Source organism: Gossypium raimondii, chromosome 8, assembly GCF_025698545.1.
Source record: "Gossypium raimondii isolate GPD5lz chromosome 8, ASM2569854v1, whole genome shotgun sequence".
Lineage (NCBI taxonomy): Eukaryota > Viridiplantae > Streptophyta > Magnoliopsida > Malvales > Malvaceae > Gossypium > Gossypium raimondii.
Window position 1 is genome coordinate 40,758,268 of NC_068572.1, and position 72,089 is coordinate 40,830,356.

The window sequence follows — 72,089 nt, forward strand, 5'->3', positions numbered from 1 at the left end:
AAAAGTGCATATATGTATATATTATACAAAAGCCATGCGCATGCACATGTATTATAATAGCAATGCATTTAAATAAATATACAGTATATACATATTTAAAAAAAATGTTTGTATGTACAAAAATACATATTTAAAATCTTTTAAAAATATATGTATGTATATTATCTAATACCTGCGTGTATATGTATAGTAATAATAGTGATAATAATAATAAATATTCAAAAAAACTAAAAATAAAAAATAAAAATAAAAATAAGAATAAAAATAGCTAAGATGGACCAAATTGAACTTAAAACAAAAAAAAGGCGAATTTTGAATAAAATTTCAAAGGAAAAGGGCCCATTTGAACACGCGCGTATCAACGGTGGACCAAAAGGGCAATTAACCCGTCCTTCCAAAACGCTGCGCAGCAAAGGGACTAAATTGAACAAAAATTAAATGTGCGGCCCCAATTTCTAAAAAAAAACAAATTTAATTGAAATGCGTTACAAACAGGAGGGGCCAACTGCGCAAATAGCCCATGTGACGTCAGAGCGCGCGAATCCTCCCCTCGGGTCGGGTCACCGCGCGGGTCATACTAGGGTGAAGCGACGCCGTTTTGAGCGTTAATTAAAACCAAAACTTCTCCTTTCAAAGGTCATTCGAAACCGAGCAAAGAAAAAAAATAAAAAAAACTCTAGGGTGCTCTGCTAGGGTTCAAACCCTAGCGTCCTCGCGCCACCCCCACGTCTCTTGCCGGCGCTCCGAACGCGACAGGTATGGCGACGGTCCGGCGCCTTCGACGATAGGGGTAAGATTTCTCCCTTTTCCTTACTTTTCCTTTTTAAAAAACGCAAACAAAAAAAGAAAAGATAAAAAAATGAAAATAAAAATAAAAACTACAGAACTCGATTTACCTTTAAAAAAATAAATTCGTATTCTCTGCTTTTTGCTCTTGATTCCTCTCCCCCTTTTTACAGATTTAAAAGTGGCTTTTATAGCCTGAAAAAGAAAAATAAAATAAACAAAAAAAATGCTATTTTCTGCTTGTTTTCTTCCTTCGGGCTCTTTGAGTCCGCTTTTGAAGGTATCGTGGAGATTACGGCGCGTGCGTGGAGAGTCTGGCAAGCGTGGAAAGGGGTCGGCCCCGAGTCGTGTGGCGCTTGGAGAGGCCGCTGGAGGCGAGGGCTGTTGCGGCGCTGAGGCGAATACATCTAGGGTTTCGGTGTTTTGGGGTTTGGGTAATTGGGCCTAGTAGTTTTGCTGTATTGGGCCATGTCCTGTTTTGTGCGGGCTTGGGTTATTTTTGTTTGTTTTTATTATTTTAAAAGCCCGGGCAAAAAGGCTATTACAGCTGCCCCTCTTTGCTTGTTATCGTGTAACGGGAACGGAGCAAAGACTTTAAAATGGCCAATTTTGCCCGGTCGTGCTAGACCTTGGTGCTCCTTTTTCTTCAAGTAGTCTTGTTCCTTCCTACTGCATCTTCAGAGGTATAGGAACTGGTGCTCCAATCTACCCCACTGGAATGTCGGGGAGATAAGATTCATATGTTGTAGCTTCTCAAAAGAACAAAATCTGCTATCTTTAATCTGCTCCACTGCAACTTCAGGGGGATAAGACTTATAGCTTCAACTTGTTCTGTTACAACTTAAGGGTAAATCTGATGTGATCTGCTCTACTGCAACTTCAGAGAGATGGGATCTGCAGTTTTAATCCACTCCATTGCAACCTCAAGGAGATAGGATTGGTTACTTTTGTCTGCTCCACTGCAACTTCAGGGAGATAAGACTTGTATCTTCGATCTACTTCACCACCAGTATGGGAAGTCAAGATCTGCTTTCTTTGATCTACTTCACGCCAGTACATGAAGACAAGATCTGCTTTCTTCAATCTACTCCACCACCAGTATGGGGAGATAAAATTACTGGCTTCAATATACTCCACTGCCACTTCAGGGAGGTAAAATCTGCCATCTTCGATCTGCTCCACTACTGCTTAGGGAGATAAGATCTGTTTTCCTCGATCTACTTCGCCACCAGTATGGAAAGATAAAACCTGTATATTCGATCCACTTCGCTACCGATATAGAAAGACAGGACATGATGTCTTTGATCTACTTCACGCCAGTACATGAAGACACGATTTGTTTTCTTCGACCTACTCCACCACCAGCATGGGGAGACAAGATCTGTTTCTTTGATCTACTTCACGCCAGTACATGAAGAGACAAGATCTGTTATCTTTCACCCTGCTCCACTGCAACTTCGGGAGATAAGGTTTTATGATTCCACCGACCTGTTCTCTGTGGAACATGACCTGTATGATGAACCTAATTATGCCCAGTGATTAGGATGTCATAATCAAATGAATCAAATGCTCCGAACTAGACGTGTGTGAATGACATTTGAATGTTATGTCATGAAAAATGAATATTGAAGGTTTAAAGTTATTATTGCTCATTAGGGCTTCCTTTGTGACAACAACGCTTCGTCAAAACTTGGAAATCTTAATCTTAACTCTTGACCCCTAGATATCTTCGACCTTTTAGCCCAGTGAAGTCTAAACAATAGTCCTGTTTCAGGTTCCTGAGCTGTTTAAAGATTTCTAGAGTAATATGAAAAACTTCCCTTGTGAAAGTTTTACTAGTCCATTAAACGTTACCCTAATGCAACATGTTTGCGAAAAGATTACAACGATGGATAAAACAGAATTAATTTGGGAGCATAGCTCGCAATGGGTTGTCAATGATAGAGGAATTGTCTGGGGACATTTATATTAAAAGAATGAAATATTCTAAAACAACTAATTCAATACAAATACTATGACCAGGTGCCCCAAATATCCCTGCTTGAATTTCTCTATACAACTTTTGAAGACCCTTCTGAATTCAACACATGTTTAGGAGATTCACAGTATTCTGTTGATGCCCCAAGATGTCGTCCATTCCTTTCTACCGATTTAGGTACCACAAGACTACACGTGACAATCAAAATTTGAGCCGCCCTTTTCGGGTTTTCAACTCAAATCCCCTTTGGTCTCAAGGTGCCCTTTGCGGGTTTTCACCCTAGCCTCTCCTTTTTTTTTTTTTTGGAATCAAAGCGCCCTTTGCGGGTTTTCACTTTGGTTCCTTCCCTTCTTCAAGTAAAGTATCTCTTGACTGAATCTGAGTTTACTGGATTAGGCAATGTTCTTCCATCCATTTCAGCCAGGATCAGGGCTCCTCCAGAAAAGGCCTTTTTTACAACATAAGGACCCTCCCAATTCGGCATCCATTTCCCCCTAAAATCCTTTTGTAGAGGAAGAATTTTTCTCAATACCAGGTCCCCCTCGTGCAATTCTCTGGGTCGGACTTTCTTGTTGTAGGCACGCATCATTCTTTTCTGATACATCTGACCGTGCTGAATAGCCTTTAGCCTCTTTCCCTCTATCAAGTTCAATTGATCGTATCGAGATTGAACCCATTCCGCTTCATCCAAATGTAGCTCGGTCAAAACCCGGAGAGAAGGGATTTCAACTTCGATGGGCAAAACTGCCTCCATGTCATAAACTAAGGATAAAGGCGTTGCCCCGGTGGATGTCCTGATTGACGTTCGATAAGCAAGGAGGGCAAACGGTAACTTCTCATGCCAGTCCCTGTAAGTCTCAGTCATCTTCCCCACAATCTTCTTTATATTTTTATTGGCCGCTTCCACTACACCATTCATTTTTGGGCGATACGGCGACGAATTGTGATGTCTGATCTTGAATTGACTACAGACTTCTGCTATGGAGCTGTTATTCAAGTTCAACGCATTGTCGGATATGATTCTTTCAGGCATTCCATACCGACATATGATCTCCCTTTTCAAGAACTTATTGACTGATGACTTTGTAACATTAGCATACGAAGCAGCTTCTACCCATTTGGTGAAGTAGTCAATAACCACGAATATGAAACGATGGCCATTTGAAGCCTTCGGCGATATTGGCCCAATAACATCCATACCCCACATGGAGAAAGGCCATGGAGAAGCCATGACATGAAGAGGTGAAGGAGGTGCATGCATTTTATCACCATAGATTTGACATTTATGGCACTTCTTGGAATAATTGATGCAATCCCCTTCCATAGTAGACCAGTAGTACCCGAATCTCATAACCTGCCTAGCCATTGTGAACCCGCTGGCATGCGTTCCGCAGATGCCCTCATGGACTTCTTCTAGAATTTTCTTTGCTTCTACTGGCGTCCACACATCTTAGCGACTGATCTTTTCCCTCTTGTACAAGATCTCCCCATCTAAGACGTAATCAATGGCTAGTCTTCTCAGAGTTCTCTTTTCATTCTCCGTTGCCCGGCCGGGATATTCACGATTTTTACATCTTGTAATATATCTTGATACCAAGGACTATCATCGGTTTCCCCTTCTTCAATATTGTAACAATGAGCCGGGTCTTCATAGATACTCATTTGGATTGGTTTCATATCCCCATGTCTGTTTAATTTGATCATGGAAGCTAAGGTAGCTAGTGCATCAGCCATCTGGTTCTCATCTCGTGGGAGATAGCAAAAAGTGATGTCCTCAAACTCCTTAATCAATTCGAGGACCAACTTTCGATAACTGATTAATTTGGGGTCTCTCATTTCCCATTCACCCCTGAGCTGATATATCACCAATGCTGAATCTCCATAGACCTCTAGCACTTTGATTCCTCGCTCTATAGCTGCACGAATACCCATGACGCATGCTTCATATTCTGCCATGTTATTTGTACAATCAAAATCCAATTTGCAAGTGAAAGGATAATGATCACCATTTGGGGACACCAGATCGCCCCAATTCCATTGCCTCTGACGTTTGAGGCTCCATCAAAGTTTAGCTTCCAACTGTGACCTTCTTGGGGACTTTCTTGATGGCGGCTACACATCAGGTCCTCATTTGGGAAATCAAAACTCAACGGCTCGTAGTCCTCCAGAGCTCTACTAGCTAGAAAGTCAGCAATTGCACTCCCTTTCACAGCCTTTTGGCTCACATAGACAATATCAAATTCAGACAGTAAGATCTGCCATCTGGCCATTCTCCCATTCAAAGCAGTTGACTCCATCATATACTTTAACGGGTCTAACTTTGAGATCAGCCAAGTCGTATGGTATAACATGTACTGCCTTAATCTTCGAGTTGTCCAAATCAAAGCACAGCATAATTTCTCAATAGGCGAATACCTCATTTCACAGTCAGTGAATTTCTTGCTGAGATAATATATCGCCCTTTCTTTCCTCCCCGTTTCATTATGTTGACCTAACACACACCCCATGGAATTGTCGAATACCGTTAGATACAATATCAGAGGCCTATTCGGGTTAAGCGGTGACAGCACTGGAGTATTGGACAAATACTGCTTCACCTTGTTAAAAGCTTCTTCGCATTCCTCATCCCAAGTACCAGGATTATGTTTCTTCAGAAGACGAAATATAGGGTCACATTTCTCAATCAGTTGTGAAATGAACCTAGCGATGTAATTCAGTCTTCCGAGGAAACCTCGAACTTCTTTCTGAGTGCGAGGTGGAGGTAAATCTCGTATTGCCTTGACTTTGTCTGGGTCAATCTCGATTCCCTTTTCACTAACTATGAAGCCTAGCAACTTTCCTGACCTGGCCCCAAAAGTGCACTTCGCTGGATTAAGCTTGAGCTGGAACTTTCTCAATCTTAAGAATAACTTTCTCAAGACCCGCACATGTTCGCCCTCCGTTCTAGATTTCGCGATCATATCATCAACGTAAACCTCGATTTCCCTGTGCATCATGTCATGGAACAAGACTACCATGGCTCTTTGGTATGTCGCTCCTGCATTCTTTAATCCAAACGGCATCACTTTATAGCAGAACGTCCCCATAACGTGATGAATGTAGTCTTTCTCATGTCCTCAGGATGCATCTTTATCTGATTGTACCCCGAAAAACTATCCATGAAGGAAAATAATGAATAGCCTGCCGTATTGTCTACCAATGTGTCGATGTGGGGTAATGGGAAGTTGTCTTTCGGGCTAGCCTTATTCAAATCCCGATAATCCACACACATTTGTACCTTTCCATCTTTCTTTGGAACTGGTACGATGTTGGCCACCCACTCAGAATACCTGACTTCTTACAGAAATCCAGCATCAAACTGCTTTTGTACCTCCTCCTTTATCTTCAACACGATATCAGGCCTCATCCTTCTGAGTTTTTGCTGCACTGGCTTGTAATCTTCTCTTATAGGGAGACGATGGACTACCATGTCGGTACTCAACCCTGGCATATCCTGGTATGACCATGCAAACACGTCCTTGAACTCTCGGAGTAATTCAACGAGGTCCTGTCTTGTCTTTGTAGAGATATCTGATCCGATCTTCACCTTTTTACCCTCCTCTAAGCTCACGACTTCTATTGATTCCCTGTGAGGTAGGATTTGTTTCTCGCCCCTTTCTACCATCTTTGACAAGTCAGGAGACAAACCACAGTCTTCGTTGTCTTCAAAATCATGCGATCCCTCTAAACACATGTTTCGTTCAAAAGGAGACTCTAAATTTGCAAGAGTGACATTCGCATCACTGATATCATGGGACCTGTTATAAGTATGAAAAACAATATGGATTCAGGAATTTGTTTGGTGCAATATGGTCATGGATGAAATGCAAGTGTAGTTTAAGAGAAACTCAAAATAACTGCTTTTATGAAAGAAAGATTTGCTCCAAAAATGTTTGCAAACATGAACTTTATTAAAATAACGATTTTCTGGACATGAGCCTATTTCACAAAAGAATCCTTATCACTTCTTGGCTAAAAAGCAATAAGGGTGTTTTGGACATTACTCTGAAGAAATCCTAAAAACTACAGGTATTTCTTCTGCAGTCCAGTTGTTTAGCTCCCTTTCTGACTCGTAAGGACGAATATCTGGCAAAGCTCTTTCTCGTGTCGCTCCTTCATACACGGCATGAATACTCCCTAGCTCCGTGTTAATACTTCTGACCCCTAGCATTTCTGGATAGACAAATCCTCCCGATACAAAGGTTTTGGAAAGGTGAGGAAAAGTCATGGGTTCCTATTCAACTTCATCCCTGGTCAAACGAGCCCTTCTTCTCATTCGTTTCTTTTCCTGCTCTATCCTCTTCTGCCTAGCATCTGGATTGTATCCTAAGCCAAAACGGTCCTGCTTGTCTTTCAATACTGGAGCCTCAACTCTGCCCTGAAGATACTTCCCCAATCCTTTTCTCGGTGAAGCTCCCTTTCCTACTGTCAGTTGCAGACCCATCCTTGTGGTCTTTGATATTCTCGGCATCGGGATCTTGCTCCCCTCAAGGATGAATGTTGCATTTACAAATTCCAAGGAACGGAAAGAGCACTCGATTGCATCATCGCTTGTTTCTAGATAAGGCGCATCGTTGGTCACAGAAGCAATGATATCTTCTTCAGCGTCTATCGTCACAACCCTGCCTTCTCATACCAGCTTCAGTTTTTGATGTAACGATGAAGGTACCGCACCTGCTGAATGAATCCATGGCCTTCCTAATAGGCAACTGTAAGAAGGCTTGATGTCCATAACTAAGAAGTCCACCTCATAAATAGTTGGGCCAATTAATAGGGGAATGTCAATTCTTCCCATGACCCCTCTCTCAGTACCATCAAATGCTCGAACCACGTTCTGACACGACTTCATATGCGAACTATCCACAGGTAGACTGTTGAGCGTGGATAGGGGCAATACATTTAATGCCAATCCACTGTCTACCAGAACCCCTGGTAATATGCATCCTTTACACCTTGCAGTGATGTGTAAAGCTCTAGTAGATCCCATACCCCCAGGTGGTATTTCGTCATCGCTGAAAGAGATGAAGTTATCAGCGCTTATATTGCCGACCAGTCGATCTAACTTGTTAACAGAGATATCGTCGACCACGTAAGTTTCATTTAGCACATTCAGTAATGCATTTTGATGTCCCTCCGAGTTCAGGAGTAAAGCTAGCACAGATATGCGAGCTGGTTGTTTGTGTAGCTGATCCACAACGCTGTACTCGCTATGCTTGATAAACTTCAAGAACTCTCTAGCTTCATCCTCCTTGATTGGTTCATTGACCAACAATTCAGGTTCGACCGTCTTCTTCTTCCCAATCGAAGTTTCTTCTCTTATTGGCTCTACTCGAGCCTTCACCTGTTTGTCATGCCCTCCTTCATCATGGTCCTCTTTATTAATCACGTCCTCCTTCCCCGGGATTGTCACATTACAATTGTAATTCCAAGGAACCCTCCTGTTATCCTTGTAAGTAAACACGGCCGGTTTTTGAATGATAACCTTTGGTGTTATTCGTGCCCCAACCTCACTGTTTTGAGGTCGCGAAATGATGACCACAGGACGGTTAGCCTCCGGGACTCCCAACGCCAACTCTGACGTGCATACATGATTCTCCCTCTGAATTCCTTCACAAAATTCCACCTCCTTATTATCCATCATACTCTGTACCAAGGCTCTGAACTCCGTACACTCTTGGATTTCATGCCCCACTTCATGGTGGAACTCGCAGTAGTTCTCCCTCTTTTCACAACTTTCTTCTGAGACGATTAGTCCCCTTTTCACCATCTCCTTCCAAACCCATCTCAAAGGAGTTTTTACATCCGCAATGTTTGCCTTGATTCTTCTGTCTTCACCCACCATATTTACCCCACCATTAGTGTGATTCGGTAATGGATTTTCTGCTTTGGTGGCTTCATCAAATTTAACGACACCCATACTAATGAGCCTTTCAACCACCTTCTTGAAGGCAGTACAGTTTTCTATGGAATGCCCGTGATTCCCGCATGATAGTCGTACTGTGCATTTGCGTCGTACCATTTGGGGTACGGGGGCTGTAAAGGCTTCAGATAGAATAGGGAAACTACGTGTGCGTCGAATAAATTTCGGTATAGTTCCCTGTATGACATAGGAATTGGCGTGAATTAGGCCCTCTCCGTATTTCACCTTGTACCGACCTCCTGTCTCGACGAGCTTTGCTGATTGGCAGCCGTCTTTCCTGGCTGACTCACTGTTACTGACTTCGAGTAGCCCTTGTTGTACATGCTCATGTTGTTCACCTCACTCTCCTTCCTCCTCGAGGCTGATCTTCTGTTACTCTCTCCAGCATCAATCTTCCCACTCCTGATGGCGTTCTCAATCATCTCGCCGTTCATGGCTATGTCAGGAAAGCTTTTTGTGGCACTTCCTAACATATGTGTAATGAACGGTGCCTTCAGGGTGTTAATGAACAACATGGTCATTTCCTTTTCCAAGAGCGGTGGCTGAACTTGGACTGCGACCTCCCTCCATCTCTCGTCTTGCTGAAGCTTTCACTCGGCTTTTCTCCATGTTACGAAGGGTGATTACAGCAGAGCCATGTCGATCCACATGACTATATTGTTTCATGAACGATTGTGCCAAGTCCTCCATGATCCAATCGTGGCACGACTCAACCGATTGTACCACTTGGATCTTTGCCCAGTAAAATTTGTCTTGGAAGCAGTGTATCAAAAGTTGGTCGTTGTTAACATAACCCGTCATTCGCCTGCAGAACATGGTGATGTGAGCTGCTGGGCAGCTTGTCCCATTGTACCTTTCAAATTCAGGCATCTTAAATTTATGAGGGAGTACTAGATCTGGCACTAAACTCAGCTCTTTCGCGTCAATGCCTCGATAACTCTCAGCAACCTCTATCGCCTTGAACTTCTCTTCGAGCCACCTGCATCTTTCTTCCAACTGCTTTGGTAACTCTTCCTTCACTCTTTCCTTCTCAACCACTTCATCAAAGTCAGGGATGGCAGAGTTAATAGGATTGTTTTCGGGATTAAAACCTGGCCCAGTTTGGAGGTTCGAAACACCAGCTCGAAATTGCTGAGGCATGATGGTGACAGTAGATTTGCGCGGGTATTCAGCTTGAGCTCGCTCATGTGGAGGGGTGAAACCTGGAGGATAGAAAAGTTCATCATCATTTCCCTCATCGAATCTGCCATGGGGCCCTTTCCTTTGTCACCTCCCTTAGTTATCAGTCGGGTTAACTTGGCCACTATATCCTCCTGAGATTCCCGCATCTTCTCAGACATTTCTTACTTCATCTTGTCTAACCGCTCCTGCATTTGTAGCTGAAGCCGGTCTTGCATCTCTTTCTGGTACTGTTCGAGCTTCTCTAATCTCTGATCCATATCTCTTGTCTTTGCTCGAGTGCCGTATCGGTGTTGGATTGGTTGGTTGGTTTCCAGGTTAACTGAGCAATAATTTTAATTAATTAGGATCAATTCAAAGTTTTGAATGCATATGATGCGATGCATGAGATGAATGCAAGAAAGGCGTTAATTATGATTCAATTCCACTTGGAAAACTTTATTAGAAAACAAATCTCTTTACATAGAATAGACTACAAATACGACTTCGCCCTAATACTTAAGACCTTGATTTTTTGAAGCAACGAGGCTAACTCCGTCCCGGTCGACTCAATTCATACTTTACGCTCAACGTGTCTGCTTGTACTGCCAGAGTTTGTAAGTGATCAGCTACTTCTCGAATCTGAACCAAGGCTTGTCCCATAACACGATCCCTGCTTCTGACCTGATTCTGGAGGTAGTGAAGCTGTTCGCTTTGATGATCTTTGTTTGCCTCCAGTAACTCAATCCTGGCTTCACAGTTCTGCAATGCCACCTCTAGTTCTTCTATAGTTTTCTTTATTTGCTCGATTCTGCTTAAACTTACTTGCAGTTCCACCACTGAATTACGATTTCGGTATTGATGAACAATCTTCTCAAGTTCGGCCACTCTAGCCCTTAGTTTATCCCCTTCATCTTGATTTTCTAACAAACTCTTCTCAAGCGATCTATTTTGCATCTGGGCTTCTTGGAATCTTTCTTCCCATCTGTCAGCCTTGGCTTTTTCTTCTTGAACCTCTTGACGCCACTGCTCTAAGGTTTTTCCCAACCCAGCAGTTCTTACGGACAGACGTAGTCTCTTATAATCCGTCTTCAAGCTATTCAGATCTTCCTCGACTTTGCGCTTCCCTTTTCTCAGGCCCTCGGTTTCCTGCTTTTGAACATCTATGTCCAACTTTAAATTCACTTTTTCTTCCTCCATTTGTTCTAGTTTTTTCTCTAACTCTGCATTCTTTCTTTCGAGGTCTTGCTTTATGATTTCTAGCTCAGAAGGGACGACGCGCAAATGCTCCTCTATCGACTGACTATTTTCTGAACTTGGCCCGGGAATGTTGTCATTGATCCTCCTAGCACGCCATTCGTTATATTCAGAAGTTGTCATTGGACCGACGGCTAACCTCTTCGTTCGGCGAGTCTGATTCCACGCATTGGCCATCTCACGAGCCTTCCTTTTGTAGCCATCATCCTTATATGAGAATTCACACTCAGCTAGTCCTTGAGTGGCAGGCACAAACTGTCTTGACTGTCTTGTCTTAACACTAGCAATGGGGCATAACCAACACCCCCAAATCCCGAGCAACGGAACCCAGTCGAAATCGCCACACTTATATAGGATCTCATCTGGAAGCAACCACGGAGCTCTCCACTCGATATCTTCTTCTTGCAGATTACGAAGATTGCCATCCATTTCTCCTCGTAATATCATCTCTCCTTGATGCGACCACTATCTCTTTCAACGGTGAATAACTTTCGAGAAGACGATATGAAACCTTATCAACCTTCAAAAGTGGCTATGGAACCACCCAAGTAATAATGCAAGCACATCCAATAAATCGCCTCTCCGTTCTTGGCATGCATTTAATGACCTAAAGGTTTACGCCAAAATTACAGGAATGGCGTAACTCCCTTGTCAAGCCGGTCGAATAAATCAGTGACCGCCTCATCAACATGTCCCAAAATCTTAGGGAACAAGATTAGACCATATATACTTAGAGCAAAGACGTCCACTTTCTTCCTTGCATCTGGGTGTGCTAAAATGAGGTCCTTTAAACTTTTCCAAGGAATACACCTACTATCCCCTTTTTGCTTAATCCGAGCTGTAACCCACTGCTCACTCATCCCTGTTATACTCATCAACTTCCTCAAGAAGGTTGGTACATTCACCGCTTTCGAATAAATTCTATCCATCTGTACCTTCGAACACCGAAGTAAAGCCGTGTACTCCTCTATTGTAGGCACCAGGTCAACCTTTCCGAATGTGAAGCAATTGTAGGCCGGATTCCAAAACTGGACAAGAGCTCGAAACAGACGCTTGTCTACCTTCATGTCAAGTAAATAAGGTAAATCCCCATAATTTGAATAGAATAGCTGCCTAACCTCATTATCCCATTGATACCAAATCTCCTTCCTGCAAGTTGTTCTGAGCTACGCTAACACGAGTGAAGTCCCATAACTCTGATACGTATCCCACGGCCAAACTATCACCTTTTTCATGCTGTATCTTCTCAGACCAAGTCCGGACAGCCGCATTCTTCAAAATGTTGGGTCCTAACTTACTGGTCATGACATTTTCTTCTCGAAATAAGAATTTTCAAAAGCAAAAGGCAATATTCGGATATTTTGGAGAATTAAAAACATTGTGCCCTAACTTACTGGGTGTGGTGTTTTATTTCTTTGAAATAAGAATGTCTTATTATTTTAATTCATTCATGAAATAAAAGGTTCCTAAATTATTTTTTTAAGGTGGGCCGATCACACTAATAAAGGATCGGTGGCGACTCCAGTTTTTGTTTTTTTAAGTCGACAACTAAAATTTTTGTTTTAAAAAAAAACGGTTTCGACAAGATTATTCAAATATTAAATTAGAATTTGAAAATAGAGAAAAAAAGTATAAATGTTCTTTTCTATCTAAATGTTGGACCTAAATCAACTTTGGATTTCATCATACCTAAGGACTAAATAAAACTCCTATATTGCATTGTGAATTTAAAAATATATAATAGATAATTTTATAAATATACATGGTTCATTTTTATCTTCTTTCACTCAACTGATATAAAATTAAAATAATTTATGCTACATATTTTAACGAACAGTCAAATTTTATTTACTTAACGTAAATAGCACGCCCTTAAAGTCCAAATTGCTTAGTGGATTGGATTAATTGAGGATTTATGGACGGGGCAATGTATTTCAGCCTACACCTGTAGACTCGTTACTCCATATCCATTTACGGGAAAAACCTATAGAAAATTTAATTCCACATGACATCCCCAAAGTATGGCTTAAATTTTGAATTCATCACCAAATAATTGAATCTTTAAATCATCAATTACATTTTTCTATCAACCTCGTTATTAGTTTAGACATTAAACACTAATTCAAATCAGGCGTGGAATTTTTTAAAACATGTGAATTAAATATATACATATATGTGTCAATTACATGAATAATTTAGATCTAAATTGTTAAAAAGATAAATAGCTATCACTCTTTATTTTTTAACATGTCTTATCTAAGCTAGCCACACATGATTACAATCTAATCTAAATATATGCTGTACATCATATTTAAACATGTATTTAATGCCCAAATTGAAAGCTTAATTAATTAAGGGATTTGATGGTTAATGACAAATTTGAAGTTTAGGGATTAATTTCAAATATAATCAATATTTTGGAGAGTCATTAAAGACTGTTTTAAAAAGCCTAACGAGAATTGGATTACAAATTTGTAATTAAACTTTTCATTTTCCATGAAATCATATACGCTACACTGTGGAAAATGAATCATCCACGTGGCAAAACCCTATAGGAAGGAACAACAAAAGGAGCCTGTTTTTTGCAAGAACACGTTGCCAAAGTACACTCTCTAAAGCCCAGTTTCCAAGCACCTAACTGAAAAAAGGATCCATTTTCATAAAGAAGAAAAAAAGAGATGCATCAATTACCTCTCATTATCTCACACACAAATTAAGGGTTCTTTATTTGGAATCGAAGATTTGATAAGGATTTTTTTTTTTTTTGTAAATATTTGTGAAGTTCCTTAGACATCCAGTTTCTCTACCGGTCTCAAATCCATGGCCCTTCCAAGAACGAAGCGATTTTTTCTGTTATGCGCTTTTTCTTACGCGATCGTCGCCATTGCAGAGTACGCGCCTTTCTCTCTCTCTCTCTCTCTCTCTCTCTATATATATATATATTTATATATATCCAGAAAAGTGGTGTTCCTGTGAGCGTGAAAGTATGTGGTGTGATACCATATTTGATTCAGGAAGAATTATTACGAGATTTTACAAGTGCCGAAAGGAGCGTCGGATGAGCAGATCAAAAGAGCATATAGGAAGCTGGCATTGAAGTATCATCCCGATAAGAATCCCGGTAATGAAGAAGCCAATAAGCGATTTGCAGATATTAACAATGGTAAAAAAAATTCTCCTTCTTTATTTAAGTTTTTCGTTCTTTAGAAAAGAGAGAAAAAAAGAAGAGCTTTGAATGATGGAATAATTTGGTTTTTATGAAAGGTTAGCTTATGAAGTGTTGTCGGATAGCCAAAAAAGGAGTATATATGATAGGTATGGAGAGGAGGGCTTGAAACAACATGCTGCCCGTGCAGGCGGAGGAATGGGGGTCAATATGCAAGACATTTTTAGCTCGTAAGTTTTTTTTGAAAATCTCGCTCTTTCTTTTTTTTTACTTGTATTGCATTACATTATGTTGTTGATAGCAATATAGTAGTGATTGAAATGCTATGGTATCTGTTCTCAGTTCTCACTTACTCAAAACAAACGTAGAAGCATGCTTTGTAGGTGATAATGTATGAAAATATCCATAAAATATTTTTTATTGACTGATATTTGGGATAGCATTGATTAAATAATCATTTAGCCTATACAAACTGTCAGCCTAATCTTATATTAACTTAGGTTTAAATGTGGATAGCCATCATTTCTTGGAACTGTTCACCTTTATTTATGTTACTGGATTCAATTTCAACCACCTACTATTGGTGACGAGATAAAGCTTTTTCTTCAGGTTTTTTGGGGGAGGCCCAATGGAAGAGGAGGAGAGAATTGTGAAGGGTGACGATGTAATTGTCGAATTGGAGGCAACACTAGAAGATTTGTACATGGGAAGTACTCTTAAGGTGAGAACCTATGTCTTCTGGTGGATTTGTTACCCTTAAACCAAATCCAATAATTGATCAGCTTTTGGTCATCTTAGTAGTGTGGACTATGGGCATCACGATTTTTGTGCATTATGTCTTGTACCTTATTTAATGCATTTATGTCTTAAATAAGTTGGTTAGTGGCTACCTGGTGTACAACAATGTGAAAGTTTGGATATTATATAATCTTATAACTTGGGACTTAGGAAGCAAGTTTGTAACCTAAACCATATTTACTAGTGTGTACTTATTCTTTCTCTAGATATTCGTGTAAGCATCGTATCTATGTAATAGTAACAAAGCTTTGCATAGGTACTTCATCTAACTTGTGTGTTTTGTCTATTAGCAAATGTCCAAGCTAGATTCTCTTCCTCAGAGTGATTGTTCATCACTGTTTAGGAATCATAGGGTATAGTCTGATGCATAGCTTAGTTAGGATTCTCCTTGTCAGGCTTGTTAAATTTGCTGGTTGAAGTGCAAAAGAAGAGCTGTTAGGCACTTGGGCTTTTGAAATACAGATATTTGCTTAATGATGTTGCATTTTAACTATTTTTTAATGTTTCCCAAGAAACTAGTGGATCAGTAAATTATACATGATCACGAAATAATAATGATGATGGGCACATGATGTATTCTTTTCCTTCTTGTCTTTCGTTTTAGCTTTTTTGGGGAAACTTGAAGAAGCTATTAACTAGGTTCTAGCTTCTCTATACCCAATCTTGATCTTTCTCTGAATATTCTTAAAGAAAAGTAGCATTGATCTAGGTTTGGAGGGAGAAAAACATATTAAAGCCTGCTCCTGGTAAACGGCCTTGTAAATGCAGAAATGAGGTCTACCATAGGCAAATTGGTCCAGGGATGTTCCAACAGATGACTGAACAGGTATTTTGGCTTTTTTTTTCTTTAATATTTAAGTTTCATACTGTTCTTCTATCCTTTATCTTGTCTGTCGAGCTTTGTAGAGTGTCATAATTGTTATGTATTTTGTTGCTTTGATTGAGCTTTTATTTTATTTTATTATATTCTCGAATTTTCTTTTCTCAGGTTTGTGAGCAGTGCCAAAATGTCAAATTTGGAAGAGAGGGGTTTAATGTCACAATTGATATTGAGAAAGGAATGCAAGATGGGCAAGTAAGCATGTAGAATTAGAATTTTTTTTGTGACTGTAGTTTTCCTAAATAATGTTCAAATTTGCAGCAAGCTTAAGACCTAAGGAAAGTGGAAGAGGATAAACTATTATCTCGATGAAATGTTTTTTTTTTATGACAATTATTGGTTGCAGAACGATTTTTTAATAGTATCATCATACTTTTGTATTTCATTGTTCTCTTAATTCTTTTCAAATCTGAACTCTACGATGCTCCATTCTGCTTTCTTGGAATCTCCTGATCTGGATGCTTTCATGATTCCTCGCATACAATGATAAGCTTTATTGTTTTAGCATTACTCCACAAGAAGCTAACACAGAAATATGCTTAAGTAAGCCTCTGTGGTATTCTTTGCTGTTATGTGTGAACGGAATTGGTTAATTAAAACAATTTCATTCGAATTTCTCATCCAACATCTTCTATGAAATGTTGTGATTTTCATCCTCGTGAGCTAATCATTCTTGTTGCTAGATTTGGAATAATGCTCCTTGCATATTTTCAGGAGGTAGTTTTTTACGAAGATGGTGAACCTATAGTAGATGGAGAACCTGGAGATTTGAAGGTTAGTATGTTATTAGATGCTATTGTGACAATCCTGTGCAGTCTTTCTTTAGTATATTGGAATTTTCTCATTAATGCTCACATGTTCGCTTGAGACTAACATTTTTTACAGTTTCGTATTCGCACTGCACCCCATGACCGATTCAGAAGGGAAGGTGATGACTTGCACGCTACAGTCACCATAACACTTGTAAGTCCCTTTTGTTTTATAGTATCTATGTATGTCACAACCTTTCATAATGAGCCAATTCTCTTCATTTTTCCTTGTACCAGGTTCAAGCTCTTGTTGGTTTTGAGAAGACCATTAAACATCTTGATGACCATTTAGTGAACGTTAGCTCTAAGGTAAGCATTAAGCGACGACAGATCCTATGGTAATTTGCCCAGTTAGTGTCCATCATATACAACAACTAAAACCCAAATTTTAAAAATAAATAAACATCAAAACTATGTTTTAGGAAAAAATAAATATTTGTATTTGCATAATTACATAGGATATTACTAAGCACAAGGAGGTGAGAAAGTTCAAAGGAGAAGGAATGCCATTACATTCCAGCAAGAAGAAAGGTGATCTCTATGTCGCCTATGACGTTTTATTCCCCACATCGTTGACGGAAGACCAGAAGTCCAAAATCAAAGAAGTTCTTGGCTAGGAATAGGGGATATTAGTTTTTATTTTTATTTTTATTTTCCCATTACAACATGATGAGGCTACATAGAAATTAGGATAATCCAAGGGTTTCTAATTTTTTTTTCTCCCCTCCCTTTTGTTGCCTATTTCCTCTCGGCTGGCATGCACGGATTTTTGCCTGTCTCGATCTTAAAATGAAATTTTATCTTGAGAAAATAATTTGTCTCAAACCCTAACCTTAAATTTAATAAAAGATTTGACTTCAACCTGATTCGATTTAAATTTAATTGAATTGTTTTATTTTTATTTTGAAGAAAATAAGATTATCATTTTAGACTTAAAACTTAATATATTTATTTATTGAAAGCTAAAACTTAATATATTCATATATTAAGTGTAATTTTTAATAAATAATTTGACGTGTCCGACTTGACTTGAGTATTTTTCCAATGCCACTAATCTGACCTGAAATTAATTTTTCAGAAAAAAAGAAAAACTCTAACGAATTGAGTCAAATTAGAATACATTTAAGAAAAATGCGTTTAGTTGAAAATTCTAAAATTAATTTTAGAAAATAAAAATATGTGAAAAAAGAAAGTTGTTTTCATTTATTCACTGAAAATGCTCTGTAAATAGTAAAATTGAATAAGTTGAAAATAAGGGTTTTAATTTAATAAATTACTTTTGGTACAAACCCAAAAATTATTTTTTCAAATATTAAATCATATAGTCTAGTTCAATTCATATAAATAAATATACTTATTTATTTCACATGTTTCTATTATAAAAAATAAATACCATATTATTGAAAATAAAATTTTATTTATTTCAACTTGAAAACATCATTTTATAAAAATAAAAAGAAAAGAAAATATTCCATTACTTGCCCTTATTGATGATGTCCCTTGATCTTGGAATGATTTAACTCTTCTAGAATCTTTCTCGTAATGTTTTATGCTATATTAATATTTTAAAACAAAAACAAAATATATATTATAAAAAGTTATAAGATTAAATATATGTATTATAAAATTTTTAAAAATTATAAAAATCAAAAGGTAAACATGTGAATAAATATATCCAGAAAATTTTAATGAAAACTGTTATGAGTTACAACTGCCTCATAACCTTGTGTAACCATAACGACAATTCACTATTAAATAAAACAAAATAATAATGATTAATTATAAATAAATTTTAAAACTCAGATATCCTATATCCTATAAGTTAGTATTAGTATTTTATTATTTATTTAAAGTCCTCCATATGATTATTTTGTAGTTGAATGATTATGTAGTAATTTTTAAGATGTAATTTACCCTCTATTCCTCCGCCTATTTAGAACCTTCCGTCTCTCTCTTTTATATATAAATGAAGAAATTTGATCAACCATCTTAAAACCGGAAAACAGGTTGGAGAAACAAAGAGATAAAAGCGCCTTGCTTCCCGCCATTGTTGCCGCTTGATATTTCCTATGTTTTTACCCACTTTTTGTTTATTTTCATACTTATATTTGATTAGAAACTATAAAGAATTTTAAGCCCCCACAAGCAAATTGTAAGAATAAAATAAAATGGATGGGCGTTGTTTGAAAACAGGGATTCATGGCATGCCACCTGCGATCTCGGTGACCAGGCTATTGGAAAATAGGACCAACGCCGCGCAAGTGAGTGCGGTGGCGCGGTCTTTGGTGGCGGGTAATAATAGTAATAACAACAACCGTAATCAATCGACGTCGTCATCGTCCGGGGCGGTTGTATCGCCGCAGAAGAAAGTGTTTTCCAGGTTATCGTGTCGGTACACATTGAAATCATTGTGGCCTTCCGGAAGTGGAGGTAGGAAGTCCGCGAGGTACAGCGGGACGGCCGTCGACGATACGGTTTTATTGGAGAAGGGTAACGGAGAGGAGATGAAAGTGAACGGCGGAGAAATGAACGGGACGTTGGAAGGGCCGAACGGGAATTGGGTCATGAAGATCTTGGACGTGAAGTCGTTGTGGAAGGAAGACGCTGGTAAAGAAGGGGAAGAAGCCGAAGAAGGAAACAATGAAAACGGCGTCGTCGACGGGGAGGAACGAATGTGTGAATGCTGCAGAGCCTGTGATGATGAAAATGAAATAAAGGAAATCGATAAACATTCGTTTTCCAAGATGCTCAAAAGGGTGTCGTTAGCTGATGCTAAGCTGTACGCTCAAATGTCTTACCTTGGATGCTTGGCTTATGTCATTCCAAGGATTAAGGTAAACCAACCCAGAAATTTGTTCTTTTTTTTTTTAATTATTCATAATTTTAAAACGTTTTAACATGTTTTCATTTTATATATTAGATTAAGGTCGCGTTTAAGAGAGGTGAAAAACTGGGTTTCACTGAAAAAAGCAAAATGATTGATGATTTGATGGGTGAAATTTCTTGTTTTTGAAATTTGATGATATCTTCATAGTTTTGTAATTTATTTGTACTTGGATGATGATGATGGGTTTCTCTCTTTTGTTGGATGTGTGCTTTGATGTTTGTTTATAGATGAAACTATCGCTCGGATCTTTGAAGAGTAATTTTTTCTGTATATATATTTTTTTGTTTTGCATTTCAGCCTGAGAATCTCTTAAAACATCACGGTTTGCATTTTGTGACTTCGTCAATGGAGAAGAGAGAATCAGCGATGACTGTTGAGAAAAATCATGAGGTATCCTCTGAAAATCAAGAGGTGCAAAGGAATAACGAGGATGATATGTACGGCAATGAGAAGAAAAATATCGGGTATCGAATCAGTGCTTCTGCTGCTTATCAGATAGCTGCCTCTGCTGCTTCTTATTTGCAGTCCCATACAAGGACCATGCTTCCTTTCAAATCGTCGAATCCTGAAAGCATCAAGGATTCATCCAAAGATGGAAATGGAAGTGAGAGTGGTTCCGATATGATAAGCTCTGACATGGCCTCTTTAATGGCAACTACAGACTCCGTGACGGCCGTGGTTGCTGCCAAGGAAGACGTGAAGCAAGCTGTTGCTGATGATTTGAACTCTACGCATTCATCGCCTTGTGAGTGGTTTATATGTGATGATGATCAGAGTGGTACTAGATTCTTTGTAATTCAGGTAGATAATACCATCCATACTAACAAGGGTATGGCACATGCTCTCTTTATATAGGAGTTGCAGATTTTTATTTAGAGTTGATTATATTGATTCAATTTTGCACTTTGGATGTTGTTACCTTACATTTTTGAACTAGTTATGATGTGTATATGTAGGGATCTGAGTCATTAGCATCTTGGCAGGCGAATCTACTTTTCGAGCCTATCAAGTTTGAGGTAATTTCTTGACAGAATGTGTCTATTTGCTTCTTGTTAATCTTTATCTGATTTTGTTTGGATTCTTGAATGCATAAAATGTTCATTGAAACCGCATCAGATGTCAATTTACATATATAAACTTTTTTAGATGAGAACGTTGATTGCTTTAGCCTCTGTTTTTGGTATGCGGTAAATATCGTAGAGGACTGGAAAGTATATCCATTTCCGGTTTTCGATTAATACAATACAATCTTTTATGGTTAAGGGACTGGATGTTCTTGTCCATAGAGGTATATATGAGATTGCTAAAGGCATGTACGAGGGAATGCTGCCTGATGTCCGTTCCCACTTAAAATCACATGGAAAACGTGCAACTTTCCGCTTCACTGGGCATTCTCTCGGTGGCAGCTTGTCACTTTTGGTAAATCTTATGTTGTTGATACGAGGTGAAGTGCTGGCTTCTTCCTTACTTCCCGTTATAATGTTTGGATCTCCAAGCATCATGTGTGGGGGTGACCGTCTTCTTCGCCAACTCGGGTTGCCACGAAGTCATGTTCAAGCAATTACGATGCACAGAGACATTGTTCCTCGAGCCTTCTCTTGCAATTTTCCTAGCCATGTTGTAGAGCTTTTAAAGGCTCTTAATGGGAAGTTTCGACACCATCCTTGTCTCAATAATCAGGTAATGTATCTGCATTTTTGAAAACTGTAAATGCAACTGAATTAGAACATGGATATTTAACTATTTATCTTGTTTTGCTACAGAATCTATTGTATGCACCAATGGGGCAACTTCTGATTTTACAACCAGATGAGAAATTCTCTCCACCTCATCATCTCCTTCCTTCAGGAACCGGTCTATATTTCCTAACCTCTCCATTCTCAAACGAAGACAGTGAAGAGAAGTTGCTCCGGACTGCACAGAGAATTTTCTTTAACTCGCCACATCCACTTGACATCTTAAGTGATCGTACTGCATACGGTTCCGAAGGAACAATCATAAGAGATCATGACATGAAATCTTACTTGAAATCCATTCGAGAAGTCATCCGTCAAGAGCAAAATCGCATCAGGAAGACCAAGAGAGAACAACGACGCAAGGACTGGTGGTCCCTGGTGTTATCTCGCGGCGTCAGTGCGGGTATCATTCTCCGGAAGTCCATTACGACAACTGGTCTACACCGAGGACAATTCAACTTAGCCATTGTTTTACAAACCGGGAGAGCGTCCTTGAAGCGGTTTGGTAAGCTAGTTGCATCTAGGCACATATATTTGCCGGTGATCCTTTTATTGCCTGCCAAACTGTTACTCTTGGGTGCATACCATGTGATCAATTTTCGTTGAGAACCATATATTGTTTCTTAGGAGGGAGTATTATACAGGTGGAGTCACATTGCCGTCGATGATTCTTTTATTCATTATTGATTTAGGAAAGGAAATTTGATAGAACTCATGAAAATTGTTTATACTCTGTATTATGAGTAACACTAGCGTAATGATGTTTTATCGTCTCATTGGATCATTGGTAGAAGTTAATATTTCAATAATGGCTACCTAAAGCTAACGAGATTTTTCCGGAACATGTTCAGGAAAATGATAGTCAATGTGTCGGCTTATGGGGCTGTCTTTAAGTGGGGGATATCGATGCCTTGAGAGTAGTTGAAACGTGAAAGAAAGATCTTGCTTAGGTGTTATAGTTATTGAGAACGATATTGAACTTGCTGGTATGCAATTACAATTCAGCTTTAATTGAATTCGAGTAGCTCTATAGAAAATAATGATCGATTGAGCTCAAGTCGATTTCGAGCAAACTTTAGCCCGCACAGCTTGACAAGTTGTTTCTTGGTCAGCTGGAATCTGCAATTCCTCGTCAGATTCTTATAATTTGTTGTTGGTCTGGCAAATTTTGGTCTCCATTGATGATGTAACGAGTGATGACCCACATTTGAGATTCTCAGAAACCGATGACCCATGAACACCAAGGTTTCGTCAAGCACAAAACAAAAGGCTCCAATAATGGACAAAAATGGAGCCCAAAAGCACAGTGACTGACACGGCAAGATGTCGGCTTGGTTTTGGAAGAATTAAAGAGAAGCAGGACCCACCCAAATCTTTCATACAACCTACAAGCTTTTTCTAAACTTTTTATGTAGACATGTTAAATTCAAAAGCATCAAAAGATGGCTTAGTGATGATCGGTGCCTATCTACTGTAATAAAAATTGTAACTTAATATGCATGCTGTAAAAACCAGTCATTTAATCTCTCTACATTTGGTATCCATGCCAACTAAAATTAACTTTTGCCAGTTTGCAACAAACTTGCTACAATTTATGATGAAAACAAACATAATTGCCACATGCTAGGCTGTTATGCTTCATAACAACACATTATGCATAGGGATCAAAATATAACCCAAATTCAATTATTTTTCTTTTGAAACGGATAGGGACGGGTCTAATTCTTCAACTAGTCGGATTGGGTTATGTTGGGGGTATATCAGACCCGTCTAATTCTTCAATTATTTCGATTTAACAGAGTTGTAGTATGAGCATTTGGATCAGTTTGTCCCACAAAAAACACATACAACCATGTAAAAGTGAAGTACAAACTACAGACTGAGCTTACCGGCTAAGTACCATGTGTGCATAGCCAGAACACCAAAGGACATAAGATTAATAAGCGAGGATAACCCGTGAATCATTCCAAATTTCTTGTTCATGGCTGCGAGCTTTGGGTTCTTCTTCGCGACTTCCTGGTTCTTTGATCCTCCAATTTCATTACCAATGTTCTCTTCTCTCTCCACCTTGTGCCTATGCTTCATCATCTGCAAGTCCACAAACAACATAAGCCAGGATATAAACTCACAAATGCAGCATTAGTAAGAATGAACTCACTTATTTACTTCATGGTTGCTTAGGGAACATAGAATAAATCAGAAAATACTTAACACCTTGGAATCTCATGCATCCAATCAACAGAATCTTAAATACAACCATTCTCACTTCTCAGTACAAATATACCCTAAATTCTCATAAAAACACAAAAGATTTCATCACCCTAAAATATCTAGACTATTAAATTTATGGGTTTCAACCCATCAAACTTATCCAAACTATCGCCCAGCTTCTAAATTGTCTCTAAACTTCAAAATATTCTAATTGAATCTCCATACTATCATTATTGTATTTTGTGAGCCTAACTGCCAATTTAGGTGTTAAATGTCAGTTCAGATTTGACAATTAAATTATAAACAAGTGTTTTAAATATTTAAGGGGACTCTTTTTTTTTTTTTTTTTTTAAACATCAAATTTAAGCTATCCAAGCAGCAAGTACACATGTATTTTTCAGTATGCTTCACTGAGCTAGCATGCTAAACTAAATGGCCTTACTGATACCGCATTGATACTTTAAGGACTCAATTAAAACATTTTGGAGTCCAAGACCAATATAGAATGTTGGTCATAATTTAAGGATATCAGGTGCAATTAACCCTAAAATAAAAAGTTCTTTTATCATTTTATTTCCCAGCCAAGTGAACCCTACAAGTCAAACCAGATTCCAGAGATTTTCATTGATTAACATGAAAATAAACAAGCCCAATTTTATGATGAACAAGGGATAGAACTGAACGAAATTACCTCAATGGTCATGGGAGTGAAAACGAACAAATTTATGAGATTAAAAGCAAAAGCAGAGACTAAAAAGCCAAGCTGGTACTTCTCGGTAGTGGTCGCCGACTTCCACGGATGCATATAACCAAACGCCGCCGCCGATACGGCACAACAAACCCCCACCATCGAGAAATAAGCCGGGAACATCTTGCTTTGCAGATTACCAAATTGATGTCTTGGCAGATATCTAAGTAAAAAATAAAGGAAATAACAAATTATTTAAAAATAATAATTTGGGATTAATTAAGGGTATACTAAGAAAAGAAAAAGGCGTACTTGAACATGAGGATACCGCCGATGAAAGTGACCCAAAGGGCGGTGCCCCAGGCGGTTGCGAAGCAGAGGAGATGAGCTAGTTTAATAGAAGTAGAGAGAATGGGTGAGATTGAGCCGTCGGATATTGATCCAAAGGTCTCCGGCGAGAATATTACTCCGACGGCTAAGAAAGCCACCGCCGTCAAGAATCGTGTTAACCAAGCCATCTCCCGGTTTTACTAGAATTACGGATTTGGAGGAAATGTTACATAGAGATCTCTTTCATGGTGGTAGTTGGTAGCGAATTTCAATGGAAGTGTTTTGTTGACTTTCTTGGATTTACCAAATTACGGATTGCGGTCATACCGTGAACAAAACGCAGTCCACCATTTCATTTTTTCTAAAAAAAAATTGGGAACAAGTATTTTCTTTTTTCATTTTTCATGTGATTTTATTGTCCGCTTTTACATTCTTCTAATATTCTTTTATCTCATCACTCATAGCTTTATATATATATATATATATATATATATATATATGAAAAAGTGGTAGAATAATGAAACAAATTATATTTCATTTTTATAGTCCAGAAATAGGTAAATTAATTTTAATACAATAGAAAAATACTAATTAACCTTTTCATTAAAATTTTTATCCATATATATTATTAAGTGATGATTTATCTTTTCAAAATTTTGTATGTGAAGTGGAATTAAAGGAGGATATGATTAGGTAAAAATATCATAAAAGTTTCTATATTAGGGTTGAATTACATTTTTCTCTTTATTAAAAGTTTATCTCTAAAGAATTTATAACTCAATCTCAAGCATCATAACAATAAATTCTCAACTTCTTCTTTGCCCATGTATTTCATTTATTTTTTATTTTTTAAATATCAATAAAATGTATTAAAATCTCTACCAACAATGCATCAAATGATTATTCATACTAAATACAAATTATGATTTCAAATTAGTGTAAAATTAACATGGTTTGACAACATTTAATTTTTAATAATCCAATTATTAAATTTTATGTTTCATTCATATAAATAATGTGTGTTAAGTTTGAAGTAAAGAAAATATTTTTAACTATTTATTTTATGTAAAAAATTTCAACCATAATATCTATATTAATATATATAATATTTTACATCAATGTGATGGAGATACGGATCGATTTGAAATTTTATAAGCATGACAAGTATATATTGATAAATTTAATGGTTAGATTATTAAAATATTAATTCTAGAAAAAAATTATGAAATGGTGTAAAACCATATTAGCTTTACATCGATGTAAGTGGATCATTCCCCTATCTCATATTTTTTTTAGTATTTATTTGTGTTATAGTTATTGCAATATATTATAAGGAAAATTATCCAATACATAAGTTTTTGTGTTTTTTAAACTCTATAAGTAGGTTAAAAGTGCAACATGTGTCTCATATAGTAAAAAAATTAAAATTATATAACCAAATGAAATACTTGTGTAACACACCACACTCGACCCGGTCACCGAATCCGAATATTTGATGTCAGATTACGTTGCCGAAGCAACTAAGCTAAATTACTACTTATTCACATCATTCAATGAACATTTATCATATCAATCCATTTATTCATCCAACATATTAAACACATCCATTCTTAATATTTAAGTACCTAATTTATTAAGTTACGAGTTTATGCTAAGTCTATTTCAGAGTTATGATTTTAATCCAAACTCAATTATCACATTTTAGTCTTATGTCTCAAGACAAAGAACTTTATGTCTCGAGACGGGCCTTATTCTGTTTTTGGCAATTTTTTCTCTAATATCAACATGTCTCGAGACACTAGATGTGGTCTTTCGAGGTAAGGTCCCTTATGTCTCGAGACTAGGTCTAAAGACCAACCTCCTTTGTTTTCTTATTTTAGCTTCGATGATTCCTTGTCTCAAGACAAGGGGCACATTATCTCAAGACCTAAATAGAATTATTGAGACTATTTAGACAATGTCTTAAGACATTAAACATATAGATAATAAAGTAAAATTTGATCTTATGATCTCGAGACTCGTTCATGTTGTCTAAACATATAGATAAACAATAAGGTAAATTTTGTTCTTATAGTCTCAAAACACATTCATGCTATCTCCAGACTCAATGGCAAAAGGACCCTAAATAAACATTTTCAAGTGTTCAAACCATACCAAAATATACCTTAAACATACCTAAACATTACCTCAATATAACACATACAAACATAATCAAACACCATCAAATCGTAACTATCGATGCATCATTATCTAACCAACTAATTCACATATTCAAACACATATAATCTAGCATAATTATCTACTAATCAAGGAATGAAATTCACCTTAATAAAGCTTATATGCCAAGTATCAAATATACCAAAATGTTAACTTAAACATTATGCCCAAAACAACCTAGGTATATACCATTTCAAATCAAACACGTATATACATACAAAAGAGTTAGCAAAATGATTCTCGAGTTAAATAGTTGAGAATGGATGCTTGAACACTTTCAATCTATGGAAATCCTCGTCTAAACCTGCACAAGGAAATAAATATAACTATGTGCTAAGTATTGAATAATTAGTGGTGCTAAAATAATTTAAACACAATACATTAAGAATAAACTAAAACAAATACATATAAAAAGATCAATTACATTAATGTATACTAAGTTAACTCATCACATCATTTTCCAACTTTCTTATTTATTTCTTATTTAAATATCAACTTCAATGCTTACTCATTTTGGCAAAAATATAGGCTTGAAAAATGGGTTTGGGTAAAAAAATAATGTTTGGCCCGGGCTGGCTTGACCCAAATTTGCAAAAAAAAAAGAACTACTATTTTTTTGTTGTTTTCCCACTATTTTCCTACTTTTGCTTCCATTTCACTATTATGTTGTTACCATTATGTTGTTATTGTTTAGATATTGTATAACTCTTATTTTATTGTTAATTTTGCTACTATTTTAGAGACATTTGTTTGTTAAGTTGCACCTATCTTAGTGTTATTTAAGTATAAAGACTTTTTTTAAAATTATTTTCAATTTGTTGGGAAATATTTATTTTAATATTTTTGGTGTTTTTGATGTATTATATTTTCATAATTTTTTATATAAAAAAATAAAAAGATTTAATATAGGCAAGTCAGGTCGGACTTGGGCAAAAATATAAGCCCATTTTTCGGGTCGGGCCTGGGTTTATTAATCGAGCCTAGAATTTTGTTAGGGCCAGGTTCGACCTATGGATAACTCTAGCCAATATTATCTAACGATAGGCATTAGAATGGGTACTTGGATCTATATAACGAGTAAGTCCACGACCCTCTGAGAATTGAGACTGTTTCATTCTGCCATCCCAAGTTGCCTAACAATGATAACTTTTAGTATTTTCCCACAAAACTCAAGGAATTAGAGCTAGTAAATCACTGTATCGATGATTTTATGACATGCCAATTATATCCAAACTACGTTTAACATCGTTTAACAGGGCATTAACATCACAATCACCATTGTAACACATGTCATCATAATATCAATGTTTCAATATTTATCAAACACAATTTCGAATGTTTATTACATATTTCAACTATCATCACATCGAATCCATCATTAAAAGTTTATAGGGGAAAGATACCATTACCTTGATGTATATTCATATTAGATTATAATGACCAATTAATCTACGAAAGCAAATTGAAATTGAATTATAGAAACTCAAACCATAAGCAACTATTTGTTAGCGGCTTTATTTTTTCCTTTGTCCCAAGGTGATCCTACATCGTTTTTAACTATAAAAATTAACTCGAGTACAGAAACAAATTAATCACACAATTCAAACATAATTCTATACAATGTAAATATGAGCGCATTTTATTCATTTAGTTTAATATCTGAAATACTCGTAACTTTCAGTTTTCCATATCGAATTGAAAATCTTCACATTTTTACTAGAAACCCCAAGTTTTCAATTCATGAAAATTATTTTCTAATAGTTTTAATTTATTCAATTTGGTCCCTAATACCATAAAATTAACTATATAAATTTAAGTTGATTCAAGCTTAATTTAACACTTTTTAATGTAATTACAACCTATTTCTCCATAATCTTAATTCATATTGGTTTGTATGAACTTAACCTTTAGACCCAAACTCTCTCAAACTTTCTATCATTGTTTCACTTAAATGAACTAATCAATTTCTAATTCCATGGTTTGTTGTCATTATCTCTAACATATACAAATTATTTACCAAAACTTTACAAGAAAAGTCACTTACCTTGGGAAAGATGGAGAAGATGATATTTTCTTATTCTCTTTCCCACTAAGGAATGTATATATATAATTAGTCGGGTAATTAAGTTAACCATGCCTTTAATCCATCATCAACCATATATGTATTAACATTATTATTTTATGATCATTTATAAATAATGATGAAAAAAGCCATCGATTCCCACTTTCATATTTTTAATATGGAATAATTAATTCTAAGGACTTGATTAATAACTCAATAAGGATTTATGAAATTTTCTAATCACTTTTCTATATTTTTAATCACTTTGTAATTTAATCCTCATACTATTTATACTAACTAAATCAATTTAATTATTAGCTCATTCTACTTCCTATTGCCACTTTTAACTTATAACCTCGTCGTTTCAACTTACTGAACATCTCAACTTCAAATTTTTGGTCTAAAGATAACTTTCCCAACACCACAAGAATCAGGTCATTACATTTCTCCCCTCTTTTAAGAAATTTCGTGTAACACCCCTAACCCGAATCCGTCACCAGAATAGGGTTACAGAGCATTACCAGAGTTTACAAATTAATTATCATACATTTCATTTCATCTAGCATTCATATTTGAATCTAATCAAAATCAAAACATTAATGAGCCAACGTTGGCCAAATTAACATATACATGTCATTATAACCAGACTCAAATCATCCAAAATTATCGATCGAACCAATGGATAGTGTGATAAAAATCCGACAAGGTTCCAACCCAATCGAACTTCTGATAATCTGAAAAGTAAAGAAAAACAAATACGTAAGCAATAAATGCTTAGTAAGCTCGTATAAACTTTAATCAATAATAATAATCTATAAATCTTTCAATAATACATAACTTCCTTGTCAAATACAATATTATCAATAAACACACTTCCTTCAGATCAATATTAATAATAATCTATAAATCTTTTAATTCAATCACATAGGTCTCTTACCATTTCTTACTGAATCGAAGAACGACTTACGGATATGAGTACATCGTTCTTTTTGTGCCATAGTCCAACTATGGTCTTGCACATGCATTTCCATGGCCTTGCCATGGAATTACATTTGTAGTGCCATAACCCAGTTATGGTGTTATCATCAGAATGCCATAGCCCAACTATGGTCTTGCATATAAACACTACCATGGTCCAACCATGGTCTTACGTTCATAGTGCCATAACCCAGTTATGGTCTTATCCGTCAATTTATCCTTTGGCATAGAACGATTGTGCTCAATCTCGCGTTCAATCCAAACTGAGTATTAAATTCGATAATTTATTTCCAATAATAATTCAATTCCAACAATAGAACACATATATATGATATCCATCACCAATTAACATTCACTTTAATCAAAATTATATAGAATATAGTTCATATGAACTTACCTGGCTAAATTGCAGAAATACCAAGATACAGGGGCATTTTGGTAATTTTCCATTTTCTCGTATTTCCACCCTATCTTGATCTAAATTAATGATTTCATTCAATTTATTAATTTATACAATAAAACAATTCATTTCCTGTAATTTGGTCATTTTTTACATTTTTACAAAATTGCCCCTAAAATTTTACTTTTATCCAATTTAGTCCCTGAGCCCAAATCATGCAAATTAACCATTTTTAATGCAAAACCATGCTATAATAATATTCATGGCATTCAATACAGCCCAATTTTGTAATAATTTCACAATAAACCCTTTTATTTTTACCATTTCAACAATTTAGTCCCTAATCTAAATTCATCAAAATCACTTAATAAAATACTTTTAGTTAACAACTAATATCTCAAAATCATCATTAAACATCAATAATCATATATATTCATAAATGGCAACATCCAAAATCTTTAACAAAATCAAAAACAAAGGTAAGTTTTAGTTTGACGTAATTGTAACAATCTCAAAAACATAAAAATTATTGAAAACAGAGCTAAATTTAACTTACCTATAGCAAAAAAATGAAAACCCCCTTAATCTCTCCTCCTTCTCTATTTTTTTTACCGAAAACTGGAGAAGAAAATCCTAGAATGCTTTTAAATTCAATTTGGGTGTTTTAATTTCATTTTATTTACAATTTTGCCATTAAATGGATTTATTTTATTATTTTCTTCTCTTATGCCCCTCATCCTTTTCCTTTAGGAAAAATTGCTATTTAGATCCTTCTTTATTTATTAATCATGCAATTTAATCACTTAATTATTATAATTAGCAAATTTTGCACCTTTTTCAATTTAGTCATTAATTAATTGACTACCAAAACAATAAAATTTTTCAACAAAATTTAATATTACCTTATTGACACTCTGTAAATATTTATAAAAATATTTGCGGCTTGGTTTATAAAAATGAGGTCTCGATACCTCATTTTCTAAAACTACTTAACCGAATAAATCTTTATAAAACACAAATTACTAATTCTAAAACCTTTCTAAAACCTTATTTGACTTGTAAATATTAAATAATAAAATTTACGAGTTAACTCGTTGGATTTAGTGGCCTCAAACCACTATTTCTAACATCACTGAAAATTGGACTGTTACATTTCGTTCACGAAATTTACCTAAAAATTCATTGGGTTCCCAAGTAGCCTCCTCGACATTGTAACTATGCCATAGCACTTTTACCAATGGGTCCTGTTTATTTCTCAACTCTTTAGTTTCTCGGGCCAAGATTTCAACATGTTTTTTTTCATATGATATATTTGGTTGAACCTTAATTGATTCTATTGGAATTACATGTAATGGGTTTAATTGGTACCATCGAAGCATAGAAACATGGAATATCTTGTGGATTGCCTAATTCAGGAGGGAGAGCCAATTGTAAGCTATGAATCTAACATGTTCCAGAATTGAATATGGTTTGATGTATTTTAGGCTCAACTTGCACTTTCGACCAAATTAGAGCACATTTTTCTATGGAGAGACTTCTAGAAATACTTTATCTCCCACTACAAACTCAATTTCTATTCGTTTTAAGTTTGTATAGGATTTCTATATCTTTGAAGCTGTAACAGCTCATTTTTAGTGGTGTCAAAAATTGTGGTTTTGGGACCACAATTTTGATGAGTGACTTTGTAAACATTACTTATTTTATATTTACGAGGTCATTAGAGTGTCATATTAAAGTTTGATTCGGTAAATTTTGATGTTTGAATATTTAATTATAGTACAAGGACTTACTTGTAAAAATTATAAAACTTAACCGCTATAGATTTTGATCTTTAGTTGTAGTATTCACACTCTAGACATTAGATTTAAGGCAACTAAAGGTATAGATTTGAGGTGGTGTCCGCAAGTATACAGGTCAGGTTGTAATATAGTTACAACGAAGTAGATAAGTACTCCGAGGATCATACCCATGGGATTTCAGTTTGGAGAAGACTGCTATTAAATCAATTACGAGAAATAATTACTAATATATTTGAGTCACGAATTAGTAGTGTTATTATGGAAGTAAGATGATAATAATATTAATAAACTAAATAAATTAAATTAAACTAAACCTAAATCTACTCCTAAGTTCATGTATCAGCTTCTCATATCCCTTGTTTTGACTATGCAAGTTCTTTTAGCATAGATCCAACTGTTTTACCTAATTAATTATTGATGTAAGGTTCTGATTAATCAACTAGTCGATACCCTAGCAAGATCTTTCAATACGTCCACTAGAATAACAAGTCAACAATAACTACTTATCTTCCAACCTCACAATCCAGACCGATTCGAGGTTAAGGTGTTCACGGATCGGCCATACCAATTTTGGGTTAATTCCCACCTAAATGACTTCATAGGGTTGTCAAGCCTAGGTTTAAGTTCTTCCTCTCCCAAATAGCTAATCTGCTAAGAAACTTTATCCTTCAATCAATTAATAAGATTAGAATAGTTGAAACCAAGCAAGATATGTGTGAAGCATAAATTGATTCTAATCTTTACACAAACATTCAATTAAATAATGTTAAAAAAGAGATATAAAGAATATAATAAATGGAAAAAGATGCTCATGGATTTATCAATGAAAACGTAGCTCTGAAATAATCTCTACTTGCGAGGGTCTCATTTCGGAATAGGATCTTTCAATTACAAGAATATAAAAATACCATAAGTAAAAACTAAGAATGAAATAAAAATCCTAAGTATATTTTCTATCTCTCTCCAAATTGTGTGTTTAAACTGATTACAATGGCCTTTATATAAGCTAAACTCGAAATCTTAAAATATCTAAATTTTCCTTGAAGTCCTTAGAGTTCAACTAGGACAAATACACCTAATTTCCCTTCAAAACATAATTATCACATACAGGATTTTTATAGGTTGTGTAGGGCTTGGTTGTAGCGCAGGCCTGCGATGTTGTAACCACGCACAGGGGGTATGTTGCAACACAGTAGGGAACATGTCGTGACATCGAAGGCAGTTTCACTCTAGACCTCATTTTTGGTTTCTATCTTTGATGTTGAGACATCAGTTTCGTAGTGTCACAATATAGGCATCAATTTCGACCTGAATATGCATCTTTAGATCTCAGTTTTTCCTACAAGACCATGTAACCTTATTTAGATATATAGAATGTAATACAAAGTACTAAAAAGCATAAATTACTACTTTAAGCTTGAATTAATAGATATTTACTAAGATGCTTTGATTTAACTATTAAACAAGCTAAAGTTGTGTAAAAAGGATGTAAATAATAGTGTAATTCATCGTAGATCATCAAACTATTTTTATGCTTGAAACTATTTGATGCTTACTATTCTTGAAATCCATACATGTCTTAAGCCTCATAACATTACAAGTCGAAAAGCCCTATGTGATCTAGGTAGGCTTAGTCACAATTTGACATCATACTGAATAATGGCATATTTGACTGTTTGTATTCTACTAGGATAATCAAATTACTTGTGTAATTTATTTATGGATTCTTACATTTGAGACCATTAATGCTTGTATACTTTGTAATATACTAAACTTAGGTGTTTGATATCAGAAGTGGTAAGTTAGTTACATCTCATGCCAAGATTATGTGTGAATATGAAATACCTATTCACGTGCTCAAAGCTAACACGTGCTCAAAGTTTGAGGGAGTTTGATCTGTCGTAATTCGGTGTAGCAGATTAAACTAGTTTTTGTACTTTAGGAGCTTAAACATAAGTATTTTAGTTAAGTTTTAATTGCATTTCGTAAGTTTAATTAAGTTCAATAAAATTTGTAATTTGAGTCTTTTATTAACCTTAGGGGTTGAATCAGGCTTAAAGGGTGAGGTAATATATTTTGTGAGCGTGTAGGAGACTACTAGAACGCGTCCTAACTCGATACTAGAAGCAATGTTGCAACATAGAGCATTGGATGTCGCAACATACGGAGTAGAATAGAAGAATTCCAAGACTGCTTTCAATGTTGCAACACAGCTGAGGATGTCGCGACATATCCTTGAAGACACCCTAAAGTTGACCATACTGCCCTCAATGTCGCGACATAGGACCTAGTGTGTCACGACATCACTTTTGTATGGGATATAATTAAGAGCCAGGGCATTTTGGTCTGCATAATCAAATGTTAAGCACGATTATTGTATAATTTTCTCTTAGATTTAGTCTTTAGTTTTTCTCTTTTCTTAGGTTTTAGATTTTATTTTTGTTCTCGTTAATTACTTTTGGTGGTGAAATTAGATTTGAGAAATATTGCCAAACGCTGTGAGGGTTCTGCGCTTAATGTTAATGCAAATCAGGCTTCTTCTAAGCTCTATTCTCTTAAACCATTCTTTATGTTCATTCTTTCTATAACAGCTCGTTTTTAGTGAAATCAAAATAGTGGTTTCGGGACCACAAATCTGAGTCTGAAAGGAAAATTATTTTAATATTATTTCATGGTCTGCATTATCATAGAAATATCGTATGAAAATTTAGTTAAGAAAATTTTCCTGATTATATGCCCAATTTGATAAAAAGGACCAAATTGCATACAGCGTAAAAATTGAATTCTAGTGGCTAAAGAGATCAAATAGCTATGGAATTCAAAATTTGAAGTCCTTATATGAAAAATAGACCATTAGGAGGAGTTAGTAGATAAGTATGATTAGTCATCAATGGAAATTTTGATAAAGAAAAGAATGAAATTGGAAAGTAAAAGATAAAAAGATGATAAATAATAAAATAAAGTAAAATATCATCATATTATCATCTTTCCTAAATTAAAAATATGGAAACCTAAGCTATGGAGACTTTAGTTCAAGCAAGTTATTTTGGCTTAATTAGGTGAGTGTTCTTGTCTCGTTTTAATAATTTTCATGTTTTCGAGATCATAATAACTTAATCTAGCTATCTCGAGGATTAATTTGTAAATTTATCAAAGTACTAGGTTTTTCCATGGATGAGTATGCATAAATTATGAAGTTTTATGGTAGAAAATGAAAGGTTGTTGATAGATAAACAACTTTTGTAAAGGGAATTTTGATGAAATTATGATTTAGGGACTAAATGGAAAAGATGTAAAATTTATGGAAAAATTCATGAAATATATGGGCTGCTATTGTTACATGTAAAAATCGGCTAGGGTTGAAATAATTATTAAATGGCATGAATTTTAATTTCTAAGCCTAGAGACGAAATCATAATTAAATGAAAGTATAGGGGCAAAATGGTAATTTTGCCAAAGATGTGTATTGAATTGAATTAAATATGAATTGATGTTAAATTCATTTATATAGATCCGGATAGGCCAAATACCAAGTTAGAACGAGGAAAAGAGAAGGTATCAGATTAGTAGATTACAAATACACGAACACTTGTCGAGGTAAGTTCGTGTAACTAAATTGTGTATATGTTTGAATTGAATGTTATAATGTGAATTGTGTAAATGCCATGTATATGAAATTGATTACATATCTGACAATACCCGACAAATATTAATTCCCGTTTGAATAAATGAAATTCGATGGATACAGGGTTCCCGAATTAGTTGTGGTCCTACATGTGTTGCGGACACACCACAGCTTGAAAGAGCTTAGCTCTCATGAGCATCCCGATATTTGGCTCTCACGAGCTTCTTGTTATATGGTTCTTGTGAGCTTCCCGTTAATAGCTCTTCGAAACATCCCGATTGGTTGTGATCCTACATGTGTTGTGGACGCACCGCAGCTCTTATAAGCGTCCCAATATATGGCTCTTCGTAACTTCCCAATTAAAGGCTCTTTCATGAGCTTCCTGATTAATGACTGTCCGGAGCTTCTCGATATTGGCTCGCTTGAACTTTTTGATTACGGCTCTTATGAGCTTCCCTTATATAGCTCAAATGAGCTTCCCATTACATGGCTCACATTACCTTCCCGTTTTTTGGCTCGAAAAAGAGCTTCCCGCTTATGTGCTTGTATGAGTATTCCCGGATATGAATTGATGGATTACAGATTTGTACACTTCGTGTGTACCACTCGTGTATCCATCAATACTTTAAATGATTCAACGGACAAAGTTTTGACATGAGATAACATGAAATTGAAATGAACTATATCAGTATATACTTGAAATATATGGAATTGATGTTTGAACACAAGATGGGGAAAGTTTATGAACATGGAAATTTGATGTTTGAGGAGCTCATACATGTTTCTTGAAATTCATGTAAAATACATGACTAACATGTTTGATGAGGATATGTGTATAGGCTATTAGCCAAATTGCTTTGGATGTATTTTCTATGCTTACCTTAAATGTAAATGAATGGTAAGTTAATTTCCCGTTATACGAACTTACTAAGCTTTAAAGCTTACATTGTTTTATTTTCCCTGTTTTATAGTAATTCGAAAGCTCAAATTGGTTGGAAGCTGGTCGGAGCAGCATCACACTATCCTTTGGCTTATTTCAGTATAAATAATAAATTACTTATGGTTATAATGGCATTTATAGGTTAACTTGGCCAATGTTGGCATGTAAATGTTTTTGTTATGATTAGTCATTAGAGTGGCTTGTGTTGGTACAATTTGGTATACATATATATATATGAATGAGGCCTCAAAAAATTGATATATGTGTGGGTGAATGAATGGAAATGAAATGTATATTGAATATGCATATGATAATTTTAATCAACAAGGTAAGTTTATATACTTGGTTTTGTGTGGTATAATGTTATGTTTAAGACTTGATATTGGCTTGACTTGAATGTTTTGTATTGGTTTGTGAATGTGTTAAAGTGATAATGTAGGTGGAAGACAAAATGGGGTAAGAAATAAGGCTTGAAAATGGCCTATTTCATCCATACAGGTAGAGACACGGGCGTTTGTCTTAGTCATATGTGATACACGGCCTAGTACATGGGAATGTGACTTAGCCGTGTGTCCCCTGCATCTTTAAATTTTACAAAACAGAATGCTCAAAATGTTCACACGGCCTAGTACATAGGCGTGTGGCTTGGTCGTGTAACCCCTGCACCTTATTTATTATAAGTCAGTATGTCCACACGGCCTAGCACACGGGCGTGTGGCTTGGTCTTGTGACCCAAGTCAGAGTGCACCCCAATTTGGACATGGGCTGGGACACGACTGTGTGCCCTACTTCGAATGCCCACACGGCCTAAAACACGGGCGTGTCTCTTAATCGTGTGAGTCACACGGCCTGATCACACGGGCATGTCTCTTGACCGTGTGAGCCACACAGCTAGATCACACGAGTGTGTGTCCCCTGCACCTAGGAAAAAAAATTTTAAAGTTTTACGAAAATTTTTTGAGTACTTGGTTTAGTTCTGACTTGTTTCTAATGCATATTTTGAGCCTCATCAGCTTATATAAGGGACAATATGATTGATTATAATTAGTTTCTAATATGAATTATTCAATGATATTAGATGTCTGTATTTGATCTGTAAATTTTGGAATGCTCTGTAACCTTATTCCGGCGACGGATATGGGTTAAGGGTGTTACACTTTCTATCAAGTTTATATTGTTTACTAGATCCATGAGGAACTAATCCTCTTTGGGGGAATTAGCGAGTGAAAAGTATGATTAATTAATTGTTTTGTAGGGATTTCTTAGTAGATCAACTGTTCAAAAGAGGAGGAGCCTAAAACCTAGGCCTAACAACCCTAAGAAATCATTAATGTTGGAATTAACCCAAATTTGGTATGCTCTATCTATGAACACCTTAACCTTGAATCGGTCTAAATTGTGAGGTATTGACTAGTTTATTGAACAAGAAAACCCGAGACAATAGTTGATTATAACTACCGAAGCGAGCTAATCACCTATGCTTAGATTTGATACATACTTGATTATTTGATTTCTCGTGTTTTATTTATTTACTTTCTTTTATTTCCTTTATTATTTTTAGTATAGTTTATCAAAACCTTTCTTTTAATTATTCTTACTATAATCCAATTAAAGTACTAATTAGATCTAATTATGTTTAGATTAGAATTAATTTAGCGTTCGTCTCCCTTGGGTACGATCTTCGGAGTACTTACCTACTTCGTTATAACTATATTACAACCTGACCCGTACACTTACGGATACTTCTTTTCAAATCTTTTGTGTAGGATTTCTACTTTGGACGTAATATTTAGTAAAAAATACGTAATTGTAAAATTATTTATGGTAATATGTGATAACATAAATTCAAAAAATTATTTCATGTGAAAAACAATAATTAAGACAAATTAATAATTTCTAATATATCAATAGAAAAAAATCAATTTCCTTTTTACCGCTATGGTCACCATTAACCCTAGTGGGAAAGGTCAAAAAACACGATTAGCCCCAATTGTAATGTGTCAAAACAAAAACCACAATTCACCTCAATAAAAATGAGTCAAAAACCACTATTCTAAACCGGTGACACGATTGAAATTGATTCCTAAACATAAAATACATGTCGACATGACCAACATTTAACCCCCATTGGCTGGGTTGGAACATAACATTTCAAGAACAAGTTCAAAATCAGAAAATTGGGTTACCCATAATATCTTAAATATATACATACAAAACATACTTCATATACAAATACATAATTTGATATTATACTATCACAAAACATATTATATATATTCTGAAACATAATTTGAATGACATGAGTATTACCAAAAGCACAATTTGATCACATATTTCTCAAAAGTAATTGTACTAGCATGCTAAACCTGATTTTCATATAACATGGAAAAAAAAATAACATATGCTACATAATAACATAGAACATGTGAAGTTAATTTTTTGAGAATTAAACACCAAAGGAATACTAAGTCACTTATTTGGTCTACTCATCCGACACATGAGCAACGATTTTCAAAATTCTCCTAGTAGCTTAAAATTTAATAATGGAACTCGAAAATCAAAATTTGATCAATAAATTAGAAGATTCAAAAGTACGATTCTCGTGATAATCCTAAAATATTTCAGTTGTGTGGCACTCCACTAATAAACTGAGACACAATTATACAATTTAATAAAGCCATCTTTTTACCTTGAAAGTATGTAAATCAAATTTAATAAAATACATACATATATATATAAGAAAATTCAATAAATTAATCAAACTCAATTTAATATAGTCCCAATAAAATACTATGTACTCGGGTAAAAAATATTAAAAAAAGACATGAGTCTTAGCTCGATTGGCATGGACATTATTGCCAATACAGGAGGACGTGGGTTTGAGTGCGCTGAAACGCATTATCCTCCTATTTATGGGTTGGGGAGGGGCTATGGGTAGTTGGAATTATAAACTTCATGATCATTTGGCTTACTTGAAGTAGCTCTAACTCATAGTTTATTGGGTATTTCGATAGTGTAAAAACATGAATTTAAAGATTAAATGTAGTACTAAAATTGATAAACTTGTTTCATCAAAATTTATTACCAAAAGCCTTATTTTGAAAAGCCAAAACATAGGAATTTATCACAAACTACCTATATTTTCTGGGTTAACAATTAGGGTCTTGTATCTTTCAACACCGAAATCATATGATGAGGATAGAAAATGCCAAATGAAAGTATAAACTTCATATTATGAAAAATATCTAAATTTTGAAACAAAAGAACACCTATAGATAGATTTCTAGTGTCTTAAAGTTGGCTACTCGAAACCGTCAAAATTCACACGACAAACATCAAAGTTATTTTCTCCTAAATTACCCCATCAAAAAAGATGTCACACATACCATTTGAAAGGTCTTGAAAAGAACTTTCATTGGGTACCAAAAATATTACTGGAACCTCATTGAAAAGTGTTAAGTATGACTCTTATTTCAGTCAAATTTGAGAAATAATCTTCTAGTTAAACTTTGTTTATTTGTTTCAATCAAACTTTGATTAGTCTAGATTATTTTATCATTTGACCTACAAATTTAACCTATAAATAATCTCTTTTACAACCTTAGAAAATACATCCATTAGAGATTAGAACTCATAACACATTTAAAGAATTTTGTGTTTACATTTTGAGGGTTCTTTGTTTTTGAATTTTTGGGGTTTAGTTTTTATCTCCATCTTTTGTACTATTCGTTCTTTAGCCATTATAGTAAAATTATCTTTGCCCGTAATTTTTTATCCTCTTTAGAGGGGTTTTTCCACGTTAAATTTGTGTGTTCAATTTCTCAATTTCTTCCACTATTTCTACTTGTTCGTTGCTTAATCGGGTCGATCTCAACAAGTGGTATCACAACTAGTTCAATTTTTGTAGATCAACCCGTTCAGAGATGGCAACAACAAGGTTTGAAATTGAGAAGTTTGATGGTGTCACAAATTTCAAGAAGTTTGATGGTGTCACAAATTTCAATCTATGGCAAGTTCGGATGATGGCAATTCTAGTTCAAACCGGCTTGAAAAAGGTTACTACCGGGAAAAAGCCGAGAACCTAAATCAAACAGAATGGGAAGAGCTTGATGAAAAGGCCTTGTCTACAATCCAGTTGTGCCTCACAAATACGATATTACTTACAGGAGGTATTGATAGAGAAGACCTTATCTACCTTGTGGAAAAGGTTATAAACTATTTATGCGACCAAGTCTCTGGCTAACCGTTTACTGTTGAAACAATGTCTATTTACGTTTCACATGAACAAATGTGAGCTTCTTAGAGATCACCTCAGTCAATTCATTACACTTTTAAATGATTTAAAGAACATTGAGGTTTAGATTGATTATGAAGATCAGGTTATGCTATTATTATGCTCTTTACTCCTTCATACAAGTCTTTCAGGGAGACCTTGATTTATGGCAGAGACAAACTCTCTTTCGAAAATGTGAAGGGTCATTTGCTGAGTAGAGACAAACTCGAAATGAGTTTGGTTTGGATACCAAGACAGATAAGCAAGCTTCTATTTTGCTAGAATCAAAGCAACGAGAAAAAAGGTGTCGCAATTATGAAAAGTTAGGTCATGTCAAAGTAAATTATTAAAAATTGTGAAGTAAAAGAGTAACAAGGAAGATGTAGTTGGTGCTAATTTGGTCGATGAAAGCGGTAATGATTTCTTGTTAGTGTCAATGAGTGATAACTCCAAGCTTACATCCAAGTGGATCCTAGATTCGGGATGTTCTTTCCATATGTGTCCCATTAGAGAATGGTTCTCCACATACAGTTTGGTTGAATGTGGAGTTGTGCGCATGGGAAATGATTCATCTAGTAAGGTAATTGGTATTGGTACTGTTAAAATTAGGATACACGATAGGATGATTAGGACGCTCTTAGATGTCAGGTATGTACCTGATTTACGAAAGAATCTCATCTCCTTGAGTATTTTAGACTTGAAAGGATGCAGAATCAACATCGAGTCGAGTGGCATGAAAGTATCTTGTAGAGCTCTTGTTTTGTTAAAAGGTAAAAGAACCGGTAGTCTTTATATTCTGGAAGGTTCTACAGTGACTAGGGAAATCGGACGTCTCTGGTCCGTTACAGAGTTGAAGTCAACTCGTTTGGAGCGGAGGCAACTTGGTCATAAGAGGGAAAAAGGTATAATCGTTTCGTTGAAGAGAGGTTCTCTTTTGGATACAGGTTTTGAAAAGTTAAGGCATTGTATTTTTGAAAATCAAACTCGGGTTAGTTTTGATTTGGCAGTGTACAAGTCGAAAGCTAAAAGTCTTTTAGTTTCTAAGCACAGATTGAACTCAGTTAATTCCCTGCATAGTTCAAGATAGGTCCGTGACAGGCTTTGGCAAAGATGACGTTGTGGAAATATGAGTCAAGGTGGAGATTTGTTAAGTATGACTCCTATTTTAGTCAAATTTGAGAAATAATCTTCTAGTTAAACTTTGTTTATTTGTTTCAATCAAACTTTGATTAGTCTAGATTATTATTATTATTTGACCTATGAATTTAGCCTATAAATAGGCTCTTTTACAACCTTAAAAAATACAGCCATTAGAGATTAAAACTCATAACACATTTAGAGAATTTTGTGTTTACGTTTTGAGGGTTCTTTGTTTTCGGGTTTTCGAGGTTTAGTTTTTATCTCTATCTTTTGTACTCTTCGTTCTTTTGCCATTATAGTAAAATTATATTTTCCCGTAGTTTTATATCCTCTTTGGAAAGATTTTTCTACGTTAAATTTGTAAGTTTAATTTCTCAAATTCTTCCACTATTTTCACTTATTTGTTGCTTAATCGGGTCAATCCCAACAAAAAGTTGTTAGAATTTGAAAAACTATTAAACTAACCCAAATAAATATCGGATTTTATGAAAAATAATTTAAAACATAAAGATTTTAAGAAATCTAAATCAAGACTCTCCTTGATTGTTAAAATAAAAAATCGATTTACACTTCCTCTTTTCTAGGGTGAGTTTCTTCCTTGTCAAACCCACAAAAAAATATCATAAAAAATACCATAAAGTGATTTTAAGGCAAAATACCAAAAAAATCCTTTTTTTTTAAATTTACCGAAATAGGCCCAGTATTTTATTATTTATCGGAATGGGCCCTTTTCCCCGAAAACGCGTCGCCGTCAGCGCGATGTCAGGGGACATGTCAGCAAAACGTGTCCCTGGGGTGCGCTTTGCTTACGTGGACACAAAGCGCGCTTACGAGGACTCGATTTGTTGCCACGTAAGCAAAGCGCTCTGACGTGGACGCGTTTTGTTGCCACATAGTGCGCCCCTAGAGACGCGTTTTTGCTGTTTCTCCCACGTTAGGTTTTGGGTTTTTAGGGTTAGAGTTTAAGATTTTTAGGATTTTTAGGGTTTTAGAGAAAAATATTAAACAAATAAGGGATTAATGTTTAGGGTTTCTTAATTAAATTAATTATACTTTTTTCAAAATTATATTAGGTTTCGTGTTTATGGGTTTTTAAGATAAAATCAAAGTAGGATGTTTTATCAAAAGAATTTCTAAAATCGCGCCCATGTGGACGTGCTTTTGCTACAGTAGCTCTTGAAAAAATAATTTTGAGTTGACGTTTCTGAGAAAATAGTATAAAAAACGCTTCAAGCAAAATGCTTTATCAGAAGAATTTTTGAAATCGCGCTCACGTGGACACGCTTTTGCTACAGTAGGTCCTGAAAAAATAATTTCGAGTTGACGTTTCTGAGCAAATAGTATAAAAACGCTTCAAGCAGGATGATTTATCAGAAGAATTTCTAAAATCGCGCCCACGTGGACGCGCTTTTGCCACAGTAGGTCCTGAAAAAATAATTTCGAGTTGACGTTTCTGAGCAAATAGTATAAAAATGCTTCAAGCAGGATGCTTTATCAGAAGAATTTATGAAATCGTGCCCCCGTGGACGCGCTTTTGCTACAGTAGCATGTTTGGCCTGAGGCTATAAATGAGGCAAAAAAATGTTTTCAGATTGCATAAGTTACACAGCAAAAACAATTTAGAGAGGCTAAGAAGGTTAGAAATTAAATATGAGTGAACGTATTAGTGCTGTTATTTACTATGATGGTGAGGTTTGCCACACCGAGAACGGTGTTGTTTTTTTCGGAGAATACAGTGTGACTGATTTTTAACCAGAACATAGATTTGACAGAACTTCGTAAAAGAATTAGGCGTAAAGTTTTTGGAACAACGCTAATGAAAGTTCTGTCTATTACGTATCAATTTTGTTCTTCTATTGATCCAAAGACAAATGACTCATTCGACATAAAATGTGCTCGTAGCTTGGAGGCAATGGTGCAGACTCATCTTGCTAGTGGATCACCTTATATTGAGTTATATGTACAATTTACATCGCCAAATGATGTACTTGCGACCGATGTTCGAGCTGTATACATGACCCCTGGCCGACACTCGGTTAGCGGGTTACAAAACACGAAATAGCCCATGTTTGATAGCAGTGTGGAATGCACCTTTCCTTTAAGACACTCTGTCGGTGGATAGGACATATACGTCGGTGGCTTGATGTTTAATGCTGGAAATACATACTGGGGAACGGCATCAAGTTCTAGTGGTTGGCAATCTACATCCAATTGGGGACGTTATGAAATGCCCAGAAGAGGGGATGATGTACTCCCTACGACGTCCACCGGTGAGGGGACCTCGTATGCTGCAGATGATGGTGGGTTAGAAGATGACTCCGATGTGGATCCACCTCGAAAGCCTGGGCTCGATGGTGTAGAAGTTGGCTCATTTTCTGAACCGGAGCCTATTCCAACAAAACCTGAAGATGTTGAAAGGAGTTCAGATAAAGAAGAAAATCCACGATTCAGAGCATACTCACCTCCAGCCCACATGCATTATGTCGATCTATCTGTAGATAATGCGTTGGAGTTTCCAGATCTACCACACTGGTTGCGTGATCGTACAAGTTCGGGGGCTAGATTTGGGTGAATTTGAAGTTGGTAATCAGTTTTCCAACAAGGATAGTTTTATTGGTGCTTTGAAACAACATAGCATCAAAAACGGCGTTAACTACCACGTCGTTAAATCCAAATCTGATAAGTTTGAGGCGAAGTGTGCCATGCAAGACGGCACATGTTCATGAAAAATCTACGCCTCGTTGAGGAAAAGGAAAGGGTTGTGAGTGATAAAAAAAGTACAAAGGTCCACATATATATGTTGCAGGTACAGTATTGACGGTTTCTAAATAATACTGTTGTTATGTAATGTTGCATTATTTAATGTACTCCATTTATAGGTGTTTCACAAGATCATCCCAAGATGGGTTCAGCTATGTTAGCTAGCTTGATACTGCCCACGGTGAAAGCAGATCCCAGGACTTCAATGCCGGTGTTAATTGCCAATATTCGTAGCCAAATGGGGTACACGCCCTCTTATCGCAAGGCTTGGATAGTTAAGCAGAAGGCGTTGAAGAAGATGCATAGTGGGTGGGACGCCTCATATAATGAAATATGGCAGTGGTGGCAAGTGCTAGAGAGATACGTCTCAGGTGCCATCACAGACCTTGAAACGGAACATGCGTACTACAATGGCCGATTGCTACGTGGATGCCAAGTGTTCAAACGCCTGTTTTGGACCTTTAAGCAATGCCAAGACGCATTTCCATACTGCAAGCCATTGGTACAAATTGACGGTACCTTTATGTTTGGTAGGTATACTCATCGGCTATTGCTTGTAGTGGCACAGGATGGAGGTGGGAGAATTCTTCTAATTGCGTTTACAATAACACCAGGAGAGTCATCTGATGACTGGATTTCTTTCTATCTAGGTTAAGGACGCATGTGTGCCCCCAACCTGATATCTGTGTTATTTCAGATTGGGGCACCGGTATACTAGCTGTATTTGATCGACAGGGAAGCTTATGGCAGTACACACACCATCGATATTGCCTAAGGCACGTTACTTCCAACTACTACATACAATATCAATCTAAGAGCGAACGTCGACAAGTGACCAACATGGGAATTTAGTCTCTATCTGTGTTATTTCGTTTGTCAATTTGAATTAGTTGTAAATGAAGAAGTGGTATGTAATATTCGCTATGAACTTATATTGGTAGGGTATGAAATAAATAAAGACCGTTTTCACGAGATGTTGGCAATTTTACGTTTAATTAACGGAGAAGGCGCGGACTACCTTTGTAACGTACGTTTCGAACAGTGGGCACAAGCATACGACGGCGGCCTACAATATGGTCATATGACCTCAAACCTGGCTGAATGTATAAATTTTGTTCTAAAAGGAACACGTCATCTACCGATAACATCGGTTGTGCGAAAGACATATTTTCGTTTGGCGGCACTATTTCCAAAGTGAGTAGCGAGTTATGCAGGCCATGTATGGTGCAGTAAGGTAGTCCAAGAAATTAACAAGGCCAAGGCACGGGCGAACACCATGCACACAGTGTGTCACGATTGAGACAACTTATGGTTTCGCGTGAGAGAGTTTGACAGACCGCACCAAGGTGTTGTTGGCGGGCAATATCGTGTACACTTGCGAAATAGGACTTGCGATTGCGGGATGTTTGATGCACTTCGTTATCCATGCACTCATGTTATTTCAGCTTGTCAGAATCTCCGTCTGGATTCGATGAGCTATGTAGATGAAGTGTACAAATTAGAAAACATGTACAACGTCTGGAGACACATTTTCCCACCGGCCCCAGATGAACGTAAGTGGCCGCTCGTATCTCTTGCTCCTTTTAAGCTGTTACCGGATAGAGAATTGCATTGCAAACCAAAGGGTCGACCTTGCTCGACTAGAATACGTAACAATATGGATATCCGAGAAACAGCCAGTCAACAAAAGTTGTACGGATTGTGTAGGAAGCCAGGCCATACAAGTTGATCATGCCCAAATCGCAATAGTTGAATGTCATTGTAAACAAATTATATTTTTTTGTACCAGTCAAAACATTTTGTAAAATCTAACATTTTGTTAGTAAAATTATTAATTGTTAATTGTATTAATTGTTAATAAAATTATCAAATTATATCAAATTATTAATTGTTAGTACCAGTTAAAACATTTTGTAAAATCTAACATTTTGTTAGTCAAATTATTAATTGTTAATTGTATTAATTGTTAGTAAATTTATCAAATTATATCATATTAGGGTTAGGTTTAGAGTTAGGATTTTTGTTAATATTAGGGTTTTGGTGTTTTTAAGTTAAGGGTTACGGTTAGGGTTTTTAAGTTTAGGGTTAGGCTTTTTAAGTTAAGGGTTTAGGGTTTTTAAGTTAAGGGTTAGGGTTAGGATTAGGGTTTTTGTTAGGGTTTGTCAATTAAATAATAAATTTATAAATTTTTAATAAATTAGTTTAGGGTTTTTAAGTAATAACTCAAATAAATTTCTATTTTATTACATCAAATAATATCAAAATATTTAAAATGTTTGTACAAATATATTAAAATACAAATCAATCTCCGTGTTTCATGGATTCAAGATTACACATGGCGGTAGTCGACGATTCTGTATTGGATTCCTCCTTTGTCCACTTTTCGTAGGGTTATGGTTGCTCGTGAGATTCTGGTTCCTCCAGTAGGGCATCTGGTTGTTGGTGTTGGGACGATGAGCCACTTTGATAGAATAGTGAATGTGGAGGTGTCTGCATCACCAACGACGACGATGTTTGAAACTCATACGATGATGGGGATTGGTAAAAAGAAGAGCTCCCCGACTGCCCTTCTTGCGATCCCTCATACGACGCTGGCCTATACATCGGCGGTCCACTCAACGTAACAGAAAATGGAGATAAACCGGGCCATTGGCTCCAACCTGCCATAGGACTCGAAAAAGGAAACATATAAGGGTTAGGATACAAAAAAGAGTTAGGATACGCACCTGGCATCATCTGAAAAGGCTGTACCGTGGGTATCGTTGGTTGAACTGCTGGGTCGGGTGACTGTGTCGGTGCTCTCGTTGGGCCTGGTGATTGAATGGCTGCTGATGATGGGCCGGGTGAATGGCTGGGCCTCATTGATGGGCCTGCATCGTCGTCCCTTCGTCTTTGATTTAAAGGCCCACGTCGTTCCCTTTGGATACGTAATTACCGCTGCCTTTCCTCTACCGACAGTAAATACGGCTTGCCATAGATCCTGAACCATGGCATGTATTTCGGCACGCACACTAATTCCGGAACGATGATCGGTTCCAGAGTAGGTATATAATCATATCGGTCTTATCATATTTGGATGTAGTGGGACCAGAATCTCGGCCAATCCGTATGCAAATGTCGTAGGTCGATTTTGTGGTGATCATCAAACACCTCAGGTGCCACGGGAATCGATTGTCTACATTCAAATTGTCGTAACACTTTGTCTGACTGGTGCATCTCCACGGTCGCATAGTTGATCAACGCGACTTTTGCATGCCAAGCGTTTGGATTTAGGAAGAACTTATCCAGAATTACTGCCCGAATTACCGGATCCTCGTATGGTGTCCATTGAAACTATATGAACATGATAGAAATATTAGTTATATACGTAATACTAAATACTAAATACTAAATACCAATCGACTAGCTCATGATGGAAATATAAATTTTATTTAATACTTACATGTGCTTCCGACTGTTGGTCTAATAGAAGCCGTATATCATTAAGAGAGGTAGGTAATCGAGCATAACTTGTCGGATGGTTCCACCTAATTAAATAAATTTTTAGCATACTATTATTTTTAAAAATCTACATAATAATTGTAAAAAATATAATATAAAATTTACCTTGTTATTAGTGGGAATGTATATGGATGGTCCACTTGAGGACGTAGAAATAGAAAGTGAAACCATGCCTATGACTACAGTAGTGATAGGCAACCTCCGATTTTCACTTTACTCGGTTGCGTCGCCCAGCACATCTCCCGATATAATGTTGCCAAGACGGTAGACCCCCAACTCAATTCACTAGCTGCTCTAAAATCAACGAGTTTCAGCAGCCATCTTAGATGTACGAGGTTCTATGACAAGTCCGGCATCAAATAACCTCCAATTATCTGAAGAATGTATGCCCGAGCATATCGAATTCTTTCTACTTCGGTTGAATCATCATCCGGATCCGGGAATGTGTCTCTTAACCAGCCCATCTCGATAAGACCTCCGTTAATTTTCTCCGGAATAGCGCCCAACAGCTCGTAGCACACCGCTCCCCAATCACCAGATTGAATGCAGACTTGGATCTGGTACCGCCCACCAAGCAATCCCAATTGCAGATTGACATCTTCCAAAGTGATAGTGCACTCTCCACATGGAAGATGGAATGTGTGCATCTCGGGTCTTCACCTCTCGATCAACGCACTAATAAGTTTCGGGTCCAACTTGCATCCCCAACCTACCGTCGCCACGTGCCAAAAACCTGCTTCCCGCAGGTAATTCTCTACCAACAGTGATGGAGGACCATGCATATTCCGGATATAGCATTCCAATATCCGATCTACAGAATTTTATAACAAATAATAAATTAATAATTATCTAAAAATGCATAAATAAAAAATCTTAAATAATATTTAAAAAATAAATTTAACACTTACCATTTTCATTTGTTCGACAAATATGTGCTGGTTATCAAGATGAATCAATTCTCCGGCCATTGCTAAATTCGTACAAATTTTTACGATTTAAAAAAAATTTAAAATAATTAAAAATAGGGATTTAAGAGAAATTTAAGAGGAAATTAAGAGTAAATTAAAATTAAATATGGATTTGAGAGAAATTTGGAAGCAAATTGAAAGCAAATTAAGAGCAAATTGAGAAAATAATTGAGAGAGGATTAGTTTGTGAAAAAAATGAAAGGGTGGGTGGTTTTATAGTTTTTTTTTTACCGTTGGGGGGTAGGTAACGGTCAAAAAATGACCGTTGCACTGTTCACGCGCTGGGAAAACGCGTCCCCAGGGGCGCGCTACGTGGCAACAAAACGCGTCCACGTCAGCGTACTTTGCCTACGTGGCAACAAATCGCGTCATCGTAAGCGCGCTTTGAGTCCATGTAAGCAAAGCGCGCCCCCAGGGACGCGTTTTGCTGATACGTCCCCTGACATCGCGCTGACGGGGACGCGTTTTTGGGAAAAGGACCCATTTCGGTAAATAATAAAGTACAGGGCCTATTTCGGTAAATTTTAAAAGAAGAGACTTTTAATAGTATTTTGCCCGTGATTTTATCCCTTTTTTCCCCTCTATTCTTTGATAAAAAAAAACCTATAACATAGATGGGCTTTATAAAGAAATGGGCTAATGGACCACACAATTATTGGGCATTTGAAAATATAGACATTTTTAAAATTGTGAATATTACATAATGAATATGATCTACCTTTCTTCCTTGTAAGCACTCACAACACCTACAGCTCTTCGCCCACTAAGCCATTTCAGCTTGGTATCAACACTATTTCACTTTAATACCTAAATTATCATTTTTGTTTTGTTTTACCTTAAAAATTACCTATATCCCATAAAAATGTGCCTCATGTTATAATCTTTTGACATTTTTTCTAGTGTGTTGGACAAAAACGATAGCTAAATAACCTAAGTAAGAAAAAGTTTTAAGAACTAAACTGAAAATTAAGTATAATACAAGAGCCAAATTATAAATTAATCCTAAAAAAAAACCCTCGAAATGGCCAAGTATTAATGTGATGAATGTTTTTTTCTTTTGAAAAATGTTAAAAAAGCAAATCGGACTCGGATCTCAATGAAAGTGTTTTTAATATTACTATAATTAGCTTTTGACAAAGTAAAAAATCCCAACTACTGGATACCCAAAAACGCAAAAGAATAACAGAAAAAGACCAAAACATTCGTTCTTTATGTTAGAAGAAAGAGAAGGGAATGCAAAAGGCTATAGTGAGATTATTGATTCATAAAAGATAAAATAAAATCACATGATTGCATCACATGGGTGTCTTAGATTAGCTTGTCTGTCATTGACATCATCACATTCTCTCCCCTTTCCAATGTCCCCAACATTCAAACATCACCTCACGTGTTCCTTTTTATCCCCCAACTCCCCTTCTCTCCATCTTAATCCCATTTTTATTTACTATTTCTTCAAATTTTTTGTATTTATTTTCGCGATTAAATTTAAATTCAAAGTAAATCTATTTTTTCTTCATTTACAAAAAAAAAAATTGTTAAATTAATGCATTTGATTAAGGAAGATTGTTTTGTGAGTTGAGGCATCCATCTGTTTAAATTAGTGAGACCACATGCTTGACATTTATAATATAGGGGCAATCAACGACTTTGACTCCCTTAAACAATCGGTATAATTCATTTTTAGTCCTCTTTAATTATAAAATATTAAATTTTTTTACCATTAGCTCTCTCAAACTTCATCCCTAAACTCTTGACATCCATCTTAACCTACTCACAGCATTTTATTCTTCAAATAAATAGTTCATCTTATATCAAGAAAACATTATTTAAAGCGTCATGCTTTTAAACTGGTACAAACAAATAATACAATAATAAAGGTCAAATAAAATGTTATACCCTTGCGAGAATTGATGCCAAACTTTCCCTTTTCTTCCTCCGCAAGAATATTGAGAAAACCAATTTCTGCTTTAAAAGGTTGAACAGGCGTAATACTTAATTTGCTAATGCATTCAGTTGTAACCTTAATTTTAGATTTTCTTTCTCATCCTCAAAATTCGATTTCTTTTCTTAAATCAGAGTTTGATAAATAATACAATGCTCGAAAATTGAGTTTAAAAAATCATTTAAAACATGGACCGGACTTAAACTTCACCATTAATCAAATTCAACCCATTTTATACTATTTTAATATATTTTTATCTATTCTTATATTATATAATATATATCACAAAATTAAATATATAATAACATAATACTATATAAACATTAAAAAGAAATATTATCTACATTTGAAATTCTAGTAAAAACATCTAAAATGTTAACAACTGACCTTGAAAAATTGATATAGATCTCACTTTTTTAAAAATATATTTATTTTTTAATATTTAACTATATAACTGTGGGGCACTTGTTAACTCATAACCTTTGTGAAGTTTGAAATTTTCACTTTTGGTTTTCTAAATAATTTTCTAAAAATAATATGTATTTTTTTAAAATAAAGGCTTCAGTTAACTATTTATAAATGTGAATGAATTTGACAAAATTTTAAACCTACATTTTTTGTTGAGGCAAAACTTAGATAAATATTACATAAACTCCACCCAAACATGACCAGTACAGCAATAAACACCTCAAATTCAAAGGAATCAAATTGTAAAAAGAGAGAGATTAAGATGTGGAAGGCATCTCTCTTTTTTCCCACTTTATTGCACCCGAATCAGATTCATATTTCTAATTTTTGGAGGGGATTTATTATTATTTGCTTTTACTATATTTTACATTATATATTTGATGTTTTTGTGGTATTTGTTTGTATAATGAGTAGTTGGTGGCTGTGTAGTCACGCGAAGCTAATTATGCAAAGGGGTATTATCATGTGGTTGGAGGAGGTTTCACATATTTCATGGGAGATGGGAAATTTTGGAGTAAAAGTGAGCTGTGTTCTGTCATGATGACAACATGGTGGTTTTGGTGTTCCAGAAAATGGTTGGTCCTATGCCTAGGGTGTCTCAAATCCTGTTTCGGTTTTATGTAAGAATACGCTGAATTGATAATCGAATCATCTCAACGCATAAAGTGATATAAAGATGAAAAAGAAGGGATGGTAGACGAAAAGAAGCAAAGGAAAGGGAAGTGTGAGAGCCGATTTTTATGGGGGAAGGGAGCATAATATCACTTGCAAGGAAAGGAAATGAGAAGCTTTTTAAAGCTACAATAAAAAAGGATAAGTGGCCCTATACATATTTATCAAGTACCTGATGATTTAACTAATTCCAAATGATGATAATTTGATTATTGGTGAGAAAGAAAAATGTGAAAATGATGTGTCGAACTCGAATGTCCTCAAAAGTCAATAGCACCTTGTTTTTATATGAGAATGATTCTTTGTTTGGTTCCCACTTCCCATGAAAAACCAAACTGATCGATTATACTCAACGGTGGTGTTTAATTGTTCCCCTCTTTCTTTTTTGGTGGTATCCTTCGATTACACTGAATTCTGGGTCAAAATTTAAACTATCACGTTTATTTACGTATAACGATTACTCTCAACAAGGAATTGCATGGAGAGCAGCTACTTTTACTAATGGTCTGCCGCTGTAAAATGATTATTAACCATCGGAGACAGCTTTGTTTCCATTAGATCCGTTGAGGATGGCAATCGGAGAAGACCATTCCGAGAAGGCCAATGCAAACTACGTATCATCAATTTAAATGTAGTCCATCCAATTCAGAGGTGTAAGCTTTTCATTTGATATGTTATCTCCATGTTTGGTGCCAATCCAAATTCATATCAATTGAAATCCAAAAATTCTAATGAATGAAAGAAAGAAAAAAGTTCAGAAATCAGAGTACGAAATCAAATGTACCAAAATGTAAAAATTCAATATTGAAAAATACTGTTCTGAAACAACAACAAAAATAAAGGGAAATTACTGTACATGTAGGAGCTAACAGAAAAGGGTGACAAAATTTTCCGGCAGGCAAAAAAAAATTTGATCTTTTTTTCTTTACAGACAGTGAATGAACGGCGACTCTTCTGCCGGAAAAAAAACATCACGAGCAGCTATCTACAGTGACCCGGCATTGATTTTCCAAGCAAAACTCAGCAGCTCAGCGCCTCGTACTTCACCGGAATCGGACGATTAAACCCAACTTGTGATAGCAAACTCCCGACCGCAGCGAGATCCCTGCAAAACACACCTTGAAACGCATTTGTTGCGGCTTTGTTTTCACCCGAATTAACCCTGTCATTGAAACCAGTTTCAGGTTCCAATTTAGAGTTACAACACTGTGTTTGCTGCACTTGAATTGCTGCTTGTAAAGCCGCCGCCGTCGCCGCCGCAGCTTTCTTCCTTTGCTTCTCAGCCGCTTCTTCATCCATAATAGCAGACATCACGCTGGAATACCCCTTTTGAAGCAATCTATATAGGAGCAAAGCCGACATCTTGGCTCTGTCTTTAACCGAGTCGAGATCCCGCTCGTCGGCCAACTCACACCGGTCGATAAAGCCGGTGGCTTTATCGGGCTTGTGCCTTAAACAAAGCAGCAAATGCGCCCTCTCTAATTCAGACCTCGAGCACCCACGTTTTAAACCAATCAATGCGTAGTAATCGACATTCCCGGTCTCCCCTGAAGCTACCCTTTGCTTCAATCGTTGAATCTTAGCCGTTAATGCACAGAGCTTCCCTGGTATCTCCCTGTACCTCACATTGTGACGCTTCCATGGTGGACCTGGAAGCTTTCTATCACGCATGATTGAATTGTAAAGGAGCTTCAAGTGTTCAAGGTCGTGCAAACAGTCGGGCAAACAGCGTATTGTTTCCAACAGTTCGGCCCTGGTTTCAAGCGCTTGGATGGAAGTAGGATCGAAGGCTAAGGTCTTGTTGCAATCCGAGATCGACTCGGCTATGCGACCCGAGGCCTTGTAAGCGGAGGCTCGGTGCATGTAACACTCTGCGAGGAAGCCCTGAGAGGCAGGGCGGCGGCCGTCAACGATTTTCGAGAAATGGCGGATGGATTCTGAGTATAGGCCGGCATCCGAGGCAGCGATTGCGGCGCTTTTGCGGCGGATGAGGAGCTTGATGTGGGATAGGAGGTGGGAAATGTTTTCGGACTGGGAGAGAGAGCTGACGTTGCGGGGAGGCGTTGCGGCGGAAGAGATGTCTGGGGTGGTTATAATGACGGGGAGGGTGAAATTGTCATCGGACCAACAAATGCTTTCTCGGCGGAACGCGGCGGAGGCGAGGCGTTTCCCGGTTTGGAGCAAGACCATGGCGTCCTCCATTAGGCCTAGGTGGCAACATGCTTGGCCTAGAACCAAGTACCTGATAGAAATTGAGGTTCATCATGAATAAAATGACTCAAATGCCCTTCAATACCTAATTTACAAGTGTATTAAAATCAAAGCATTTATTTTGAGGAAAGTGAAATACTTGGCAAATTCCAATAAGGCTGGCAGTGTTGTGTATTTAATTATTTACTCAAAATCCAATGCAAAACTAAAGGTCAAAATATGCTACCAAATCCCTACATCTTAAAAAAATTTAAACTAAATAACTAAAAATGCTTAAATTTTCTAACCCCGTTAAATATTTTTCGTCAAAATTCCCGTTTCATACTATGTTCCAAGTTTGAATGTTTTGAAATTTTGACAACGAAAAACTAAATCTCAAGTTTTATAAAAAGTACAGGGACCGGCAGAGGTATTTAACCAAAACCATAAAATATGTATAACCCAGAAACCGAAGAAGAATAAAAGGTTGAAAAGTTATTACCTCCATTGCCCTTCTTTGTCGTAGTTTTTACACAACCCAGCCATGACTTTCTTCTTCAAGTCCGAGATGGAGAAACACTTGAAAGATGGGTCATGAACCGGTGAACCCGACGACGAGTTATCAGAATGGAGAAGCTTGACTTGCTCCCTCGAGAGCTGTTGAGACGAGATATCCGAGGAGACGGAGCCAGATGAGTCGTCGCTCGACATTTTGAGGCTGGGGATGTAATCTTGAAGCATATCGGCGACGTCCCTGAATCGCCTGAGGTAGAGCAAAGATCTCGCTTTGAGTTCCAGAGCCAACTCGGAACGAGGCGAGAGGGCCAAGGCCGCGTCGAGAAGAACGAGGGCGGAAGTGACGTCGTTTCGTTCCCGCGTTGCGATGAGGAACCTCGCATCTTTGACGTACTTATCTACAAGCTGTTTGTGCATTAGATCAAAAGAAAGAAACCCATTTCAAGAACAGAACAAAAGAAAAACTTTGTAGAAGAATATGGATAAAATAGATGAAGATGAAGCGTTTTTTTGTTTGTTTGTTTACCTTTCTATTGGTAACCCACCAGTGTTTCTTGTGATCAGTAGCAATGGAAGATGGAGAAACAGCCATGGTTGATTTCCTTTTTTGCAATAAAAACTTGTTAAAGAAGAATCAAAATCAATCAACCATAACCCCCCTCTCTCTCTCTCTCTTACTCTCAAAGCTTGGACCTTTTCGTTTTTTGCCTCACCTAATAAATAAAGAGAAGACGGAATTTGTGTGTATATATATGGGAGAAAATGGGATACAGGGGAGAGTTGGAGTTGGAACAATGGGAGCTCGATATAAAATGGGTTCAATATTGATTTGACCTTGAATTATTATATAGTTATATATTACCGGTTTAGAACATTTTTTTTAAAGTATTTTTTATGACCAAAAATCATTTTTCATTCCCTGCTGTTCTAGGGGCGGCCTCTAAGACTACGACCCATCAAACCCAAGCCTTCAAAAAAAATAAAGTGCATTTTCGAACTATAATTAATCCTCAAATTTCAAATTTGAAGTTATTAATTTATTAGTATTTTCTTAATCAAATTTAACTATTATTTGGAATGTTAAATATGAAACACAACTATCAAACTACAAAAGTTATTAGATACAGACATTTGTGAAATCCTGCTATTATAATGTGTAGATTAAATTAATTTCTCTTTATTTTATTAAAAAATTAAATAATGTTAAATTAGAATAAAGTTAATATTTAATGTTTAAAAATTACATAAAATATATTTTTCATTTACAGTTTATCGCCTTTAAAATATATTTATGCTAATCAGTAAATGGTATTTTTACTTTTTAACAATATAAAGACTAAATTGAGCAATTTAATAATAAATGGATTAATTTGATTGATTTTACATTTCTCTTATTTTTAATATATTTAATTCAAATCATCTTAATATAGTTATGCGTCACATCGAATTAAATTTGATATCTAATGTCGATTAAACGAACGGAATTAATCTAAAACAAAAATTTATTAACTAATTTTCTGGTGAAAGCTTGTATCGGACCGGGAAAAATCGGCGAACCAACACGGGTCCTCGGGTTGAACTACGAAACGAGGAGAAAAGATGAGATATACGCCAGCAAGTTGACCCAAAAGGTAAAAGTATGAGAAATTGCGGTTATTTGACAATAGAATGACGAAAAAGTCCTTGCTTTTCTAAGATGTTGGCTTTGTTGAGTTCATTTTCCAAACCCCATGAATTGTCATTTTGCACCACGGTCCATTAGGGTTCTTAATTTGTGGGTTTGGGGTTGGGGATCGTGAGAGTCTCCAGAGTCAGATCGGTGACCACAAAAAATTCAGAGTGAAAGTCCAGTCATGGTGATTTTAATGGTATCTCGATGAAAAAAGAGGCATTATGAGAGTTTGACTTTTTGTTTTAAGAGTTGAATTTACTCGGCTCCAAGTTTAGTTAAAATTAATGTGGTTATCAAATATTTCAAGTCATTCTTTATTTATAGGAGTCATAACTATAATATCCACTTTTGATGGGGGTAATTAATTCTCTCATTACAAATTCTTTTCAAAGAAGGAATATGGAACAGGGTTCACAAAATCACATCTCATGATTATATTTCGGAAAATTGTTTTAGTAGACTATACTGAATTAAATACAGTGTATTGTATGAATTAAATATAATTAAAATTCCCAATTCCTTTTTAACTCATACGTTAGGAACAAAATTACCCCTTTATATATGAAATTGTGTTATCATTGTCATCAAATGACCTACCTTGGACATCTGTTTTGACTTTTGAGACCAATGATTTAAACGCTTCCAATAATAACCTCAAATTGTTTGAGTTGCGATTTCTTCTACCATAAAATGCCGACCACGTGTATGGTTATGGAATTTTGTAACACAATGATAATTAGTTTGTTTTAACAAATTCTCAACACCTACATCACCACCCCTTGTGTATAAAAAGATTTAAGGCTATCATTTATTTTCTACCAACATTGTTTTATTATCCTGCAAACTGAAATTTTACAAATAAGATTGAGTGATAATAATAATAATAATTTAAATTGGGAAAATGTATCAAATATTAACCATTATTGTTGGGGTTTTTTAGTTGTTATGAGATATAAATAATTGAGGTCTTTTCACACTTACAAATAATACCAAATATTGTTGCAATTTGATGATTTAGGACCATAAATTTATATATTTAACTTTTTAATTATCAAGGGTAACGGAAGGAGGTTTTCAAGTTTTAACTCATTTGAGACAATATTTTAAAGATAAATAATCAAATACAAATTAAAATAAATATTTAAATTAACTTCAACTCGTTTCAAATGATTTTTAATCAGTTTGACCGACTTTTTATACCAATTCATTTTTTTCACTTGAATGGTATAGATTGAATAAGTTAAAGCATTGATTCTTAATTTACTTAATTTGGTCTAAACAATAAATAATTATTTCACTGTATTCCTATAATTAATTTAATGAAGAAGCAGATGGTTTGTTCCCATATTACTTTCAAAGAATTGATTTATTGACTTTTTATTGCTTTAGCTTAAAAATTCTTTAGCAACGTAATCAAGTTTACATAAACAAATCACACGTTTATTAACACACTAATTTTTCTATGTAGAACGGTAGTAAGCGTTTTCATGGTTGTGTTGTTGCGCACGAAATCTAGTACCATAAATGAACAAAATTATTGCATTATTGAAATCAAAATATCCTTTGAATGAATTAATTCAAACTTTTATCCTTTTCAAGACTAGAGGTGATCATGACCCGGGCCAGGTTAGATTCAGACCGGGTTGTGATAAAATTTTAAGTCCATTTTAATGTAATTTAAATTTTTATTTAAGTCTGATTCAGATGAAAAAAAGATAAAACCCTAGTCTCGCTCGTATTATTCTTTTTATATTATTTTATATAAAAATAATTTTTAAAAAATATAATACATCAAATACATTAAAAATATTAAAATAAATGTTTCTCAACAAATTAAAAAGTCTTTATACTTAAATAACACTAAGATAGATGCAACTTAATAAGCAAATGCCTCTAAAATAGTAGTAAAATTAATAAAAAATAAGAGTTATACAATATCTAAACAATAATAACAAAATATTAACAATATAATAGTGAAATGGCAACAAAACAGAAAAAAAATAACAATTTTTTTTTTTGCAAATACGGGTTAGGCCAAACAAGCTTACTTGAGACCTGGCCCATTATCTAAACGGGCATTATTTTTTTTGCCCAAACTCATTTTTCGAATTTATATTTTTATCCAAACCATTTCACTTTTTATATCATAATAAGTATAATCACCAAATAAAGCTTCTCTTAAAAAAAACCACTCTCACACACCACCAAACAAAAAAAGCTGATTACTAATACATAGATAATTAAAATAAGTTAACTCTATCGATTATCAGATTTAACTGACTTAATCAACTGATACTTATGTTTAACTTATTGAAGTATGAGAATTTTTAAACAAAAATGATGGATGAGGTATATTATGAATTAATTGGGTGGTTGAAATTTGAGATAAAATATTGGAATGCTAATTTATGGTCCGACAGGGAAACAACTGCAGTATTCGCTGTTGGTGATATTTTTTTCCAGTCCCATGAGCTTGGGACCATTGTTTTAGGACCATGGACAAGTCAGAGTGGACTAAGGGTCTGTTCCTTTCATAAAAACATTGCGGCAGCTCTTCTACAGCTAAGGGATTCCAGGTTGTAGATGGTCGAGGTATAGCTATAAATGGGCCCTCTTCATTGCTAATTGCTCCAATTCCGGGGGTCCACTTTTTAGGTTTCCCTAAGCTATCGTCTTACAGAAGAGGGATGAGTTATTCAAAAACCGAACCTAAAATACGATGTTAATTAAGATTTCATTTTTATATGATGATAATTTATGTATACAAATTCATGTTTCTAAAAAAATTCTCTTTCAATACATGAATGAAGCTTTCCTTAACTTGTTATCTCTTGGCAATAATCACCACAGACGAATTCAAAGAGAATTAAAGTGCAATTCTATTATATATTAATTTGTAATTTCAAACCGAGTTTTAGTTTAATTGGTATTGACATTGTTACTAATGTAGGAGGATATAAGTTTCAATATGCTGACGTATGTTTATTCTCCTATTTAAAGATTAAGGTTATGGGTAATTTTAAGCATCATATACAAAAACCTGAGAATATTGAATTATAAATTTTTTTAAAGCCAAGACCCTTGCCTCCCATTAAATTCACCTTTATAGTCCTTGTGCATGCTTTGATTTTGAATCACATAAAAGAAAAATGGAGACATTTTGGTTGTTTTTTTGGTCTAAAAACCTTTTGATATTCTAACATTGGACTTCAACTAAATTTGAAGTTAAATTAAGTTGGATTATTAAATAGAAGTAAAATTATCATAATCTTGTTTTTTATTTTTTATTTTTCATCCTTATCACTTGAATCTAAAGCTGTTACAAAATAGATTAATAGGGGAAGTAGGTAGTGGCTTGCACGGAAGAGCACTTGGGTGAATATAAGGAATAAGGTCTTTAGTAGGAGAGTTTAGGGTTGAAGAAGAATAAGTGTTTACATGAGAGTGTATGAGCTATCTGCATGGTCTTTTTATAGTGAGAGGCAAGCTTAGCTACGTGTTTAAGGCTACTGACACGGAAGTCTGATTTGATATTCCTGACAATGACGATGATGTGATGTTCTATATCCTAAGATAAAACGTTTTAAGACAACTAACAATCAGTGGCCTTGAACTTTTCCACGTGGGACTTACATTGGGTTAATGTTCGCAAGTTACTTCAAGGTTAGCTAGTTGATAGGTCGACTTTGCATAATTCATTAGAATATTAATTCTGTCAAAAGACACGTGTCAGGTTTCTTTTGAGTACGCTATGAGATCGTAAGATAGGTATAAGACCAAAGTTACCATCAAATCAAATGTGAATAATTGAGATAGGTTTTTATTTAGGGTAGGAATCTACTGAAGTGGATGCTTGTTGTTTTGTATGAAAAGGGGGCAGGAAAATTATTGATTAGAAGTTTCTTGTTGTTGTTTGGTGTGGTAACGAGAATTGCAACTTCTGGCAGTTCCAAAACAGGGGAACAAGATATCATGTGCCAAATAATGTTGAATGAACTACCCCTGTAAACATTATATCACTTAATTTGCTAATATTTGAAAAGGTTTAATAAAAAATATTAAATTAAAAAAAAAAGGAAAACGACTGTAGAAAATTGAATCCAAATTGATTCAAATAACATATTTTTGAACATTTGAATGAATATGGAAGGCATTTATGTTGAATGAAACGGGCATGCTACACGTGTCTCACCATTATTTGGCCAAGCCAATAGACTCATTTTACTTATCTCTTTTGCTTTTGCCTATTTAGCTTGTTTGTGGGGGCAATGGTTAAAAAATTGAATTGATTGGAGATATAACATTATTTTGGCATTCTTTTTATGACACACCAATTAAACAAACATGTTTTTATTTTATAAAAAAAAAGTCAAATTTCAATTTTAGTCCTTGTAATATGATCAATTTTTAAATTTAAATTTTCTACGTACACTATATATAAAAGGAATATCCAAGGCATTCCTTTTACTATACTTGTCCAATTAAATAAACAAATCCCTTTTTGAAATTTTATAAGAATGGTCCAATTTCAGTTTTATCATTATAATATGTTCAAGTCTCAATTTTAATATTTATACTTTAATTTTTTATATAATCTCATACTTCAATTTTATAATATCATTGTTAGTTTTAATATTTCATTCGATTAAATCATTGACATACACGTGTCCAAATATGTAGCCTTATTGATCAAATTTTAGTTTCAATCTCTATATTAAGTTCAAATTTGAAATTTAATATTTATACTTTAATTTTTAACATACAATTTGGTACCTCACTTTTATAATATCATTGTTAGTTTAAATACTTTATTCGATTAAAATGTTGGTTTAACATAATTTGGTACTTCAACTATTAAAATGTTGGTTTAACATAATTTGGTACTTCAACTTTAGCCCCTATATTATGCTCAAATTTGAAATTTAATCTCTATAAATTAATTTTAACATAATTTGGTACTCCAACTTTTTAATGTCGTTAGTTAGTTTAAATATTTTATGTTGATTAAAATGTTTATGTAAAGTTTTAAGAATTGTCAACGCTGTTAAAATTCTTTGTTAAATTCAAGTCTATTACATTATCATTTTTTGTTACATGACTACCAAGTGAGTTCTTTTTTTTTAATTTCAATATGTCACACTAACAAATTTAATGAAAAATCTTAATAGCATTAACAATTTTAAATCGAAAAGTAAAGAGACTAAATTCTTGAAAATAAAAGTATTGAGATTAAATTTCAAACGTACAAAGAATATAGGGATTTAGGGTTTATTTTTATTTGTAAATTTTACTCTATAATTTAATGTTAACTGGCCCGCGTGATGAAACCATAATAATTATTATAAAAATAAGAAAATAAGATAAAATATTTTTAAAAATCAAAGATAAAAATGAATCAAAAGATAATAAAAATCTTTTTTTTTTTTGGTTAACAACTAAAAAAGTAATAAAAATATCAGTTTTTAACTAATTTTCCCAATCCCCAAATTTTGATTATGACTTGTTTCTTTAATTATCCGGTTCTAACTTTTTTATGATGTTCGTCATTATCGACCGCTATCCAACTATGATTAATCTGATCCTCTTTACTTTAGTAGTGACAATCTATATAGTTCGCATATGGTGGTGGGTTTGTATCACCATGCAAGCGAATCCACATTTAGGGAACACATGTTGACCTTAGAACAGGGTACGTGTTAGTATGCACAGAGACCTACTTAGTACGTCACATTTAAGAATTGTGTCATATAAATATCAAAATTAGCCTCCATGAGAGATAGATTCACAAAAACACTCAACAAACTTATATAATTAAACTATCTAACCAACTACTTGTTAATTCGAACTGATTGAATCAATTTTACACAAACCAAAGTTTTTTAATATAAATTACAACATTTGGTCCATGTATATTTATTAGCTAAGCTTAAAATAAAGACATTTGTTACCTAACAAAAGCTTTAACCAATTTTGTTTAATTGAAACAAAGGTTTGGTTAAAAAGGCATATATTCTCGCATAATCCCACTCGTCAAGACATGTTTGTAGCCAAGGGGGCAAATCCATGACGTGAATGCCCAACGGCCCAAATATTATTTTATAAGTATAGTAAATAATTGTTGAATATAGGCCTAATCTTTTATATTTTTTTAACAAGTAATGTATTATGGTTGACCAACAATGTAAGGATTAATGCACTAAATATAAATTATTAAATTATCCACAAAAATAAATTTTAATTATTAAAATGCAGAAATTTGTTAACAATACTATTTGTTACAACACAAAATATAAGAGTGGCGGTTCATAGTACGAGGATGAAAGGAGCCAATATAGATTATGAGGAGTCTTGGCATAGTAAAGTTGCTTGCCCTTCTTTTACCTTGGTGATGGATATTTGTGGGGAAGAGGGGATGAGGATTCTTTAAGAATGATGTCCGAGTAATGTTAGAGAACTGTGAAGTTACGCGTAATTAAATTATTGTGATGAATAATTATTCTGATAGAGAGACTTGCAATAAAAATTTTAAAATTTAAAATAGAATAACTAAGTTCACAAATCTAAAAAAGTGCATACCACATAGATTGTGATTAAATTAAAGCTTTAGATTCTATATTTGTGTTTGATGTAATCCGAAGAAGTTGAAATCATAGTGGGGGACACGGGAACGCACGTGCCTAGATTATGGAATTTCACGTGGGATGATGACCCATGTGCAAAGTCGTGCACCTTTACACATTGCTAAGCTTCTTAGCTGATTAAAATGTCCCCCCCAAAAAAGAAAAGACAGGTGGTGCTTACTGGCTGCCTACCACCAAAAAGAAATCCTGAAATTTGAAAATAATTGTTTAATATTTTAAGGAGAATGAAAGACACATAATCTAAATACATATATTTAAAAGAATCCGAGGAAAATAGGTAAAAGAAGGCATACTATGTGTCCATTCCAACGGTCTTTTATCTATAATCAGAAGAAGAACATGTGCTAGTCACATACACTAGCTCTAGCTGGCCATTGAATCCCTCTCTGTAATCCACATTGAGAGTGATATGTAATCATTTCACAAATTCAAACACATGCCCTCCCACTAAGTCAATGTTGTTTTGTTCACATACTTCACAACTTAATTTATTCATATTCATCCATGGAATGCTGATAAAAATTAATTATTTTAAATTTAATATAGCATTAAGAAAGGTAATGTTTCTAATTTCTATATTTTGAAATCCCCGCCGTTGCTTAATATGGCTGATCATCGATCAAGAACCAGCTCATTCCAGTAACATGACCCATTCATGTCCAGCTCACTATCCGCGCACACACACACACACACACTAACATTGTTGATATTTGGCGGAAGTGAGTCAGTGAGTGGGGGAGAGTTTGAATTCTATTTTTTATCATTACAAATTAATTTGATACCTCACTTATCTGTTGAAAAGTCAAACGTTAGAATTTTTAGATTTTTTTTTATTTGACTCTAAAAGCTGATTTGGCAAACACAACTTTAATTATTGTCGTTATTAATTGAAGAATTTTCATGTGAGTTTAAGTGTATAACTGGATAACAGTAAAGTAATCATGGCATTAGTAAAACCAGAATTCGAAGATGTGACGTATGGTTGTGGCAGAAGACTGATATGGAAACCTACGAGAGTGGGTAATGGGAGGGATTTTGGTATTATTATGGCATCTGATACTGAACTGCGAATCCAGGGGAAAAAGAAAGGGTCTTTTTGTAACTTCGGGATTCTGAATTTGCCTTTTTCCCGAAACTGGTTCTCAGCTGTTTGTACGAGAAGTAAAAGGACATGACATGTCCATTTTTGGTTGTAGTTTCAGCAATGAATACTCTGTGGTTGGAGTCGCAGGTAGAGATGCTAAAATTCTTTTAAGGGCATTTGTTTTAAAGTGGGTCAGATTTTGGAAGGTTTATGGAATTCTTCTTCTTCTTCATTTTAAATTCTTGTTATTGATTAAAAAGCTATTTTTATATTTTTGAATTATAGTTTTCATATTTATTTAATCTTGTAATACTATTTAAAATATTCCAACATTGGGCAGCTATTTCAAAGTTGAGATTGGAGACGTAAATTGTTAACAAAATGAGTTTGAGGGTAGGACCTCGTTAATTACAGGTGAGCAGGTTAGAAGCCCATCAACGAGGTTAAATTGGGCTGCTTTATTGACTCTCTTCTCTTCTTCCTTTTAAGTTTTCTATTTCTTTCTTTCGTTTGATAGTTCATATTCGAGATTCGTGATTATCTTTTTCAGTAATGTTACCTCTAAAGTTTGAACCTGAATTCTTCCTTTGAGAATGGAATATGTATTACCAATATACCCAACCACTTATTTATCAAATTCGATTTAAATATTATCAACTAAATTATAATAAAATAAAGTCATGTTTTGTGCCCATCGTCAATTTATTGGCCAACCACTATTACCATGCATTTGCATTCTTCACAAATTAAATATATATTTGATGCATTAAAAGATATGCATTTTTATTTATTTTAAATTACGCATTGGTTTATTGATAATGTGATTAGATGAATATAAACTACAGCATTAACCTATAATATTAGCTAGGTTTATAAAACTAAAACAACCGCTTGGACATTATGTATTCCTAAAGAGGTGACTTGGGTTTGACTTTTCAAGATAATATTATTAGGCTTAAGCAGCATGAATCCCAAAAAAATGACTCGAAAAAACCTAAAACAACCAATGTGGGATTTTAAACTTTCTCTCAACCTTCTTCTCCTTTATAGTATCCAAGCTCGGTTTCCATCCCTTGCCTGAAAATTGCCTATTCAAATACACCGGCAGATTTTCCGAACTCTCTGGAAACAACTCCGTCAAACATCGAATCTCCTCCGGCCTCTCACCGCCCGCACTTTCCTTCTTCTGCAACGGCAACTTTTGTCCCATCCCTTCAAGTACACGATAATCCGCAGTGCAAATCCTCGCAAACAAAGGAACACACATCGGGGACGACGATAAGATCGATTTTGATCTCGACACCGAATTCGCGCTCGACAGTACACGACAAGCTTCCTCCGACGACAACGCGATCGGCTTCCCACGTTTCATAGGTAGCATTATGTAAAGCTTTTTTACGTCGAGTTTATGGTCTGCCGGCAATGGGATTAGCCTCTTTTGATTAACTCCAGCGTTGAACTCCACGACCACTTGCTGCGGATGCTCCACCATCAGCTCTGCAGCTTCCACAGGCCCGCCGAAATCCTGAACTGTGCCGTCCCAGAGAATTACTTTCCCGGTAGAATCAGATGGAAAGCATGTGGCAGTGCTAATATAGTTACCCATGATATGATAGTAATATGAAAGAAAAGGGATTTTCAGTCATATGAATTGAAAGGAGTTTAATTATGAAAGCATTTTATGTAGGAACTTGGAGAGGGGTCTTCAAGTTGTAGGATTTGTTAGTTAAACTGCTACAAATATTGTGAATGATTTTGTGGTGGACTTTATTAATATCATGAAAACTAGGGTCGTTGGCTTTTAGGCCATTTTCATCAACATCAAGTCAACATCTGATGGATTAATCCAACGGTGATGAAAGCCATAGACATGTGGGGCATCCGGTACGTAGGTTCTACTGCACCTTGCTTGAACAAAAATGAAGTCAAACAAATGGTTGAACCAAAACTGTTTTGGCCAATTTAATGCTTTATATTAGGTCAATTTCTAGTTTATATATAAATTAATAAATATTTACATTTGTATATATATATATATATATATATATATATATAAGAGATAGAAATTTGGTTAAATTCTACTATTAGACCTGTATTTTGTGTAAGTTGTGAATTTAGTTTATGTACTTTAATATGATTAATTTTAATCTTTATATTTTTGAATTCTAAAATTTTAGTATTGACCAAATAGTAGCAGCTAAATCTATTTGGTTAAATTATACTATTAGTCATGTATTATGCGTAAAGTTATAGATTTAATTTATGATCTCCAAATGTATCATTCTTAGTTGCTATATTTTTCAATTTTGAAATTTCAATCTTAATGCAAACGACGATCGTTAAATCTATTAACTAATTTTACATGAGTAATATATGGAAATAACAAGTGACATAACATTATACATGCGATAATATGTTTGACGATTAAATTTCGAAAATAACATAATTTAACTTAATAAATTTAATAGTTACCATTGGTCATAAATAAAATTTTCAAATTCTAAAAATAAAATAACCGAAAATGACCAAATTAAAATATAGATGCTAAATCTACAACTTATGTAAAGTGCACGTTTTGATAGAAGAATTTGACCTAGAAATTTGAACCCAAATAATTTATCATTTTACTTGTGATTCAAGCAACTAGTAAATTAGGGTTTAGTTCTAAATTAGGGTTTAGTTCATACAAGGGCATGTAAAGAGTTAGAATCTCTCTCAAAATAATAAATCTATCATTTAATACCTTTAAAATTTATAAAATTATAAATTAATATAATGTTAAAATCGTACTTTGGCATAAAAATCAATAATTCATTTATGGGTCCCAATTCGCTTTTATGGCATTGTCCTTGAGTCCATATACCTTAATTTAAAATAGGTTGATCTCTACTTTTGTAATATCATTTTTAATACAAATAGTTAACTCAGTTACTTATTCTAGTTAAAATGCTAAGGTGAACTTTTTCTTAAAAGCACCATTACCAACAAAATAAAATTTATGCCTACATGTTGGGTTTGGAAAAAGTGTTTTAAAGAAAAAGGCTACATTAACATTATAAGTGAAATGGATTGACTAATAACATTATAATAGTATAAGACCTATTAACTAGTTAGGTGAACAAGGGAAGAAGGTGGATGCAGAATAAAGGAGAGGATGATGAAGGTTGGGAAGTGATCTTTGTTTTTTAGAGAAAGTGTGGAGATCAAGAAGGAGTGTTTTTATGTGAGTTTATGTGAGATGTTTGCATGGCTATTTTATAGTGGGGGACAAATCTGGATATGTGTTCTAATGTCACTGACATGGGAGTCTACTTTTGTGCCCTTGGTAGTGACGATGGTGTAACATCCTAGGATGAGATGTCTTAGGGAGACTGACAATTAATTACTCTAGTCCTTCACGTGGTCCCGACATAATCTTACTAGAGACGCCTTGTTCTACAGTTCACCAAGTTGAGGTTCACAAACTAGTTCTGAGAGTTTGTCCACAATTTTGTTGGTCCCATTAGGAGACACGTGTCAAGCTTTTTTATGAGTATGCTATGAGGTTCGCGAGTTACACTACAAAGGTCCGAAATGTAACGACCTGATTTTCAGTGGTACTAGAAAATGCAATTTTGGAACCCCATTTTTATAAACCGAGTCCGTAAATATAAATATGAATATTAAAGAGTTAATATAGAAATATATTGAATTATCCCTATGGATGCTGGGTCTCAAAAGAGGTGGTAATTTCAAAAATTCCTTGGTGCTTTATTTGGCTCAAAATTTGTGTTGGAGTCGTTGTTAAATTGTGGCAGGATTCGAACTTATTATGATGAGCCCTTTGTTGTCCTCACTGACTTTGATGATAACCTCTATCTGTTCTTACCTGTCTTTTGTAACCCCGAGAGTCACTAGAATGATAACCTTATTGCCCCCCAAGTATGAATGTTGAGATTGAGCTCTCCCAACTTAATCATGCAATGGGGTTTTGCCTCTTTAAGAATTGCGGAGGTCTCCTAAGCTCCGTGCGCTAGTTTGTTGCACTTGCAACTTAGCTTTCTCTGACTCATCACATTTAGCAAATACATGAGCCTTTATTGGGAAATGTGCCCATGTTGTAGTAAACATGTAGTTGTTTTCTATTTATTTGAACGACGAATAAATAAATTTCACATTTCATTGTTATGTCTTTTGTATTTCTGTCTTTCATGTTTTGCATGCATAGTGAAATTATGACAATCAAATATTAGCTCATTGATTGTCTAAGTTCAAACTGATGATAAGTGGCATTGTATGAACGTTTACATTGCAAGAAAGATAACTTACTCTAGTAGATAATCTAAACGAGTCCGTAATCCCGTAAAAGAATCAAAGTGAGCATTTAATTCAAATATTAAGAAGGATTATTATGTCGTCTACAAATCCAATTGAGGAGAGGGCTAGTCTTGGATATCGGAGCAGTTGACTCCACAAGTATAAACATAGATGTATCATTTGCAGAATGATACATTAGATTGGACCCAAGATGAATAAATTCTGAATCCGTTTGTGAATTAATTCTCTTGTGACATTCGTAGGTGATTTACTTAAATCCTGAGTTAGTCACTGACCATGCAAATGTAACTCATGTGCTTTGATATAAGTGGAGGCTTATGCTTTAAAGATGATTGAGCCGATAGCCAGTATGTTGGATACACGACTTGTGTATGGCATGACTTTACTAGCAACAGTGGAATTCATAGTTCAATTAAAAAGTTAACAATATCCTTTCATTGACATTGTGTGGATTGATAAATATGGAACGTGACCACCGATTGCTTGTTTTAGAACGAGCAATTTATCACAGTCATTTGTTAACAGTGATCATATTAATCATTAAGAAGACACAATGGTGACAATGAGATAAAATAAGATTGTATTGAGTGAAGGGATTTTACTCAAAGGAATCAAGGATATCATATGAGGGTAACACATACATGACGAGGTCATTCGACAAAGTAGTTGGATGGATTGCTTTTGTAAATAGTATACAATAAGGAGTTTTCAATCATGACACTTCTTGTGCCCCGACTCAATGATTAAGTAATTGCGAATTATCAAAATGATACTTCTGAACATAATTGCAATTACTAGGGCCTAATTGTATATGTCCGATTGGTCCCTCCGCTAGTTCAGCAAAAACTCGATCGAGCTACATTTGAATTAGAAGTAAATTCTATAACTTTGGAAATAATTTAATTAAGTCGAAGCATTTATCCTAAACGATCTGAAAGAGTACAATTTTGATTAAGTGTTTATTACTTTAGATATCATAACCAAGTTCTTGTTTTGAATTTTTTTTAAAACTCTGGTTTTTCCTTAAATTTATTTTTCACTGCATTTTTCAAACCCAATTTTTCATTAGCCTTATCATATAATGCTAATAAGTAGGATGAGGATTTATCAATTAAATTATACTTCAAAAATTGGTGAGATTTTCCAGACATGTAAGCTTGAACAACAAATTCTTTAGGAATGTCTTTTGTGACCATGGTTGCTACGTTGAACCTTTTTACAAAATCTCTTAAAGGCTTATCCTCATATTGTTGGAAAATATGGACATTACATATATAATAAGGGTAATTACTTATTATTATTTATTATCATAATAGGTTAGTCCAATTTAAAAGTGATCTAATTCGGTTAAAGTTTATTGGGTTTTAATTATTAAATAAAGTATGGGTTGAATATGTGTAGATACTCTAGTAACTAATTTCTAATTAATGATAAGTTGATTAGGAATTAGGGCTAATGTGCCAAAGTTATATATATTAGGGTTATGGTCCCCAAATTATACAGTAAGATAACTTTCCTAATATCCCATCTTTGGCCATTGTTATGGGTTTTGGTGCAAACGCACCATTGTCATCCCTTTGGATAACATTTTAACTTTGGCCAGTAAAATTTTGAATGCATTAGAGATGGAATTTTAGATTGGAGTATTCTGCTCCAGTTAAGAAAAAAAACATTTATTGTGAGAAATATTTTTCCCAGTTTAACCTTATATTGCTATTATAAAAATACGAGAAATTATTTTATGTACTTTTCCCACTACATTGTCCATGATCCCTTTCTAATTGTATAGTGACATTTCAATAATTTTTTCATATCATTGATACATAAATTTGGTTTTTCTACCTTAAAACCCTAAATTTTAAACTTTAAACATTAAACCCAAACCTTAAATTATGAATCCCAAATCTCGAACCCCAAACCTTAAACATGAACCCTGAACCCTAGACCTATGGACTAAGGTTTGAGGGTCAGTGTTCTGGGTTTAAGGTTCAAGGTTCAAGGTTTGTGTTTGGGGTTTAAAGTTTAGAGTTTAAATTTTAGGATTCATGATTTGAGGTTTAGGGTTTAGGGTTCGAGTTTGGGGTTCATACTTTGGAGGTTAAGATTTAACTTTAATGTTTGGGGTTTAGGATTTAGAGTTTAGGGTTTAAAGTTTAGGGTTTGAGTCTGGGGTTTTGGGTTTGAGGTTCAGGGTAATACTTGATGGTAAGTAAGTATGTATATGAAGTTAACGATTTGTTTTGTTTTTGTTAGTTGTAAGGGAAGTTGCACGCTGAGTCAATACTTATATAGAGAGATGCGCCATGAAGAATGGATCCTCCCTTAAAGATTACGTTCAACATTTCCTGGTGTCTTTGTTAAAAAAATAAACATTGCTTGGTGTCGGAAGAACTGGTGGAGACTATCGAGTACACCCACCACATAAGCAACTCAATCTTCTACACAATTGGATGTGCCACCACCATGTGTTTAACACTAAGCTGCCAAGGGAAGCCTGGTTGTTTTTCTTTTTTCTTTTTATATTAATATTTGATGGTAAGTATGTATATGAACTCAACGAGCTGTTCTGCTTTTATTAGCTGCAAAGGAAGTTGCAAGTTGTGTAAATACTTGCATAGAGAGATGTGCCATGAAGAACTGAGGATCATCGCCTATGAATGAAATAATAATAAAATGCATTGAATTACATTTAGTCTGAATGAAAAAAAAAACATAATTTGGCCGCTGCTGTATTTTCAGTTTTATATTTGCTCAAATAGTATAAAAAAAGTACTAATACAACTACATCTCAAATTTTTATATGTATTTCTTTATACCATGTCTACTTCTATTTATAATTTATCTCAATCTCAATCCTTAAAATAGAAAAAGAAATGCATTTAATCATGTTCAAATACCCGTCCTTCTAATTTTCCTAATAACAATAGTGTTAATTGAGCTAAACCTTAATCAACATCTATTTGATTTTTTAAGTATTCTCAGTCTTCTGTTAAAATTATCGACATGAATTGATCACCAATCAATAAAAAGTTAATCAATATGAATATCATTGTCACCGCGGCATCCTTGCGACCAAGAGCAAGTTATTAATGACTCTATCCTTAGAAAGACGTTTATATTTGGAGTTCATGACTGCCCTTTCTAATAATGTTGTTTCAAAGGTTCAAATTCACATTCTCACATTGGAAGTACAATGTGTGTTACCATTGCACCCAATACTTATTATTTTCATATTAACGATATGATTGGAAAAATTACGTAAAAATTATAGCCATTAAAAG

The 72,089-nt window shown here is 35.1% G+C and overlaps 6 protein-coding genes across 7 annotated transcripts; 2 read left to right on the forward strand and 4 right to left on the reverse strand.

Moving 5' to 3' along the window:
• Positions 1–7,037: 7,037 nt before the first annotated feature.
• On the reverse strand, positions 7,038–10,063 carry LOC128043046 (uncharacterized). The gene is made up of 5 exons (XM_052634844.1): positions 9,994–10,063; positions 9,284–9,925; positions 8,960–9,189; positions 7,478–8,900; positions 7,038–7,429 (listed from the first exon to the last, which is right to left on the reverse strand). The coding sequence occupies exons 1-5, from the start codon at positions 10,061–10,063 to the stop codon at positions 7,038–7,040; spliced, it is 2,757 nt and encodes a 918-aa protein (XP_052490804.1).
• A 3,734-nt stretch (positions 10,064–13,797) lies between these two features.
• LOC105791454 (dnaJ protein ERDJ3B) lies at positions 13,798–17,673 on the forward strand. The gene is made up of 10 exons (XM_012619522.2): positions 13,798–14,029; positions 14,153–14,301; positions 14,408–14,534; positions 14,914–15,025; positions 15,812–15,928; positions 16,091–16,177; positions 16,697–16,756; positions 16,868–16,945; positions 17,029–17,100; positions 17,250–17,673. The coding sequence occupies exons 1-10, from the start codon at positions 13,959–13,961 to the stop codon at positions 17,406–17,408; spliced, it is 1,032 nt and encodes a 343-aa protein (XP_012474976.2). The 5' UTR covers positions 13,798–13,958; the 3' UTR covers positions 17,409–17,673.
• Positions 17,674–18,700: 1,027 nt separating this feature from the next.
• LOC105791453 (phospholipase A1 PLIP2, chloroplastic) lies at positions 18,701–22,403 on the forward strand. 2 transcript variants are annotated; one of them, XM_012619521.2, is made up of 6 exons: positions 18,701–19,625; positions 19,976–20,479; positions 20,635–20,694; positions 20,942–21,358; positions 21,442–21,919; positions 22,266–22,403. In XM_012619521.2, exons 1-6 carry the CDS (start codon positions 18,960–18,962, stop codon positions 22,271–22,273), a joined length of 2,133 nt encoding a protein of 710 aa, XP_012474975.1. In that variant the 5' UTR covers positions 18,701–18,959; the 3' UTR covers positions 22,274–22,403. The 2 variants fall into 2 exon arrangements, with proteins under 2 accessions (XP_012474975.1, XP_012474974.1); XM_012619520.2 differs by having other exon boundaries at positions 18,702–19,625; positions 21,442–22,403.
• Positions 22,404–22,932: 529 nt separating this feature from the next.
• LOC105791456 (uncharacterized) lies at positions 22,933–25,013 on the reverse strand. Its single transcript, XM_052635032.1, has 3 exons — positions 24,626–25,013; positions 24,317–24,536; positions 22,933–23,502 (listed from the first exon to the last, which is right to left on the reverse strand). The coding sequence occupies exons 1-3, from the start codon at positions 24,829–24,831 to the stop codon at positions 23,287–23,289; spliced, it is 642 nt and encodes a 213-aa protein (XP_052490992.1). The 5' UTR covers positions 24,832–25,013; the 3' UTR covers positions 22,933–23,286.
• Positions 25,014–53,167: 28,154 nt separating this feature from the next.
• On the reverse strand, positions 53,168–55,899 carry LOC105791457 (uncharacterized). The gene is made up of 3 exons (XM_012619525.2): positions 55,621–55,899; positions 55,081–55,499; positions 53,168–54,630 (listed from the first exon to the last, which is right to left on the reverse strand). The coding sequence occupies exons 1-3, from the start codon at positions 55,684–55,686 to the stop codon at positions 53,409–53,411; spliced, it is 1,707 nt and encodes a 568-aa protein (XP_012474979.1). The 5' UTR covers positions 55,687–55,899; the 3' UTR covers positions 53,168–53,408.
• Positions 55,900–65,298: 9,399 nt separating this feature from the next.
• Positions 65,299–66,345, reverse strand: LOC105791458 (uncharacterized). The gene has a single exon (XM_012619527.2). The coding sequence runs from the start codon at positions 66,095–66,097 to the stop codon at positions 65,486–65,488; it is 612 nt and encodes a 203-aa protein (XP_012474981.1). The 5' UTR covers positions 66,098–66,345; the 3' UTR covers positions 65,299–65,485.
• Between the last annotated feature and the right edge of the window lie 5,744 nt (positions 66,346–72,089).

Excerpts from the sequence above, each read along its gene's own strand:
- LOC105791457 (XM_012619525.2), bottom strand. The coding sequence starts at position 55,686 with ATGGCTGTTTCTCCATCTTCCATTGCTACTGATCACAAGAAACACTGG. Across the intron at positions 55,500-55,620 it reads GGTGGGTTACCAATAGAAAG|CTTGTAGATAAGTACGTCAA; the intron begins GTAAACAAACAA and ends ATGCACAAACAG. Across the intron at positions 54,631-55,080 it reads GACAAAGAAGGGCAATGGAG|GTACTTGGTTCTAGGCCAAG; the intron begins GTAATAACTTTT and ends AATTTCTATCAG.
- LOC105791454 (XM_012619522.2), top strand. The coding sequence starts at position 13,959 with ATGGCCCTTCCAAGAACGAAGCGATTTTTTCTGTTATGCGCTTTTTCT. Across the intron at positions 14,302-14,407 it reads ATTTGCAGATATTAACAATG|CTTATGAAGTGTTGTCGGAT; the intron begins GTAAAAAAAATT and ends ATGAAAGGTTAG. Across the intron at positions 16,178-16,696 it reads AAGGAATGCAAGATGGGCAA|GAGGTAGTTTTTTACGAAGA; the intron begins GTAAGCATGTAG and ends GCATATTTTCAG.
- LOC105791458 (XM_012619527.2), bottom strand. The coding sequence starts at position 66,097 with ATGGGTAACTATATTAGCACTGCCACATGCTTTCCATCTGATTCTACC.
- LOC105791453 (XM_012619520.2), top strand. The coding sequence starts at position 18,960 with ATGGATGGGCGTTGTTTGAAAACAGGGATTCATGGCATGCCACCTGCG. Across the intron at positions 19,626-19,975 it reads ATGTCATTCCAAGGATTAAG|CCTGAGAATCTCTTAAAACA; the intron begins GTAAACCAACCC and ends TTTGCATTTCAG. Across the intron at positions 20,480-20,634 it reads CTAGATTCTTTGTAATTCAG|GGATCTGAGTCATTAGCATC; the intron begins GTAGATAATACC and ends GTGTATATGTAG.
- LOC128043046 (XM_052634844.1), bottom strand. The coding sequence starts at position 10,063 with ATGTCTGAGAAGATGCGGGAATCTCAGGAGGATATAGTGGCCAAGTTA. Across the intron at positions 9,190-9,283 it reads AAGACGAGAGATGGAGGGAG|GAAGTGCCACAAAAAGCTTT; the intron begins GTCGCAGTCCAA and ends CACATATGTTAG. Across the intron at positions 8,901-8,959 it reads AAAGCTCGTCGAGACAGGAG|GGAACTATACCGAAATTTAT; the intron begins GTCGGTACAAGG and ends TATGTCATACAG.
- LOC105791456 (XM_052635032.1), bottom strand. The coding sequence starts at position 24,831 with ATGGCTTGGTTAACACGATTCTTGACGGCGGTGGCTTTCTTAGCCGTC. Across the intron at positions 24,537-24,625 it reads GGCGGTATCCTCATGTTCAA|ATATCTGCCAAGACATCAAT; the intron begins GTACGCCTTTTT and ends TTTTTTACTTAG. Across the intron at positions 23,503-24,316 it reads TCACTCCCATGACCATTGAG|ATGATGAAGCATAGGCACAA; the intron begins GTAATTTCGTTC and ends GTGGACTTGCAG.